This window comes from Triticum aestivum, chromosome 5A, assembly GCF_018294505.1.
Source record: "Triticum aestivum cultivar Chinese Spring chromosome 5A, IWGSC CS RefSeq v2.1, whole genome shotgun sequence".
In the NCBI taxonomy this organism is placed as follows: Eukaryota; Viridiplantae; Streptophyta; class Magnoliopsida; order Poales; family Poaceae; genus Triticum; species Triticum aestivum.
This window is the reverse complement of record NC_057806.1, coordinates 611,423,667-611,495,755: the sequence shown is the minus strand read 5'-3', so window position 1 is coordinate 611,495,755 and position 72,089 is coordinate 611,423,667. Positions and strand designations below refer to the sequence as shown.

General features: G+C 48.0%; 2 non-coding genes across 2 annotated transcripts; both read right to left on the bottom strand.

Moving 5' to 3' along the window:
* Positions 1-41,198: 41,198 nt before the first annotated feature.
* LOC123109137 (small nucleolar RNA SNORD36) lies at positions 41,199-41,273 on the bottom strand. Its single transcript, XR_006452432.1, has one exon. It is a non-coding gene; the product is annotated as a small nucleolar RNA SNORD36 (small nucleolar RNA).
* A 192-nt stretch (positions 41,274-41,465) lies between these two features.
* Positions 41,466-41,543, bottom strand: LOC123109146 (small nucleolar RNA SNORD36). The gene has a single exon (XR_006452439.1). It is a non-coding gene; the product is annotated as a small nucleolar RNA SNORD36 (small nucleolar RNA).
* Positions 41,544-72,089: the final 30,546 nt, after the last annotated feature.

Sequence of the window (72,089 nt, the reverse complement as noted above, 5' to 3'; positions counted from 1 at the left end):
CTCCTTTATTTCTTGACGTAGGGTCCAAGTCTCCTGGATCATGTTCGGTGAGAAAGTCACGTTCCCAAAGGTTTCATTCCGTTTGGACTCCGTTTGATATTCCTTTTCTTCGAAACCCTAAAATAGGCCAAAAAACAGCAATTCTGGGCTAGGCCTCCGGTTAATAGGTTAGTCCCAAAAAATAATATAAAAGTGGATAATAAATCCCAATAATATCGAAAACAGTAGATAATATAGCATGGAGCAATCAAAAATTATAGATACGTTGGAGACGTATCAGTGATCACTTAGATGATTAGAGGGATGTCTGTCTAAGTGGGAGTTCTTAAGTAATATGATTAATTGAACTTTAATTTATCATGAACTTAGTACCTGATAGTATTTTGCATGTCTTTGTTGTTGTAGATAGATGGCCCGTGCTGTTGTTCCATTGAATTTCAGTGCGTTCCTTGAGAAAGCAAAGTTGAAAGATAATGGTAGCAATTACATGGATTGGGTCCGTAACTTGAGGATTATCCTCATTGCGGCATAGAAGAATTACGTCCTGGAAGCACCGCTAGGTGCCAAACCCGCTGCAGGAGCAACGCAAGATGTTATGAACGCCTGCCAGAGCAAAGCTGATGACTACTCAATAGGACAGTGTGCCATGCTTTATGGCTTAGAACCGGGACTTCAACGACATTTTGAACGTCGTGGAGCATATGAGATGTTCTGTGAGTTGAAGTTAATATTTCAAGCGAATGCCCGGATTGAGAGATATGAAGTCTCCAATAAGTTCTACAGCTGCAAGATGGAGGAGAATAGTTCTATCAGTGAACATATACTCAGAATGTCTGGGTACCACAACCACTTGACTCAACTGGGAGTTAATCTTCCTGATGATAGTGTCATTGATAGAGTTCTTGAATCACTGCCACCAAGCTACAAGAGCTTTGTGATGAACTATAATATGCAAGGGATGGACAAGACAATTCTCGAGCTCTTCATGATGCTAAAAGCTGCAGAGGTAGAAATCAAGAAGGAGCATCAAGTGTTGATGGTCAACAAGACCACCAGTTTCAAGAAAAAGGGTAAAGGGAAGAAGGGGAACTTCAAGAAAAACAGCAAGCCAGTTGCTGCTCAAGTGAAGAAACCCAAGTCTAGACCTAAGCCTGAGACTGAGTGCTTCTACTGCAAAGGGACTGGTCACTGGAAGCGGAACTGCCCCAAGTATTTGGCGGATAATAAGGATGGCAAGGTGAACAAAGGTATATGTGATATACATGTTATTGATGTGTACTGAGGGAGTCCTGGATTAGGTGGTCTCCGGACAGCCAGACTATATCCTTTGGCCGGACTGTTGGACTATGAAGATACAAGATTGAAGACTTCATCCCGTGTTCGGATGGGACTCTCCTTGGCGTGGAAGGCAAGCTTGGTGATACGGATGTGTAGATCTCCTCCCTTGTAACCGACTCTGTGTAACCCTAGCCCCCTCCGGTGTCTATATAACCTGGAGGGTTTAGTTCGTAGGAGAACATACAATCATACCATAGGCTAGCTTCTAGGGTTTAGCCTCTACGATCTCGTGGTAGATCAACTCTTGTAATACTCATATCATCAAGATCAATCAATCAGGACGTAGGGTATTACCTCCATCAAGAGGGACCAAACCTGGGTAAAATCGTGTCCCCTGTCTCCAGTTACCATCCGCCTTAGATGCACAGTTCGGGACCCCCTACCCGAGATCCGCCGGTTTTGACACCAACATTGGTGCTTTCATTGAGAGTTCCATTATGCCGTCACCATAAGGCTCGATGGCCCCTTCGATCATCGGTAACGATGCGGTCCAGGGTTTGGTTTTCCTCCCCGGACAGATCTTCCTATTCGGTGGCTTCGCACTGCGGGCAAATTCGCTTGGCCATCTGGAGCAGATCAAGAGCTACGCCCCTGGCCATCAGGCCAGGTTCAAAAATTTAAACTACACTGCCGACATCCACGGAGACTTGATCTTCGACGGATTCGAGCCCATGTCAGGTGCGTCGCACAATCACGACGAGCATGATGTAACTCTGCCGTCGGACAATGTTCAGGAGATCGCATTTGCAACTACTCCGGCCTTCAATCCGGAGAAAATTGCGCCATCCGAGGACGGAGGGATAGACCCCGCCATGGAGGCTGCACTCTCAGTGGCGATAGAGCCGGATACTGACTTCATCCCTTACGAGAGCCGTGTTGCCGAACCACTGGATTCGTCTCCGGCCACGGACTCCGAGCCGCCTGCATCCGCGCCTATTGAATCCGATTGGGCTCCAATCATGGAGTTCACCTCCGCGGATATCTTTCAGCACTCGCCTTTCGGCGATGTGCTAAATTCATTAAGGTCTCTCTCCTTGTCTGGAGAACCTTGGCCGAACTATGTCCGACTATAATGGGATGCGGACGACAAAGAAATTCGCTGCCCACCCACCACCCACTTTGTAGCCACTGTCGACAATTTAACCTACATGCTCGACTTCGACTCTGAAGACATCGACAGTATGGACGACGATGCAGGAGATGAACAGGAACCACCGCCCACAGGGCGCTAGAACGCCACCTCATCATATGATATATACATGGTGGACACCCCTCCAAGAAGCAACCCAAGCGCCGACGTCAACGGCGCCGCTCTAAGTCCCGTCATTGCAAAAGTAGTGATACCGGCACAAGAAACAATAACACTCCGGATAGTGCCGAAGACAACCACAATCCCCTCCAGCACGATGTAGAGCGGGAGGGTGAACAAGCTAGCCCTCCAGAGCAGGCAACATATTGAGAATCGGAGGAGGATAATTACATTCCTCTCTCCGAAGACGAGGTGAGCCTCGGCCACGAAGAATTTATCGTGCCTGAGGATCCCGTCGAGCAGGAGCGCTTCAAGCGCCGGCTTATGGCCACAACAAATAGCCTGAAGAAAAAGTAACAACAGCTTCAAGCTGATCAAGACTTGCTAGCAGACAGATGGACCGAAGTCCTTGCGGCCGAGGAATACGAACTCGAGCGCCCCTCCAAGAGTTACCCAAAGCGCAGGTTGCTACCTCACCTCGAGGAGGAAGCATTGAAACCCCCATCACCAGTGTACGATGCGGTTGACCGGCCACCGCGTGGCCGAGCCAGAGAGGCATTTCAGCCTGAAGTTCAGCCTGCACCCCGCCGCCACTCAATAAAAAATACCAAGGCCCGGGGCAACACACGGGACTGGCGAATCGTATTGGACAGTAGGGCAAAACATGCAAGGTCAATATACGGGTCACGGGGGCGCGTGCCAACGCAGGACGATGACCGTCGCGCCGGATACACTAAAAGTAAATCCGGCCGGGCCGAATACAGCAGACAAGACTCATATGAACTGCATCGTGATATAGCCTGGCACAGAGGCACCGCACACCCCCTATGCTTCACTGATGAAGTTATGGATCATGAATTCCCGGAGGGTTTTAAACCCGTAAATATCGAATTGTATGATGGTACAACAGATCACGCTGTATGGATTGAGGATTTCCTCCTTCACATCCACATGGCTCGCGGTGATGATCTGCATGCCAACAAGTACCTCCCACTAAAACTCAAAGGACCAGCTCGACATTGGCTGAATAGCTTGCCAGCAGACTCCGTCGGCAGTTGGGAGGATTTGGAAGGCGCATTCCTTGACAACTTCCAGGGCACTTATGTGCGACCACCGGATGCTGATGACTTGAGCCATATAACTCAGCAGCCAGGGGAATCAGCCAGGCAATTCTGGACACAGTTCCTAACTAAGAAAAACCAAATTGTCGACTGTCCAGATGCAGAGGCCTTAGCGGCATTCAAGCATAACATCCGTGACGAGTGGCTTGCCCAGCACCTCGGCCAGGAGAAGCCGAAGTCTATGGCAGCCCTCACGACACTCATGACCCACTTTTGCATGGGCGAGGATAGCTGGCTGGCTCGCAGCAACAACACATCAAGGAATCCGGGAACTTCGGATACCAAAGATGCCAACGGCAGACCACGTCGTAACAGACAAAAGCGTCGCAACAACGGCGATAACACCGATGATACGGCAGTCAATCCCGGATTCAGAGGCTCTATATTCGGTCAGCGGAAAAAGCCATTCAAAAGAAGTACTCCGGGCCTGTCCAGTTTGGATCGCATACTTGATCGCTCGTGTCAAATCCACGGCACCCCCGATAAGCCAGCCAATCACACCAACAGAGAATGCTGGGTGTTCAAGCAGGCCGGCAAGTTAAATGCCGAAAACAAGGACAAGGGGCTGCATAGTGATGACTAGGAGGAGCCCCGGCCGCCGAACACGGGAGAACAGAAGAGGTTCCCCCCACAAGTGAAGACGGTGAACATGATATACGCAACCCACATTCCCAAGAGGGAACAGAAGCATGCACTAAGGGACGTCTATGCGATGGAGCCCGTCGCCCCAAAGTTCAACCCATGGTCCGCTTGTCCGATCACCTTCGATCACAGGGACCACCCCACTAGTATCCGTCATGGCGGATCCACCGCACTGGTCCTAGACCCCATCATCGACGGATTTCACCTCACTCGAGTCCTTATGGACGGCGGCAGCAGCCTGAACCTGGTCTATCAGGATACAATGCACAAAATGGGTTAGATCCCTCGAGGATCAAACCCACCAAAACCACCTTTAAGGGCGTCATCCCAGGTGTAGAGGCCCATTGCACGGGCTCAATCACACTGGAAGTGGTCTTCGGATCTCCGGACAACTTCCGAAGCGAGGAGTTAATCTTCGATATCGTCCCGTTCCGCAGTGGCTATCACACACTGCTCGGGTGAACCGCATTTGCAAAATTCATTGCGGTACCGCACTACGCATACCTCAAGCTCAATATGCCAGGACCTAGGGGGGTCTTAACAGTCAATGGAAACACAGAACGCTCGCTCCGCATGGAAGAGCACACTGCGGCCCTCGCAGCAGAAGCACAAAGCAGCCTTTTAAGACAAACCACCAATTCGGCGATACAGCCCCCGGACACCATCAAGCGAGTCCGGAGTAAACTGCAACAGGATCGCCTGGCATGTTCAGAGCTCGCCTAGCAATTCGGCCCCCGTCCCAGTCCTAGTTAAGCAACGAAATCCTTGCCGCGCGTACATAATTATGCACTAAAAATACCATGGGCATAGGCGGGGGCACGATCAGGGCACGTCCCGCAATGCGGCTTAACCGCCCTAGGGGTTGCATACCTTTATCATTTTTTTTCTCTTTCAGGACCTAACTCTCTGGATGCCCTTTCTTGCAGTACGATTGCTGGACACATTACGGGAAGGAACAACCAAGGAGGCAAGAAGCTAAGATGTACAAGGGAACCCCTAGGTGGTCTCTAATAATAATCGATATACCCGCTTTCTACTATCCATACGCAGCTTGCCCATGGATAGGACATGTCAAATAGTCCAATTTTCTACTTATTGCACTACTTGTATCAGTACGCTTCGACGTATTATTTAAATAACAATGCATATCATTAGACTATTACTGCATTATTCATTCCTTTTTTCTTATATGTTCATTTATGACAACTTGCACCCGTACATTCTGGTACGGTCAGTACGCCAGGGGCTTTCGTTTACCTCATAATACAGCGTGAGAAGTCCGAACACTTTTGACAGTGCGACACCCCGAACTTATAGCATTATATGCATCAGCTCCGAATCATGTCTTGGGTCAATAGTTGGGTTTGCCTGGCTCCCATGTTTTGGTACCTTACGTTCCGCTATATCGGCTAAGGTAGCACTGGGAGAACTACTGCAATTGTGTCCCGGTTCTTCCTGATGAGCACCTCAGTAGAGAAAGCCGAAAACTGACTGTCATGATAAGGCGAGAGCTGGTCGCTGTTCAAGAGGTCTCAAGTCCTTAAAGACTTTTTCCGCTTCGGGCAAGGAGTCGTCCTTGTCCGACTTAGGCGTATATAGCGCCCCCAATTCGGCCTTCCGAATACTAGGGGCTTCGCCAAAATTTAAAATTGTAGACTTCTATGGCTAAGTGAGAGTGATAAAGCCTTATAGTTCGATTGCCTGGTTTGTTGTGCTAAACACCTCCCTCGAAGGACCCCAAATTGGGATAAAGAGTGCTCAGGTTTATCCCAAACACCCCAATACTAGTTACATGGGGGCAGAAGTCGACGACTGGCCAACTCTCAAATTTTATAAACGGCCGCACAGAAGGTAATATTTTAAATTAAAAAAGCGTTGCATAGCGCAAATGAACTCGTTTCATATTACAGGATCACATGAGCATGTTCATTCAAAAATTACATCTTTGGCACATTCCTCCGCCACAAGGCGGGAACCCTTCAGGACACTGTCATAATACATTTCGAGGCAGCGATGCTCCTTGCCCTCTGGCGGCCCCTCCTTCACTAGCTTTACGGCGCCCAGCTTCGTCGAGTGCACCTTCACCCGGGCAAAAGCCCTGCGCGCACCCCCGATGCAGACGGACCGCCTCACCAGACCGAAGTAGCTGCTAGGCAGGGGATCGCCAGGGCACATCCGGACTATAAGACCCTTCATGGCCTGTTCGGCCGCCTTGTGAAGCTCGACCAGTTGCTTCAGCTGGTCGCTCAAGAGCATTGGGTGTTTGGTCCCAGTATACTGAGACCAGAACAACTTTTCTGTCGAGCTCCCCTCCTCAGCTCAGTAAAACTCTGCGGCATCCAGTACACTGCGGGGAAGATCTGCGAACGCTCCTGGAGAGCTCCAAACTTGGGTAAGTAAAAGGAAAGTTTCCTTCACATGCTTGCTTTGCATAATGAATGCCTTACCCGCTGCTATCTTCTTCACCGCATCAATCTCCTGGAGGGCCTTGTGGGCTTCAGCCTTGGCGCTCCGTGCGCTTTCGAGCACCTTCGCAAGCTCGGACTCTCGCGTCTTAGAGTCAAGCTCCAAGGACTCGTGTTTTTTGGCGAGAGCCTCGAGCTATTGCTGCACCTCACCTACCCGGGCTTCTTGCTTTTTTCGCTCAATGCGCTCCTTGGCCGCTTTGTCTTCAGCCTTGGACAGCGCCTTCTTCAGGGTCGCTACCTCAGTTGTGCCCCCTGACAAGTTCATAATGATCCTATTACTTACAACGAATTTATTTTTAATATATAGACAAGGTATTGCTTACCTTTGCTCTCCTCGAGCTGCCTCTTGGTAAGGCCGAGCTCGTCTTCAGACCGCTCAAGGTCCTGCTTCAGTGCAGCGACCTCTGCAGTACATGTGGCAGCGGCCAGCAGTGAAGCCTGCATATGCACATAGACATATTCTGATTAGACTCCTGAGTCATTATTTGATCCTCTATTCGGCCATTCTTCGCGAACGCCAAACAAAGCACCAGGGGTTACTGTCTATGCGATAACATTTTCCTATATTTTGATTGCTTACCTCAAAGCCTGTTAGGAGGCTGGCGCAAGCTTCGGTCAGTCCGTTTTTGGCGGACTGAACTTTCTCGATCACCGCACTCATGATAGTGTGGTGCTCTTCGTCGATGGAAGCGCCACGAAGCGCTTCCAGCAAGTTGTCCAGTGTCTCGGGATGGACAGAGGCCACCGGCACGGGCGGCTTGCCCCTTTTAACGGGGGATCACCTGCCGGAGTCCGGAACCACTGAAGGTTCCGGCGCAGTGTTCGGCTGAGGGCCAAACTTGGAGCCCGTGGGAGTCTTGCTCCCTTTGCGCCCAGGGTCCAGAAGGTCGCCTCGAGGCGCCCCCAGGACCACCTCCCCTTGGCTCGGTGCCTTTTTAGACAACACCTCGACGTTGTCCGTAGGGCAAGGGGTGGAGGCGGTCGGAAGTGAATCGCTATTCATATCCGACGAGTCCAAAGAACCGTCCGACGAAGATACGTCAAGACGGGCTCGAGACGGACTACATAATCATAGTCGGCGTAAGAAGAAGTAGTGCTATAAAAAGTACCATGAATTACTATGGTATCCAGATACTTACAACTTCGCCAGGGGCTTCTCCTTGGGTAACCACTCGTCGCTGCTGTAGGCGGCCATCGTGGAGCAGTCCGGAAGGACGGTCCTTCCCTTCTTGGACCCTTCGGCCTCCCCGGTTGGGTCGGCCTTCCTTTTCTTGTCTCCCCCAGCTAAGGGGGAGAACTTTTCTCCTCCTCCTCGTTTTCGTGGGAGGAGGGTGCGTCGGAGTTATCGGGCGATGAGTCTGATATAACCTTGCGCCGGAGACCCTTTCGGGTCCCCGTGGCCTTCTTCTTGGCCTTCTTCGCCGGCACCTCGTAAGGCGCCGAAACCAGCATCTCTGTTAGGAGAGCATCTGCAGGATCTTCAGGCAGTGGGGCTGGGCAATTGATCCACTCCGCTGCCTCCACCCAGTCCTGTTAATGGCATGGAAGCTTAGATCCCGCACACGATTAAAACTGGGGCAAATAAATATCCTGTGAGATACAAAAACTTACCGTATTGGCGTGGCGCTTTGCGCTGAGTTCGCGGTCCTCGGTAAGGGGAGGAGGTACCTCAGCGCCCTTGAACAACACCTTCCAGACGTCCTTGTGTGTCGTGTCGAAGAGCTCTCGCAGCGTCTGGTGCTCGGCCGGGTCAAACTCCCACAAAGTGAATACCCGTCGTTGACACGGGAGAATCCAGCGAAAGAGCATAACCTGGACCATGTTGACGAGCTTGATTTTCTTGCTTATCATGTTCTTGATGCAGGTCTGGAGTCCGGTCAGCTCTATCGGGGAACCCCAGGACAGGCCCTTATCTTTCCAGGAGGTGAGCCGCGTGGTGATTCCGGATCAAAATTCGGGGGCCGCCACCCAGTTGGTGTCGCGCGGCTCGGTGATGTAGAACCACCCCGATTGCGACCCCTTTATGGTCTCCACGTAGGAGCCTTCGAGCCAGGTGACGTTAGGTATTTTGCCCACCATGGCGCCTCCGCACTCCGCTTGCTGGCCGACCACCACCTTCGGTTTAACATTGAAGGTCTTCAGCCATAAGCTGAAGTGGGGCCTGATGCAGAGGAAGGCCTCGCACATGACGATAAACGCTGAGATGTTGAGGATGAAATTGGGGGCCAGATCATTAAAATCCAGCCCGTAGTAGAACATGAGCCCGCGGACAAACGGGTGAAGGGGAAATCCCAGTCCGCGAACAAAGTGGGTAAGGAAAACTACCCTCTCATGGGGTGCGGGCATAGGGACGATCTGCCCTGCATCTGGTAGCCGGTGCGTGATGTCCGCGGCCAGATATCCGGCTTCCCGTAGCTTTGTGATGTGCTCCTTCGTGACGGAGGAGACCATCCACTTGCCTCCCGCTCTGGACATGCTTGGAGTGGTTTGAGAAGAAAGACGCGAACTTGGGCGCTGGAGCTCGAGTGCGTGAGAATGGATAAGCAAGGAGGGAGAAGGCGTGGGTAAAAAGGGTGAATCTTTGTCCCTTTATAAGGGTGTAAGAGGCGATACACCTCCCCACTTACCTGGTAAAATCACTTATTCCCTGAACGTCGTAATTGATGGCATGGTTGGGTTACCCATACCCATATTGATGAGAATCCCGTGGTAAGGGGACACGATCTCTGCTTTGACAAGACGTGTCAAGAAAACCACCTTGATATGTGCAATGCTGGTTGAGAAAAACGGTTCGAATAATGACTGGGCCGTAGTATGATGTCATGCTGTCAAGTGTGTCAGCATATTAGATTTGTGGAAATATTATTCTCTCTACGGTGGTATGTGGAACTTGTTTTGCAGATCCGGACACTGTCATTGTGTCCAAAATCTTCCATGGAGTATTCGGAGGAAGAAGCCGCCTTGCAATGCCGGAGACAAATCTGTGCGCCGGACTCATCGTCATTGAAGCCTGGTTCAGGGGCTACTGAGGGAGTCCTGGATTAGGGGGTCTCCGGACAGCCAGACTATATCGTTTGGCCGGAATGTTGGACTATGAAGATACAAGATTGAAGACTTCGTCCCGTGTCCGGATGGGACTCTCCTTGGCGTGGAAGGCAAGCTTGGCGATACAGATGTGTAGATCTCCTCCCTTGTAACCGACTCTGTGTAACCCTAGCCCCCTCCAGTGTCTATATAAACCGGAGGGTTTAGTACGTAGGACAACATACAATCATACCATAGGCTAGCTTCTAGGGTTTAGCCTCTATGATCTCGTGGTAGATCAACTCTTGTAATGCTCATATCATCAAGATCAATCAAGCAGGACGTAGGGTATTACCTCCATCAAGTGGGCCCGAACTTGGGTAAATATCGTGTCCCCTGCCTCCTGTTACCATCCGCCTTAGACGCACAGTTCGGGACCCCCTACCCGAGATCCGCCGGTTTTGACACCGACATGTACCTTACTAATGCTCGCAGTAGCACCTTGGTATTTGATACTGGTTCTGTTGCTAATATTTGTAACTCGAAACAGTGGCTATGGATTAAGCAAAGATTGGCTAAGGACGAGGTGATGATGAGCGTGGGAAATGGTTCCAAAGTCGATGTGATCGCGGTCGGCACGCTACCTCTACATCTACATTCGGGATTAATTTTAGACCTGAATAATTGCTATTTGGTGCCAGCGTTGAGCATGCACATTATATCTGGATCTTGTTTTATGCGAGATGGTTATTCATTTAAATCTGAGAATAATGCTTGTTCTATTTATATGAGTAATATCTTTTATGATCATGCACCCTTAAAGAGTGGTCTATTTTTGATGGATCTCGATAGTAGTGATACACATATTCATAATATTAAAGCCAAAGATGCAGAGTTGATAATGATAGTGCAACTTATTTGTGGCACTGCCGTTAAGTCATATTGGTGTAAAGCGCATGAAGAAACTCCATTCTGATGGACTTTTGGAATCACTTGATCATGAATCACTTGGTACTTGCGAACCATGCCTCATGGGCAAGATGACTAAAACGCCGTTCTCCGGAACTATGGAGCGGGCAACAGATTTGTTGGAAATCATACATACTTATGTATGTGGTCTGATGAATGTTGAGACTCGCGGCGGGTATCGTTATTTTCGCACCTTCACAGATGATTTGAGTGGATATGGGTATATCTACTTAATGAAACATAAGTCTGAAACATTTGAAAAGTTCAAAGAATTTCAGAGTGAAGTGGAAAATCATCGTAACAAGAAAATAAAGTTTCTACGATCTAATCGTGGAGGAGAATATTTGAGTTACGAGTTTGGTCTTCATTTGAAACAATGTGGAATAGTTTCGCAACTCACGCCACCCGGAACACCACAACGTAATGGTGTGTCCGAACATCGTAATCGTACTTTACTAGATATGGTACGATCTATGATGTCTCTTACTGATTTACCGCTATCATTTTGGGGTTATGCTTTAGAGACGACTGCATTGACGTTAAATAGGGCACCATCTAAATCCGTTGAGACGACACCTTATGAACTGTGGTTTGGCAAGAAACCAAAGTTTTCATTTCTTGAAGTTTGGGCCTGTGATGCTTATGTGAAAAAGCTTCAACCTGATAAGCTCGAACCCAAATCAGAGAAATATGTCTTCATAGGATACCCAAAGGAGACTGTTGGGTACACCTTCTATCACAGATCCGAAGGCAAGACATTCGTTGCTAAGAATGGATCCTTTATAGAGAAGGTGTTTATCTCGAAAGAGGTGAGTGGGAGGAAAGTTGAACTTGATGAGGTAACTGTACCTTCTCCCTTATTGGAAAGTAGTTCATCACAAAAATCTGTTCCTGTGACTCCTACACCAATTAGTGAGGAAGCTAATGATGAAGATCATGTAACTTCACATCAAGTTACTACCAAACCTCGTAGGTCAACCAGAGTAAGATCCGCACCAGAGTGGTACGGTAATCCTGTTCTGGAAGTCGTGTTACTTGACCATGACGAACCTACGAACTATGAGGAAGCAATGATGAGCCCAGATTCCGCAAAATGGCTTGAGGCCTTGAAATCTGAGATGGGATCCATGTATGAAAACAAAGTGTGGACTTTGGTTGACTTGCCCGATGATTGGCAAGCCATCAAGAATAAATGGATCTTTAAGAAGAAGGCTAACACCAACGGTAATGTTACTATCTACAAAGCTCAACTTGTTGCAAAAGGTTTTCGACAAGTTCAAGGAGTTGACTACGATGAGACCGTCTCACCCGTAGCGATGCTTAAGTCCGTCTGAATCATGTTAGCAATTGCCGCATTTTATGATTATGAAATTTGGCAGATGGATGTAAAGACTGCATTCCTGAATGGATTTTGGGAAGAAGAGTTGTATATGATGCAACCTGAAGGTTTTATCGATCCAAAGGGTGCTAACAAAGTATGCAAGCTCTAGCGATCCATCTATGGAATGGTGCAAGCATCTCGGAGTTGGAATAAACGTTTTGATAGTGTGATCAAATCATATGGTTTTATACAGACTTTGGAGAAGCCTGTATTCACAAGAAAGTGAGTGGGAGCTCTGTAGAATTTCTAATATTATATGTGGATGACATATTGTTGATTGGAAATAATATAGAATTTCTGGATAGCATAAAAGGATACTTGAATAAGAGTTTTCCAATGACCTCGGTGAAGCTGCTTATATATTGGGCATCAAGACCTATAGAGATAGATCAAGACGCTTAATTGGACTTTCACAAAGCACATACCTTGATAAAGTTTGAAGAAGTTCAAAATGGATCAAGCAAAGAAAGGGTTCTTGCCTGTGTTACAAGGTGTGAAGTTGAGTCAGACTCAATGCCCGACCACTGCAGAAGATAGAGAGAAAATGAAAGATGTTCCCTATGTTCACCCATAGGCTCTATCATGTATGCAATGTTGTGTACCAGACCTGTTGCATGCCTTGCTATTAGTTTAGCAGGGAGGTACCAAAGTAATCCAGGAGTGTATCACTGGACAGCGGTCGAGAACATCCTGAAATACCTAAAAATGACTAAGGATATGTTTCTCATTTATGGAGGTGACAAAGACCTCGTCGTAAATGGTTACATCGATGCAAGCTTTGACACTGATCCGGATGCCTCTAAGTCACAAACCGGATACGTGTTTTTATTGAACGGTGGAGCTGTTAGTTGGTGCAGTTCTAAGCAAAGTGTCATGGCGGGATCTATGTGTGAAGCGGAGTACATAGCTGCTTCAGAAGCAGCAAATGAAGGAGTCTGGATGAAGGAATTCATATACAATCTAGGTGTCATACCTAGTGCATCGGGTCCAATGAAAATCTTTTATGACAATACTGGTGCAATTGCCTTGGCAAAGGAATCCAGATTTCATAAAAGAACCAAGCACATCAAGAGACGCTTCAATTCCATCTGCGATCAAGTCAAGGAGGGAGACATAGAGATTTGCAAGATACATACGGATCTGAATGTTGTAGACCCGTTGACTAAGCCTCTCTCACGAGCAAAATATGATCAACACCAAGACTCCATGGGTGTTAGAATCATTACTGTGTAATCTAGATTATTGACTCTAGTGCAAGTGGGACACTGAAGGAAATATGCCCTACAGGCAATAATAAAGTTGTTATTTATATTTACTTATATCATGATAAATGTTTATTATTCATGCTAGAATTGTATTAACCGGAAACTTAGTACATGTGTCAATACATAGACAAACAGAGTGTCACTAGTTTGCCTCTACTTGACTAGCTCGTTGAATCAATGATGGTTATGTTTCCTAACCATAGACATGAGTTGTCATTTGATTAATGGGATCACATCATTAGAGAATGATGTGATTGACTTGACCCATCTGTTAGCTTAGCACGATGATCATTTAGTTTGCTGCTATTGCTTTCTTCATGACTTATACATGTTCCTATGACTATGAGATTATGCAACTCCCGAGTACCGGAGGAACACTTTGTGTGCTACGAAACATCACAACGTAACTGGGTGATTATAAAGGTGCTCTACAGGTGTCTCCAATGGTGCTTGTTGAGTCGGCGTAGATCAAGAATAGGATTTGTCACTCCGATTGTCGGAGAGGTATCTCTGGGCCCTCTCAGTAATGCACATCACTATAAGCCTTGCAAGCAATGCAACTAATGAGTTAGTTGCGGGATGATGCATTACGGAACGAGTAAAGAGACTTGCCGGTAATGAGATTGAAACTAGGTATTGAGATACCGACGATCGAATCTCGGGCAAGTAACATACCGATGACAAAGGGAACAACGTATGTTGTTATGCGGTTTGACCGATAAAGATCTTCGTAGAATATGTAGGAACCAATATGAGCATCCAGGTTCCGCTATTGGTTATTGACCGGAGACGAGTCTCGGTCATGTCTACATAGTTCTCGAACCCGTAGGGTCCGCACGCTTAAAGTTCGGTGACGATCGGTAATATGAGTTTATGTGTTTTGATGTACCGAAGGTAGTTCAGAGCCCCGGATGTGATCACTGCCGGGGATCTGATCCACGAGCACCTATGGGACCGGCGGACCGAGTCCCTTTCGGTTCGGCGGGGGCGAGGGTCGCACGAAGAGCGGATCGAGGCGAAACACACGAGCAGTTTACCCAGGTTCGGGCCGCACGGATGCGTAAAACCCTACTCCTGCTTTATGGTTTGTATTGAGTTCTTGCTCGGGAGCGCGGAGTGCTACAATACACCCCAGCGGCTAACGAAACCGAGCGTGAGTGTTCTCTCCCCCCCTCTCTACGTTGCGCATGGGCCTCCTTTTATATGCTCAAGGGGTCACCGACAGGTGGCAACGTAGACAAGGGTAAAAATGGAAAGGTGTTGCTGTAGGTACAACTACCTGCTACAGTGTATCATACCTAACCCTGACGGCAGGGGACAAGGGCATTAAATGCCCGTCTGCGTCGCCTAAATAGTGCAAAAGGGACCGTCAGGGACGCCACCGCTCGCCACGATGGCAATCTTGTCAGCGCCGCTTGCCACCGCGCGCCGCTGGCTGCACAGCCTCCCGCCACGTACGCCTGGAAGGGTCCCAGAGCGACACGTTGGTGGATGTGCTGGAGCGCGGGCACAGAGTGGTGGCTTGCCGCGGCAAGCGCCTTGCCGCGGTCGTTGTCTTGTCGCATCCGGGAGCTTGTCGCTCACCGGGCCTTGCCGGGACGCGTGGCACGTCGCGGCAAGCTCCTTGAGATGCCTTGGTTGGCCTTCCCGGCAAGCTCCTCTTGCCGGGGTCTTGAAGTGCCTTGGTTGGCCTTCCCGGCAAGCTCCTCTTGTCGGGGTCTTGAGGTGCCTTGGTTGGCCTTCCCGGCAAGGTCCTCTTGCCGGGGTCTTGTCTCCTTGGCTTGGATACTTTGTCCTTGGATGGCTCCAAAGGAACCACGGAGGTCCTTGGCGGTCACCCGGCAAGCCTTGCAGCGGGATGCTGCGACTGCCCGTGCACAAGTTCGGGATACTAGGGTACCCCTACTCTAGTACACCGACAGGAGCCCCCGGGCCTGGGCCATACACGGTGCCGAGCGCTGTTGGGCTAGGCCCAAAACAGGACACGGGCCCGCGCGGCCTAGGTTTCGCCGTATCTCTCCCGTATCCACCGCGCCCTCCCCGAACGGCACGCGTTGAATGCGGCGTCGTGGGGGAGATCGTGGGTGGTTTCTTTATTCGGAAAGGCGGAACGTCCGCCCCCTTCCTCTTTATAAGCAGGGGAAACAGGGGTAGTTCACCCATTCGCCGGTTGCTACTCCAATCTCAGAAATCTCCACCGCCCCCTCGGCTTTCCAAAGCTGCAAGAGAGCAGCGCCCCGCCCCTCATCGCCACCAGCACCACCAACGTCATCGAGCTCCTCCACCACTTCCGCCATGGCTCCGAAAGCCGATAAAGGGAAGGTTGTGAAGTCGACCGAGGCACAGCGGCTTGCGGCGCTGCAAAAGGAGCGGGCAATCTTCCCCCCCAAGCTCGCCGCGAGAGAGCTGAGGGAGAACTACTACCTCTTCTGGTCGACGGAGACACGAGCGCATCCGCGCACGAAGGTACTTCCAGCCGCCGCTTGGAAAATGGCTCCAAATGGATACCCCTTCTTCGCCTTGTTCTTCTACTGCGGGCTCTGCCCGCCTTTCTCTGAGTTTTTCTGTGATATTATGAACACCTACGGGTTCCACCTCCTTGACTTCACCCCCAATGCTGTTCTGACCATGGCAGTTTTCGCACATCTCTGTGAAAACTTTGTCGGAGTCCACCCCAATGTAGCCCTTTTTCGCCACTTCTTTATGCCCCGAGTAGAGAGAGGAGAGCCTTTATCCGGCGGAATCGCCTGGATTTCAAGGGCCGGCAAGAAGGACACTTATCTGGAGGGAGAGTTCCACAGCAAGTGGGAGGAGTGGAGAGCAGACTGGTGCTGGATTGTCGAGGAGAACCCGCAGCCATTTACCGCCCGGCGCCAAGCCCCAGTAGCACGCGGCAGCGATTGGAGTGACATGGGCCCGGAAGACGATAGGCTGAAGATTGCTGTCACCCGGATCCTACGCCTCAGGCTTGCCGGGCTCACTGTAGGCGCTGTTGGCGCAAATTTTCTTCGTCGCCGCATCGCCCCCCTGCAGGAATGGGGGAGACCCGCCTGGGAATTCAAGAATGCGGCGGATATCATGAGGCTGCGTCCGGGCCTCAACTTCAACTTCACTGTTCTGGAGCTCAACGCGATGCTCTAGGAGCTGTTCAAGTACGACCCTCAACATCCCGAAGTGTTCAGGTTGCCGGGGCGTCGTTCCGCTGTGCAACAATTTCGCGCTCGACCGCATCCATGCAATGATGCCGCTGTGTGATTCGCATGGAATTGTCCCAACTTGGCAAGAGCCTGCAGACAACATCGTGCAGGAGTTCTTTGATGGCTTGGTAGAAGTGTCGGTCCGCTCCGACGAAAAGGATAGCCTCACCCGCGACACCATCGATGCGGAGATGACATGCATAGCCACTAGGCTGGAAGAGGCGGCGGCAGCCACAGCCGCGGGCGAATTTGGATTCACCGTGGAGGAGGCAGATGCAGCAGAGGCGGCAAGCCGTGCCGAGCGAGAGGAGCCCGTTGGCGAGAAAGAGCTTGTCGGGCATGGCGTCGAGTCGAGCGAGCCCACCGGGGATACGAGCGGTTTGCTGGAGATCAACTCCTCTTCCTCCTCATCTTCAGGCAGCTCGCCGCAAGCAGAGCCTCCATCTCCACCAAGAAGGCATCTCCGCAAGGCCGGGAACGTAGCGGGGCGGCAAGCGAGTGAACAGCCGCCGCGCCGCGGACACGCTCCACCATGGCAAGCACTGTTGCCGCGGGAGCATCTCACGCTGCTGCGGTAACTGGAGCGGGGTCCACCCGGACCACCGCTTCTGCTCCTGCCACTTCTTACGCCGCGGCGGCAGCCGGAGCGGGGTCGTCGCAAACCACCGCCACTGTTCCCGCCAAGCGGCCAAGGGAAACTACTCCTCCGCCTCCTCGCACCGGACGTGAGCCGGACTTCGACTTCTCCGCGTTCAGCTCCGACGAAGAAGAAGAAGAGTAAGATTCTCTTGTTGTACTTGTAGTTCTTCAATTCTTGCTGTTTGTCTTGTATCTCATTTGCTTTACTCTGAACTTATTCCTTTTTAGGACTCTGGCCCAGAGAGCAGCGAAGAGGGCCAAGGTCCCAGTGATTATCATCGAGGACGAACCCACCGCGACAGCAGGGGGCGCGTCCGAGACAACCTTGCCGGACCCAACAACTATTCTCCCGAGTAGCCCCCAGCGTAAGTATATGGTTCGCTTTCCGCTGTGAGGTGCGCATGGATACTCTGTCTTTGCTGATATCTGACTGTTGGTTTGTGTAGGAGCAGAGCAGCCCCACCAGGAGCCAAGGGAGAGCTCTCCGGCAAGGGAGAGCTCTCCGGCAAGGGAGAAGTCTCCGGCAAGGGAGAGTTCTCCGGCAAGGGACAGCACCAGCGGCCCCCCGATGGCGGTGACCACGACTGCAGAACCCGGTATAGGTAATCCTTTCGCTTCAAAACTTCCCCTGGGTTCTTCTTCTTTTGATCTTCTTTTTGTTGGATATTTGCTTGACTCTTCTCCCTTTTCCGGCCATCAGACCCATCTGCTGCGGAGCCGATGGAGACCGAGGTTGCCGCCGACGACACCGCTGCCACCGAGGGAGCAGCCGGTGCTGACGATCCCGCCGGTGCAAAGGCCGCTAAAGCTGCCGCTGCAGCAGCTAGCGAGGGGTCTGGCGATCGTACTGACGGCCCTGAGGCCGCAGGAGCGCCAGGCGCTACGTCGACCGCCGACCCGTCCGCCGCTGCCGCAGCGCCAGGCTCCGAAGAGCCCCAGGCAGGCGTCTACTTGAAGGCCGGCGATGGCGTCTTCATCAACCTCCCCTGGGCGTCGCGCTCCAGGGCGCCGGTTGAAGGGGAGAGCTTCGACGGAGAGGTGCTCGCCTCCGCTGGGCTGACGCTGGTTGACGTGCCGAGCAGCAGCAGCAGTGAGCCTGAGGAGGAGCGGCTGCTGCGGAAGCTGGTGTCGCTCTATCGCACGCGGCAAGCCAAGCTGGAATCCCACGAGGCGCTTGTCGCGAAGGCGGGAGCGGACATCGAGAAGCGCGCGGAGGAGCTCCGGGGTCTCAACCAGGAAACTCTCTGGTCCTGGCATAGGAGCGGGAGCAACTCACCGAAGAGCGGAAGGCCTTCTTCCTCGAAAAGGCCGAAGTTGAAGAGCAACAGCGGCTTGCCGCTGAGAAGCTGTCTACGCAGGAGGGCGAGCTGGCGCAGCGGAAGGTCAACCTTGACGCCCACGAGGAGGAGCTTGCCGCGCGCGAGCGAACATTCGGCGGAGCCCTCAAGCAAGCGGAGGATGCTGCCGCAGCCGTCGAGGCCGCCAAGAAGGAGCTGGAGACGAAGGTGGCGCAGCTGGAGGCGAAGGTGGCGCAGCTGGAGGCGAAGGTGGCGCAGCTGGAGGCCGATCTCAAGACGAGTGGTGAAGAGCTTGCCGCCACCAAGGACTCCAACGCAGATCTTGAGTTGAAGCTGACCACTTTGACCAAGACGCTGGACGGCGCCAGGGAGCAGGAGGTGGCCTTGAAGGAGGTGATCAAGGCCGACAAGGCGCTGCTGGCGAGTGCTCCCGCCGCCTAGAATGCTTTTAAGGAGAATGTGGAGCACTGGACGGAGAGTCTCGTGAGTGCTGCCGCAGATATCGACAGGGAGCTGGCGCAGCTGGGGGTGGAGGATCTCGGGTATCCCTCTGATGAGAACCTCCAACCCAGCGCCAAGCTCACCTTGTTCTTCAAAGGCGTGGCGACGGCCCTCCAGCGGCTCCGGGAGAAGATCCCAAAGCAGCTGGCCGACGAGTCACGCAAGATCCGCGGGGGAGCTCTTCAAAAGGTGTTGGTGAAGGTGGCCTTCCGCAACCCGGGCCTCAACCTCACCAACGTCCTCAAGGCCCTGCCGCCAGATGCTGATCTGGAGGCGCTCAAGACCCTTGTCGCACCCATTGTGGACAAGGTGAGCGGGATCAAGAGGATTGAGGGCGATCGTGTAGACTAGGCCGCCCGTTTTCTTCTTTTCTTGTCGCTGCTGGTCATGTTATGAGAACAATCTGTTAGAGCCGCGACAAGCTATCTTGTAATATAACTCTATTCCGGGTAATGATTGCAATGTTATTCCCTTTACTCGATTCCTCCCTTTGTATGTTTTTTTACCCTACGCTTTTAGGGAACTTGCCGGTGCAGGCACCTGAGCCGCGAGCGCTGAGTGCGGGACGTCAGCAGCCTGCTGGCAGTGCCGCTACCGACAAGAAACCTTGTCGCAACTAGTCGCAGCTCACTTAAGTTGTTGAGCGGACTCGAAACAAAGTAAGGGCGCAACTAGCTACGAGTCGGTTCCTCCGCGCACAGGTTTTCCATACAAAGTGCGGTCGTTCAAGGGAGATAACTTAAAATTTTAAAAAATCTGATTGCTCAAACTTTGGCAACTTAGCTTTTCTGTTGTTTGCTTCCCGGCAAGGCGAAACTTTCTTGAACGACGCCTGGTCCATACCATTATCTTCTCCCCCCCCCCGAGAAACTTGTGGGCGAGGAAACCTTCCTTTCCTTGAGAAAAAAGAAAGAGGAGAAAATAAAGATATGGAGCCTTACGGCTCGTTATTACTTACCTGGGAGTAGGTGCTGCACAAAGTGTCAGATCACATATGCAAAAACTAGAAAGCACGAAATTGACAAGATGTGCGGAGCACATGAGCTTTACTTATGCACGGGGTCTGCGCCCGGCTTTGTACAAAGGATTACATGCAACAGCGGCAAGACTTGTACAGAAGTTGGTTGCCGGAACAGGTTCCGGCAACCGCGCCTTACGAGTAAAACTTATGAAGATGCTCAATGTTCTAGGAATTCCTTACCGGAATGCAATCTTCGGTCTCAAGGCGAACATCGCCAGGCCTAGTGACTCGTTTCACCCGGTAAGGGCCTTCCCACTTCGGCGTCAACTTGTTGGAATTCTTGGTGGACTGAACACGCCGAAGAACAAGGTCGCCTTCCTCGAGACTTCTGGCGTTAACTTTGCGGCTATGGTAGCGACGCAAAGCTTGCTGATAGCAAGCAGCTCGTACAGCAGCCTGAAGACGGTCTTCCTCAAGGAGTAGCGCGTCATCTTGTCGCAGCTACTCTTGCTCAAGCTCATCATAAGCGAGTACTCGAGGTGACCCGTATACGAGTTCCGTGGGGAGAACTTCCTCTGCTCCATAGACTAGAGCGAAAGGTGTCTGGCCAGTGGCTCGATTTGGCGTCGTCCTGATCGACCAAAGAACCACCGGCAGCTCCTCGATCCAGTTTCTTCCGCACTTGTGCAGCTTGTCGAAAGTCCTGGTCTTGAGCCCACACAGCACTTCAGCATTTGCCCTCTCCGCTTGACCGTTGCTTCTCGGGTGAGCAACAGAAGCGAAGCAGACCTTGGCGCCAAGATCTTGGACGTACTGCATGAAGGTGCGGCTCGTGAATTGCATGCCATTGTCGGTGATTATCCTGTTAGGGATCCCGAAACGGTAAACAATCGACCTGAAGAACTTGACTGCTGACTGTGCTGTCACCTTCCTCACTGCTTCCACTTCCGGCCACTTTGTGAACTTGTCGATTGCAACGTACAAGTACTCAAAGCCCCCGATTGCTCGAGGAAAGGGGCCGAGGATGTCGAGCCCCCAGACCGAAAATGGCCAGGATAAAGGGATCGTCTGGAGAGCTTGAGCTGGTTGGTGTATCTGCTTGGAATGGAACTGGCACGCTTCACACTTGGTTACTTGTGCAGTTGCATCCTGGAGGGTTGTCGGCCAAAAGAAACCTTGCCGGAATGCTTTGCCGGCAAGTGCTCTTGCGCCAATGTGGTGACCACATATGCCTCCATGTATCTCTGCCAACAGCTTTTGTCCGTCTTCCCGGTGAATACACTTCAATTTCACACCGTTGAGTCTTCTTCTGTACAGTGTGTTGTCGACAAACTGGTACATACTTGACTGCCGGGCTACTCTTTCCACTTCTTCTTGCTCTTCGGGAAGTTCTCCTGTCTGAAGGAAACGGACAATCTGCTGTGCCCATGCTGGAGCTTGTGGCTCGACAACAAGGACTAAAGGCAAATATGCTGCTGTGGGAACATCCACTTCTATGGCGAGAACCTGCGGCTCTGCCGGAGCTTGACGTTCCCTGGCAAGCTTGCCGGAGCAAAACTTGTCGGGAGCTTCTGCTTCAACGGAACAAACCCTAGGGCTTGCCGGAGCAGAGTGCTCCTCAGCGCTCTTGGCGTTGATCTTGGGGACCTTCTTGGCGGCGGCTTCAGGAAGCTCTGCCAGAAAATAGTCACCAGAAATCAACTTCCTCTTCTTGCTCTGTCCAGTTGATGGCGTTACAGACGGTTGAGTCAGCTTGAGCACAAAGATCCCTGGTTCCACAGGTAACTTAAGTGCGGCGCACTTTGATAGGCCATCGGCAATGGCATTCTGAGCTCTTGGAACATGCTCCATCTATAGGCCGTCAAAGTGCTCTTCTAGCTTTCTCACTTCGTCGATGTAGGCTTCCATCAACGGACTCTAATAGCTCTTGTTCACTTGGCGGACGACAAGCTGCGAGTCACCCCTGACAATGAGCTTCTTGATCCCAAGGTCTGACGCGATCCTGAGACCGGCAAGCAAGCCTTCATACTCTGCAGTATTGTTTGTTGCTTGCTCCTTGGGAAAGTGCATCTGGACTACGTACTTGAGGTGCTCTCCGGTGGGTGCGACAAGCAGCACGCCAGCGCCGGCGCCTTGCAGCGAAAAGGCACCATCAAAGTACATCAGCCACTCTTTGCTTGCTTCCTCGACGGGGATGCTCGTTTCTGGAATTTCTTCATCTGGTGTTGGCGTCCATTCTGCTATGAATTCTACCAATGCTCTGCTTTGGATAGTTGAAGTACTCTCAAACTTGAGGCCAAAGCTTGACAGTTCCAGTGCCCACTCAACAATCCTGCCTGTCGCTTCTGGATTCTGTAGTATCCTCTTCAGCGGAAAACGAGTGACAACTGTGATCTCATGTGCTTGGAAGTAATGGCGCAGCTTTCTCGAGGCCATGAGAAGGCCGAAAAGCAATTTCTGCACACCAGAGTACCTTGACCTAGCCCCCTGCAGAAGGGAACTGACAAAGTAAACTGGGCGTTGTACCATTCTCTTCTGTATCTCCTCGCGCGTCTGCGCAGATCCATCCTTGTCGGGACCAGAGCTTGTCGGGGAAGCCCCCTGCTTGTCGCTGGATGCGCCTGCCGTGGTTGCTGGCTCGTCATCTGCCTCCCTCTCTGCTACTAACGCAGCACTAACCACTTGATTGGTTGCCGCTATATACAGCAGCAACTTCTCTTGTGGCTTAGGTGCGACAAGTGTTGGAGCGGAGGACAGGTATCTCTTCAAGTCTTGCAGCGCAGCCTCCGCTTCCGGAGTCCATTTCATTGGACCTGCCTTTTTCAATATTTTGAAAAACGGCAGGGCGCGCTCAGCAGACCTAGAGATAAACCTGCTGAGAGCAGCCACGCAACCGGCAAGTCTTTGTACATCCTTGACGCGCTTTGGTGCTTCAATCTGCTCAATGGCCTTGATCTTGTCGGGATTGGCTTCGATTCCCCGCTGAGACACGAAGAACCCGAGAAGCTTGCCGGAGGGGACTCCAAACACACACTTCTCGGGGTTGAGCTTGAGGCTGATCTTGCGCAGATTTGCAAAGGTCTCGTCTAAATCTTGAATCAGAGTTGCCTTGTCCTTGCTCTTGACCACTATGTCATCCATGTAGGCTTCCACATTTCTGTGTATTTGTGGCTCAAGAGCGACATGGACTACCCTTGCAAATGTTGAACCAGCATTTTTTAAACCGAAAGGCATCCGTATGAAACAGTACGTGCCACATGGAGTGATGAATGCGGTCTTCTCCTCATCCTCTTCTGCCATGAAGATCTGATGGTATCCTGAGTATGCGTCAAGAAATGAAAGCAAATCACATCCGGCCGTGGAGTCAACAATCTGGTCAATGCGCGGCAAAGGAAATGGGTCTTTGGGACAAGCTTTGTTAACATCGGTAAAGTCGATACAAAGTCTCCATTTCCCGTTCGCCTTGCGCACGACTACAGGATTGGCCAACCACGTAGGATGGAGCACTCCTCTGACAAGGCCTGCTGCTTCCAACTTCTTGATCTCTTCTGCGATGAATTCTTGGCGCTCCACTGCTTGCTTCCTGACCTTCTGCTTGACGGGCCACGCATGAGGACAAACGGCAAGATGGTGCTCAATTACTTTCCTGGGAACACCGGGGATGTCAGACGGTTGCCACGCAAACACGTCGACGTTCGCCCGCAGGAAAGCAATGAGCGCGCTTTCCTATTTAGAGTCGAGAGTGGCACTGATGGTGAAGGTACCACCAGTGCCGTCCTCCTTGGCGGACACCTTCTTGGTCTCTGGCGGAGCTGCCATTGTCTTCTTACACTTGCCGGTGGAGCTCGATGGTGCGTCCTCGACGGCAGCGCAGCACTCCGAAGAGGTGCGCTTGCCGGAGTGGGCATCAGAACTCTTGCCGGACTTGGTCTTCTTCTTCCCCCCGGGAGCTTCAACGGCAGGTGACTTGCGATCTGTTGCGGCTGCCGCTTCCCGGTAGATCTTGTCGGCGCAGATAAGAGCATCCTTCTTGTCGCCAGGGACAGAGATGACGCTTATCGGGCCTGGCATCTTCAGCATGTTGTATGCGTAGTGAGAGGCTGCCATGAACTTGGCGAGTGCTGGACGGCCGAGTATCCCATTGTAAGGCAATGGAAAATCGGCAACGTCAAAAGTGACCCTCTCAGTCCTGAAGTTCACTTCGCTGCCAAATGTTACTGGCAACGTGACCTTCCCCTTCGGCTTGCTCCTTCCCGGGTTGATTCCTTGGAATGTGCCGGTCTCTTCAAGCTCGCTGTCAGGGATCTGGAGTTTCTGGAGTACAGCGGAGGAGATCAGGTTCAAGCCGGCCCCGCCGTCAACTAGCATCTTAGTGACCTTGAGGTTGCGGATAGTTGGTGAAACCAACATCGGCAAGCACCCGACCGCAGTTGTGCGATCAGGGTGGTCCTCAATATCAAAGATGATAGGCGTGCTGGACCATTTCAGAAGCTTGCGTGACTCGACAGGTGGTTCTGCCGCATTGACTTCCCGCACCCACTGCTTGAGTTGGCGGTGCGAAGTATGCAGAGAAGCACCACCGTCAACGCACAAGACCTCTGTGGCTTTCTGGAACTCCTGCTCACTGGTCTCGACATCATCCATGTCTTCGTCGTCGTCGTCATCTTCATCCTTGTCGCGGCCGCGGGGAGGTCTGTCTCCTTGCCGCTGCTTGGCCTTGCCGCGGCGTCCTCCCCGGCCGGCGTGCTTCTTGCCGGATTCTCCAGCGCCTCCTTGGGCCCTCTCCTTGTCGCGTCGCTCGTATTCAGCCTTTTGCTGCTGGACAAGCTGCTCGACCTTCTTGCAGCTCTGGAGGTCATGGCCCTTGGTGCGGTGGATCTTGCAGTACTGCTTGTCGGTGCCGTCCTGCTTGTCGGCGACCGCCACAGTCTGGCAGTTGGTGCATGCGGCAATCTCCTTGCCGGAGCTACCAGCTTTGGCTTTCTTGGCGCCACCTTCGTTGCCGGACTGCTCAATGACTAGCACATCTTTGCCTTTCTTCTTCCTGTTGTTCCGCCGCCGGTTTTTCTTTGCCGGGGCAGCATCCTCGCTGTCAGATCCTCCTGCTCCTGTATTCTCTCCGGGGAGTTTCCTCCCTTCCTCAGCACGTGCACACTTGTCGGCCAGGGCATACAGCTCACTGACGTCTCTGATCTTGCACATCGCCATCTCCTCCCGCATCCTGCGGTTACGCACGTTCTGATGGAACGCGCTGATGACCGCGGCAGGGTGGACATCTGGGATGTTGTGCTGTACACGGCTGAATCTCTGAATGTACTTGCGCAGGGGCTCTCCTTCCTTCTGGGCGAGCAGATGAAGGTCACTCTCTTGGCCATGAGGTTTGTGGCCGCCTGTAAAGGCGCCGACAAACTGATGGCATAGGTCTGCCCAGGAGGATATGGAGTTGTCCGGCAAGTGCATGAGCCAGGACCTGACGTTGGGCTTGAGCACCAGCGGGAAGTAGTTGGCAAGGATCTTGTCGTCCCGCCCCCCGGCAGCCTGCACCGCGATGGTGTAGATGCTGAGGAACTCCGACGGATGCGACTTGCCGTCGTACTTCTCTGGTACGTCTGGCTTGAAATTCTTCGTGCTGGGCCACTGGACTTGCCGCAGCTCACGAGTAAACGCAGGGCAACCTACCGCGTACGGCAAGTCGCCTGGTTCCCCTGGCGCATGCATGTCGACAGAGGGCCCAGCGCGCTGGTCCGATTGACGTCGCGCTTCTCTTCGGCGCTCGATGCGAGTACGAGCGTCTTCTTGCTGTCGTTCGTGAAGAACTTGGCGCTGATCGCGACGAGCTCGTGGATCTGATGACGCGGTGGAGTCGCTGTCGAGGTGGATCCGGCGAGTCGGCGATCTTGGCCTTCGGGGCGGAGAGTGCACAGTGGTTGCACCCCCACCGGTCTTGTCGCCACCAGGCTCGTGCCTGGCTGACTTGCCGCGGCTGCGACGTGCTCGGCTGCCGTTGAGTGTCGCCGTTGGCGAAGCCGATGAGACTCTGAATGGTGGCCCTCCAGTCGTCGATCTTGTCTGCCGTTGGAGGGTAGTCCAGGAGCAGTTGAGCTTGCGCCAAAGCTTCTGCTGCAGTGGCGGGTGGCGGTGGCGAACGGTGCAAGGAGCGGGACATGCTCGGACTTCTAACTATGTTAGAAGGAGAAGTGTCCCGTCCAGGCGACCGTGCCTCGCTTGTGCCAACATGTTGGCGTGCATGCTGGTCTTGAGCACTCCGAGATCCACCAGCTCGATCTTGGTCCAGCAAACGCATGGTACCGTGAGTACCATGACGCTGCCGGTCCCGCGCCTCCTAAGATGGGCGCGGTGCATGTACGGACGCCGAGGTCTTGGAGTGCGCCCGGTCGTTGTGGGAGCCGGCTACACCGCCGATGGGCAGCGCAGCCTTGTCCTTGGACCTGGCAGCACCGTGAGCTCCCTCGTCGACGCCCGTTCTTCCGCCGGCGTCCGCCCCATCAGCCATTTTGCTCCGGCGGTGGTGGGTTCGGCGCGGACGGAGCAGCTGCCTCCGAAGCCTTCTTCTTCGGCGGCATGTCGATGAAGATGATGAAGATCTAGCTCGTGTGAACGCCGGATCTGGTTCACACAACCTCGACGCCCCTACCTGGCGCGCCAAAGATGTCGGGGATCTGATCCACGAGCACCTATGGGACCGGCGGACCGAGTCCCTTTCGGTTCGGCGGGGGCGAGGGTCGCACGAAGAGCGGATCGAGGCGAAACACACGAGCAGTTTACCAAGGTTCGGGCCGCACGGATGTGTAAAACCCTACCCCTGCTTTGTGGTTTGTATTGAGTTCTTGCTCGGGAGCGCGGAGTGCTATAGTACACCCCAGCGGCTAACGAGACCGAGCGTGAGTGTTCTCTCCCCCCCCCTCTCTACGTTGTGCATGGGCCTCCTTTTATATGCTCAAGGGGTCACCGACAGGTGGCAACGTAGACAAGGGTAAAAATGGAAAGGTGTTGTGGTAGGTACAGCTACCTGCTATAGTGTATCATACCTAACCCTGACGGCAGGGGACAAGGGCATTAAATGCCCATCTGCGTCGCCTAAATAGTGCAAAAGGGACCGTCGGGACACCACCGCTTGCCATGATGGCAATCTTGTCAGCGCCGCTTGCCGCCGCGCGCCGCTGGCTGCACAGCCTCCCGCCACGTACGCCTGGAAGGGTCCCAGAGCGACACGTTGGTGGATGTGCTGGAGCGCGGGCACAAAGTGGTGGCTTGCCGCGGCAAGCGCCTTGCCGCGATCGTTGTCTTGTCGCTCACCGGGCCTTGCCGGGACGCGTGGCGCGTCACGGCAAGCTCCTTGAGATGCCTATTTGGCCTTCCCGGCAAGCTCCTCTTGTCGGGGTCTTGAGGTGCCTTGGTTGGCCTTCCCGGCAAGCTCCTCTTGCCGGGGTCTTGAGGTGCCTTGGTTGGCCTTCCCGGCAAGCTCCTCTTGCCGGGGTCTTGTCTCCTTGGCCTGGATACTTTGTCCTTGGATGGCTCCAAAGGAACCACGGAGGTCCTTGGCGGTCACCCGGCAAGCCTTGCCGCGGGATGCTGCGACTGCCCGTGCACAAGTTCAGGATACTAGGGTACCCCTACTCTAGTACACCGACAATCACGGACATGACAAGGAGTCTCGAAATGGTCGAGAGATAAAGATTGATATATTGGAAGCATATATTTGGACATCGGAATAGTTCCGGGTGAAATCGGGATTTTACCGAAGTGCCGGGGGGATTACCGGAACCCCCCGGGGGTTAATGGGCCTTTTTGGGCCCTAGTGGAGAGAGAGAGGGGCCGGCCAGGGCAGGGCCGAGTGCCCCTCCCCTTGAGTCCGAATAGGACATGGAAGGGGTGGCTTGCCTTTCCCCTGTCCCACTCCTTCCTTCCCCCTCCTAGTGGGACTAGGAAATGGGAGTCCTACTCCCACTAGGAGGGGGACTCTCCTCCTGGCGCGCCCTACTAGGGCCGGCCTCCCACCTTGCTCCTTTATATACGGGGGCAGGGAGGCACCCCAAGACACACAAGTTGATTAGCTGATCTTTTAGCTGTGTGCGGTGCCCCCCTCCACCATAATCTACCTCGGTCATATCGTAGCGGTGCTTAGGAGAAGCCCTGCATCGGTAGCATCATCATCACCATCATCACGCCATCATGCTGACGAAACTCTCCCTCGAAGCTCTGCTGGATCGGAGCTCGTGGGACGTCACTGAGCTGAACATGTGCTGAACTCCGAGGTGTCGTACGTTCGGTACTTGGATCGGTCGGATCGCGAAGACGTACGACTACATCAACCGCGTTCTGATAATGCTTCTGCTTACAGTCTACGAGGGTACGTGGACGACACTCTCCCCTCTCGTTGCTATGCATCACCATGATCTTGCGTGTGCATAGGAATTTTTTTGAAATTATTGCATTCCCCAATAGTTACTTCATCAATGACTATACAAGTGTTTGCAAGTAGAAAAAAATGAGCTAAGGATTCTTGCACACATTTTAGTGACCGATAATCATATTGCCAATTGTCATTTCACACTAATTTATCGGTCTATATTGATAGAAATTGAAGTTGGCTAATGTTGGCTTCATCAGATTGATATGAGTATTAGCAAAGGCAATTTGAAATCAGGTCAAACTTACAAAACAAAAAATGCAACTGATTGAGGTTGGTGTCACTAAACCACTACAAACCTTTTTCGGCAATAAGTTAATCTGTCCATAATGTTAGAGCTGTCTTGGTACAAAATTGTCCATTTCTAACTCAGTCTCATAATCAACTGTCTCTTGACCATAATCAACAATTTGGTTTATGATCATCACATAGCTTTACTTAATTTGCTAATTAAAGGTAGGCTCTGACTGGCACACAAAACTCTGAAATGAGCAAAATAATCTCCTATCCAGTGATTTGCCATGGTTTATGATAGATTGCTATGAAGAATGTCGAGACCCACCACGACTTTACCTTCTCGATAGGTAAGGATGCTTGTTTTCTTTTTTCAAGCGCTTTTGGGTATTAAACATGATTTATATTTTCAGATTTGATAATGCTGGTGTTGGGACTTGTTTGAAGAGATATTCTGATCCATCATACTTCAAGGAATCATTGGATGTGATGGCAGTATGAAGACAAGACTCCACATCTCCAAAAAGAAAGGAGATCTCACAAAATCAAGGTTCTTTTTCTCTAACTATTTACCCTAATTTTAATTACTTTTTCTCCAGGCAATGAAAGTTTGCAGTCCATGGAATCTAACAAGCATTCGCGGTTGATTTCAGGGGAGATCATGATGTCTACTACGCAACCTTCTTCTTGTAGACGTTGTTGGGCCTCCAAGTGCAGAGGTTTGTAGGACAGTAGAAAATTTCCCTCAAGTGGATGACCTCAGGTTTATCAATCCATAGGAGGCGTAGGATGAAGATGGTCTCTCTCAAGCAACCCTGGAACCAAATAACAAAGAGTCTCTTGTGTCCCCAACACACCCAATACAATGGTAAATTGTATAGCTGCACTAGTTCGGCGAAGAGATGGTGATACGAGTGGTATATGGATGGTAGATAAAGGTTTTTGTAATCTGAAAATATAAAAACAGCAAGGTAACTAATGATAAAAGTGAGCACAAACGGTATTGCAATGCGTTGAAACAAGGCCTAGGGTTCATACTTTCACTAGTGCAAGTCCTCTCAACAATAATAACATAATTGGGTCATATAACTATCCCTCAACATGCAACAAAGAGTCACTCCAAAGTCACTAATAGCGGAGAACAAACGAAGAGATTATGGTATGGTACGAAACCACCTCAAAGTTATTCTTTCCAATCAATCCGTTGGGCTATTCCTATAAGTGTCACAAACAGCCCTAGAGTTCGTACTAGAATAACACCTTAAGATACAAATCAACCAAAACCCTAATGTCACCTAGATACTCCAATGTCAGCTCAATTATCCGTGGGTATGATTATACAATATGCATCACACAATCTCAGATTCATCTATTCAAACCAACACAAAGTACTTCAAAGAGTGCCCAAAAGTTTCTACCGGAGAGTCAAGACGAAAACGTGTGCCAACCCCTATGCATAGATTCCCAAGGTCACGGAACCCACAAGTTGATCACCAAAACATACATCAAGTGGATCATAGAATACCCCATTGTCACCACAGGTATCCCACACAAGACATACATCAAGTGTTCTCAAATCCTTAAAGACTCAATCCGATAAGATAACTTCAAAGGGAAAACTCAATCCATTACAAGAGAGTAGAGGGGGACAAACATCATAAGATCTAATTATAATAGCAAAGCTCGCGATACATCAAGATCGTACCACCTCAAGAACACGAGAGAGAGAGAGATCAAACACATAGCTACTGGTACATACCCTCAGCCCCGAGGGTGGACTACTCCCTCCTCATCATGGAGAGCACCGGGATCATGAAGATAGCCACCGGAGAGGAATTGCCCCCTCTGGCAGGGTGCTGGAACGGGTCTAGATTGGTTTTCGGTGGCTACGGAGGCTTCTGGCGGCGGAACTCCCGATCTATTGTGCTCCCCGAAGTTTTTAGGGTATATGGGTATATATGGGAGGAAGAAGTACGCCGGTGGACCTCCGGGCTGTCCATGAGGCAGGGGGCGCGCCCAGGGGGGTGGGCGCGCCCCCATCCTCGTGGGCAGCCCGGGAATCTCCTGGTCCAACTCCGATACTCCGTGGGCTTCTTCTGGTCCAAAAATAAGTTCCGTGAAGTTTCAGGTCAATTGGACTCCATTTGATTTTCCTTTTCTGCGATACTCTAAAACAAGGAAAAAATAGAAACTGGCACTGGGCTCTAGGTTAATAGGTTAGTCCCAAAAATCATATAAAATAACATATAAATGCATATAAAACATCCAAGGTTGATAATATAATAGCATGGAACAATCAAAAATTATAGATACGTTGGAGACGTATCAGCATCCCCAAGCTTAATTCCTGCTCGTCCTTGAGTAGGTAAATGATAAAAACAGAATTTTTGATGCAGAATGCTACCTAACATATTAATCCATGTAATCTTATTTATTGTAGCAAGAATATTCAGATCCATAAGATTCAAGACAAAAGTTTAATATTGACATAAAAGTAATAATACTTCAAGCATACTAACTAAGCAATCATGTCTTCTCAAAATAACATGGCCAAAGAAAGCTATCCCTACAAAATCATATAGTATGGGTATGCTCCATCTTCACCACACAACGTGTTTAAATCATGCACAACCCCGATGACAAGCCAAGCAATTGTTTCACACTTTTGATGTTCTCAAACTTTTTCAATCTTCACGCAATACATGAGCGTGAGCCATGGATATAACACTATATGTGGAATAGAAGGGTGGTTGTGGAGAAGACAAAATGGGAGAATATAGTCTCACACCAACTAGGCGTATCAATGGGCAATGGAGATGCCCATCAATAGATATCAATGTGAGTGAGTAGGGATTGCCATGCAACGGATGCACTAGAGCTATAAATGTATGAAAGCTCAACAAAAGGAACTAAGTGGGTGTGCATCCAACTTGCTTGCTCACGTAGACCTAGGGCACTTGAGGAGGCCCATTGTTGGAATATACAAGCCAACTTCTATAATGAAAATTTCCCACTAGTATGTGAAAGTGACAACATAAGAGACTCTCTATCATAAAGATCATGGTGCTACTTTGAAGCACAAGTGTGGAAAAAGGATAGTAGCATTGCCCCCTTTTATTTTCTCTTTTTTAGGCCTTCCTTTTTTTATTTGGCCTTTCTCTTTTTTATTTTTTATTTGGGACAATGCTCTATTTGTCACATCCCTAGTCTGGTATGACCTAGACTAGCTAGTCATTTGTGCATCATGTTTATATTCCATTTAAATTTGAAATGAGGATTGGTGGAACCCTCAGAATCATCTCTGAAAATGACCCAAATAAAAATTTCTCCAAAAGGGTCCAAGAAAATGCTCATGTTGCTCTCTGAAAATATTGGACAGAGATAAAAATCAAACCAAATATTTTAGGAGCTCATGGATATTTAATTTTGGCCATTTGGATTAATCCGATAATTATTTGCCTTGGATATATATTGTTATATATATAAAATATTGTACAAAAATTATGCCATTTATAAAGGAGCTCTGGAATAATATAGTTAGCTCCTGCAAAAATTGGCATAAGGAAATAAATTGATTTAGTATTTTATTAAATCAAAAAAATGTCAAAAAATTTAGGAAATAGAGAAAGAGGAGAAACTTACCTGGGCCTCCTCCCTGTGCGGCCTGGCCGGCCCAGCAGCCAGCAGGCGGCCCAGCCCGCCTCCTCCTCTGTCGTCTTCTCCACCTCGCCAAGCAGCTGCGTGCCCGGCGTGCGTGCGCGCCACCGCGCCACGCCACCTCCCTCTCTGCCTGCCTGCCCTCTCCCCTCCTCGTCTGGATGCCCCGGAGACGCCATGCAGCCACCCCGACCTCTCTCGCACTCTCCCTCGCCCTCCTCCTCTCCCCCCGCTCTCTCCCTCGCACACCCGAGCGCCATCGCCGCCGCCGCTCGCCGTTGCCGTGGCCACCGGCCTCCCCTCGCCTCCCCGACACGCTTCCCAGCTCCGCCGCGACCCCCTCTCCCTCCTCACCGAGCAAGCAACCCGGGCGAGCTCCGCTTCATCGCAATCGCCGTCGTCTTCAAGCTTCGGCCGACGAGATCGCCGTCGTCGCTCCGGCTGCCCCAAGCCTTCCCCGAGCTCGCCGACGACGCCGTTGGATCCGCGGTGAGCTCCGCCACCGTTCCCCTCTCTTCTCCCCCTCGTCTCCGCGGCGTAGCTCCGTTCCCCACCATGGCCGAAGCCATCGCCGCCGCAGCTCCTCGCCGTCGTGGCCACAGCCGCTGCAGGCCGCAACCGAGCTCGCCGTTGCACTCAGTGCACTCTGGCCAGTCGCGCGGACCCGCTCGCAGCCTCCCTAGTGCCCTGCAGCGCCTAACCCGCATCGACCGAACTCCGGCAGCCGCAGCCGAGCTCGCCGCCGTCGACTCCGGCCACCCCAGGCCCAGCCACGGCCACCGCCCGACGCGCCATCGTGCTAGCTCTCCAACGCGCCTAGCCGCGCGCCATTTGGAGCACCACAGAGGAAACCCGGGGCACATGTACGCCGCTGACCTCGCCGGCGACTAACCGCCGGCGGGTTTGACTTGTTCGACCTGGGGTTTGACCCCCCAGGGTCACTGACGCGTGGGCCCCGTCGGCCAGGTGATTAGCTTAGTGCTAATCACCGTTAACTAACCCCCCCTGACACTGACAGTGGGCCCCAGCGCCACTAACCTTTTTAATTAAGTTAACCTAACCCTGTTTAACCCCCTGACACTGACGTGTGGACCCCACACGTCAGGTTTGACCCTAGCCAGCCGCAGTTGACCTGCTGACGTCATGCTTACTCAAGGCTGACGCAATAATATGATTTCTGGATTTAAATTAAACCAGGAAATCCCATAAATTGATTTAAACTTCAAAAATTCATATCAATTCAACCGTAGCTCAGATTAAAATAATTTATATATGAAAAATTATCAGAAAAATGCAACCTTTCCATCTGTACTAGTTTCATGCATAACAAACCAACTAATACATGCTGAATATGGGAGAACACATTATGGCATATATAAGAGCCTACTTTGGAGATGCATTTGAGCTTATGGTTCAAATGGACTTCAAACCAAATGATTACTAGTTGCATTAGCTCAAACAACATCACATCTTCATGCCATGTTCATGCATCATATTGTTGCATATGTTTGTGTATTGATTGCCAGCATCGTTCCTTCTCGATAGGTCCTACTCCGGAGGACGTTCCAGAGTACCTGTCTGTGAAGCAGTGCCTCCTCTATTGATTTATCAGGCAAGCAAACCCCCTTGTTCATTTCGATAAAACCCTACTCTCTCGCTCCTGCTCTTAGTTATTGCATTAGGATAACAACGATTCATCTGCTACTTTGTGCTGCGGTAGTTGAACCCATTCCTCTGCATGACCTGTCATTGCCACAGTAAATAGTTGAAACCCACTAGCATGTGTAGGAGTTGATTGCAGCCACTGATGTGTTCCTACCATGCTATGCCTGCTATTGCTTAGAGTTGTGTCAGGTCTGATTCATTGGGAATGAATTGGAGTGTTACGATATGTTCTGGTGCTGAGAGTGAAGTGTGTGAACACGGTTTGGTAAAGGTAGCGGTGAGAGGCCATGTAGGAGTACATGGTGGGTTGTCTCACTGGAACCGTCCTTAAGCACTGAGTTCTATGTATGTTGTCCAATGACTCGATACTACCACACATTGGAATGCTTAAGTGCCCCTCTCGGCTTATTAACCAACTTGATCTCTGTCCAGGAGTCGCAACTAGTTTCTGGTGTTTGTAGGTAGTGCTATTTTTCTACCAAGTGGCACCCGGCAGGGTGGGCTTGGGACAGACTAGGCACACGTGGCCCGGTGTACCGAGTGGCACCTGGATGGTGGGCTCGGGAACCCTGCTCACATCGTTTGGGGACGTGAGCGACACCCCGGCCAGATCTCCTTGCGGATGGAACCTGAATAGGCGATAAACCTGGATTAGAGTCTTGTGTGGTTAGTCAGGTCGTGGCCGACACCCTCGCCAGGCTTCCGCTTGACGGTTGCTGAGATACATGACGTGTACATGGCGGTAAGTGGTGAGAGCGTGTGTGAAGAAGTACACCCCTGCAGGGTTAACATGATCTATTCGAATAGCCGGGTCCGCGGTTATGGACTTCTTGGATGCTTACATGGTACATAGACAACTTGAAGTGGATACTCTAAAAAGCTCAAGACAAGTGTGAGTGCTATGGATGGCCTTCTCGTAGGGAGACGAGGATGAATCCATAGTAGTGTATTGTGTGGTGTTTAGTGGACTCGTGTGCGCCATATCACCTCAAGAGTTTCTGGTAGTCGTAGAACAGGATAGCCACAGAGTCAAAGCTGGCTTGCTGCAACCAAACCCCACATTACTCTCTTGATACAAATGCATGTATGATAGGATCTGATGTAAGTCTTGCTGAGTACCTTTGTACTCATGTTGCTTTATTTATGTTTTGCAGCGGAGACTTCGGTCTTAGTAGTGTTCTCGTGGACTTCGACTAGTAGCTAGTACCTCAGCTACGATCTTGATCGGATGTTGTAGATAGTCAGGCTTTCAGCCTTTTCCATTTATAGATGTCTGTACTCAGACATGTAATGCTTCCGTTTGTTGCTTGATTGCTCTGACTGTTGGGTCATGTGACCCCTGTTTGTAATAATGCTATGATGGCTCTTCTGAGCCTTTATCTATATGAGTTGTTGAGTTATGCTGTGATGCCATGTTGTACAACACATACTTGCATGTTATGCGTATGTGTAATGTGTATTGCTATGTGTGGGATCTGACTATCTAGTTGTTTATCCTTAGTAGTCTCTCTTACCGGGAAATGTCTCCTAGTGCTTCCACTGAGCCCTGGTAGCTTGCTACTGCTCCGGAACACTTAGGCTGGCCGGCATGTGTCCTTCTTCGATCCTGTGTCTGTCCCTTCGGGGAAATGTCACGCGATGAATACCGGAGTCCTGTTAGCCCGCTACAGCCCGGTTCACCGGAGTCCTGTTAGCCTAGTGCTACAGCCTGGATTCACTCGCTGATGACCGACACGTTCGATGCTGGGTCATGGATGCCTGTCCCTGTAAGTTAGTGCCACTTTGGGTTTACGACTAGCCATGTCAGCCCGGGCTCTTTATCATATGGATGCTAGCGACACCATCGTATACGTGTGCCAAAAGGCGCAAATGGTCCCGGGCAAAGGTAAGGCGACACCGTGGGGATACCGTGCGTGAGGCCGCAAAGTGATATGAGGTGTTACATGCTAGATCGATGTGGCATTGAGTCGGGGTCCCGACACTATTAATGATGATCATTACACTTCTATTTATTTACAACTCAATGATCACAACTTGATACTAGAACAAAGTATGACTCTATATGAATGCCTCCGGCGGTGTACCGGGATAGCAATGATGCATGAGTGACATGTATGAAAGAATTATGAACGGTGGCTTTTCCACAAATACAATGTCAACTACATGATCATGCAAAGCAATATGACAATGATGGAGCGTGTCATAGTAAATGGAACGATGGAAAGTTGCATGGCTATATATCTCGGAATGGACATGGAAATGCCATGATAGGTAGGTATGGTGGCTGTTTTGAGGAAGGTAAATGGTGGGTTTATGGTACCGGCAAAAGTTCTGCAGTATTAGAGAGGCTAGCAATGGTGGAATGGTGAGAGTGCATATAATCCATGGACTCAACATTAGTTATAAAGAACTCACATACTTATTGCAAAAATTTATTAGTTATCGAAGCAAAGTACTACACGCATGCTCCTAGGGGGATAGATTGGTAGGAAAAGACCATCGCTCGTCCCCGACCGCCACTCATAAGGAGGACAATCAATCAATACATCATGCTCCGACTTCTTAACATAACGGTTCACCATACGTGCATGCTACGGGAATCACAAACTTCAACACAAGCTTCTTAAATTCACAACTACTCAACTAGCATGACTCTAATATCACCATATCCATATCTCAAAACAATTATGAAGCATCAAACTTCTCTTAGTATTCAATGCATTTCATATGAAATTTTTTATTATATCCCACTTGGATGCCCATCATATTAGGACTAAATTCATAAACAAAGCAAATTACCATGCTGTTTAGAGACTCTCAAAATGATATAAGTGAAGCATGAGAGTTCATCTATTTCTTAAAAATAAAACCACCGTTGTGCTCTAAAAGATATAAGTAAAGCACTAGAGCAAACGACAAACTACTCCAAAAGATATAAGTGAAGATCAATGAGTAGTCGAATAATTATGCAACTATATGAAGACTCTCTAACATTGAAGAATTTCAGATATTGGTATTTTATTCAAACAGCAAGCAAATCCTAACAAAATAAATTGACGCTGTAAGCAAAACACATATCATGTGGTAAATAAAAATATAGCTCCAAGTAAAGTTACCGATGAACGAAGACGAAAGAGGAGATGCCTTCCGGGGCATCCCCAAGCTTAGGCTTTTGGTTGTCCTTGAATATTACCTTGGGGTGCCTTGGGCATCCCCAAGCTTAGGCTCTTGCCACTCCTTATTCCATAGTCCATCGAATCTTTACCCAAAACTTGAAAACTTCACAACATAAAACTTAACAGAAAACTCGTAAGCTACGTTAGTATAAGAAAATAAATCACCACTTAGGTACTGTTGTGAACTCATTCTAAATTCATATTGGTGTTAAACCTACTGTACTCCAACTTCTCTATGGTTTATAAACTCTTTTACTAGCCATAGATTCATTAAAATAAGCCAACAACACACGAAAACAGAATCTGTCAAAAACAGAACATACTGTAGTAATATGTAACTAACGCAAACTTCTGGAACCCCAAAAATTCTAAAATAAATTTCTGGACGTGAGGAATTTATATATTAATCATCTGCAAAAATAATTTACTAAATATCACTCTCCAATGAAAAATGGCAGCAATTCTCATGAGCGCTAAAGTTTCTGTTTTTTACAGCAAGATCAACAAGACTTTCCCCAAGTCTTCCCAATGGTTCTACTTGGCACGAACACTAATTAAAACATAAAAACTCAATCATAAAAGAGTCTAGATAAATTATTTATTAATAAACAGGAGCAAAAAGTAAGGAACAAAAATAAAGTTGGGTTGCCTCCGAACAAGCGCTATCGTTTAACGCCCCTAGCTAGGCATGATGATTTCAATGATGCTCACATAAAGGATAAGAATTGAAACATAAAGAGAGCATCAAGAATAATATAACTAGCACATTTAAGTGTAACCCACTTCCTATGCATAGGGATTTTGTGAGCAAACAACTCATCAGAACAAGAATCAACTTGCATAGGAAGGTAAAACAAGCATAACTTCAAAATTTTAAGCACATAGAGAGGAAACTTGATATTATTGTAATTCCTACAAGCATATATTCCTCCCTCATAATAATTTCAGTAGCATCATGAATTAATTCAACAATATAACCATCACATAAATCATTCTTTTCATGATCTACAAGCATAAATTTTTTAATACTCTCTTCATAAGCAAAATTCTTCTCAATCGGAATAGTGGGAGTATCATAAGAGACTCGAATACTATAAATTGTTTCCACATTAAAAGAGTAATGTTCAGAAAAAGGGTAATCATTATCATGACAAGTTTTATAAATATAATCATCACTACTTTTTATAGATGTATCATCACAATAATTATCATAAGTAGCAACTTTGTTCTCATCATAATCGATTGAAACCTCTTCCAAGATAGTGGAATCATCACTAAATAAAGTCATGACCTCTCCAAATACACTTTCATGATTATCATAATAAGATTCAACATCCTCCAAAATAGTGGGATCATTACTTCCTAAAGTTGACACTCTTCCAAACCCACTTTCATCAATATAATCATCATAAGTAGGAGGCATGCTATCATCATAATAAATTTGCATATCAAAACTTGGGAGACTACAAATTTCATCTTCATTAAACATAGCTTCCCCAAGCTTGGGACTAACATTAATTGGAGCAAATATATTCTCAAAAACATCATCTTCATCAAACATAGCATCCCCAAGCCTGGGCCTTTTCATATCATAAGCATAATAAATTTCATCATTAATAGTATGGATAGCACCAATAGTATAGCAATTATCATATTCTTCTAAGCAAGTGCCAAAAAGATTTTCAAGATCATAAGAAGTATCATTATCTTCCCAATCATAATCATCACAACAAGCAATAGGCATAACGATATCATCATCAAGTGCATCATCTTCCACAATTATATTTTCATGAGGCACAATAGTAATAGGAGCAACATTATTTGGGAGAGATCTGTTTTTACCTCTCTTCCTTTTTCTTTTCTTCTTCTTCACCACATCATGTGTGGGTTTAATCCTCTTTTTGGAGCTCCTTATTAATGAGATTGGTTGAATAGAAGGCTCCTCCTCGTTACATGATTCATCATAAGAAATAATAGGAGAATATTGGGAAGTCTCTTCCCTTTCATTAGTATTATCTTTATCCTCTATTTGTTTTCTTTTCTTTATATAATTGGCAATATAAGGATTTTCAATGCAATTCACCGCGCAATACATATAAATTTCTTCTAGATCAAAATTAAGAACTCTATAAAGGGAAAATTCTGGAATAACCTTAGTTATACGTTTCATTTCTTCATAGCCCAAGAGCAAACTAAGTTCATTATGATGTGCAAGAGAAATCAAGTCATCACAATTTTTGGACACGATACGATCATGAAACAATTTGCATTGGGTACTGAAATGATCATGTTCATTGCAAAGTTCATAAGTACGGCTAAGAAAATTTAAATTTTCAGCACAAACATCTAGCCTTTCTTGCAACCATTAAGTTTCTAAGTACTCATGCCTCTTGCAATATCTATCTTCCCTATTTGGTGTGTACTTGCAAACCCAATGCACTCCACAAAAATTGACATGTTTATAGATACTAGAAGAAATATGTCAACTTGCGACCCTCACTATTGGTCACTGAAAGGTCATTGATTCTCATTTGTGACCTTTTTTGACCAAAAACAGATGGTCAAAAGCTGGCGGTCGTAAACTGAAATTAACGACCTTCTCTGTGAGAAGGTCGTGGAATTCCACGACCAAAACAAAAGGTCGTTGATTCCATGACCTTCTATTTTGGTCGCTAGCTCTCTGCCCAGGCCACGTCGGATCCGACGTGGCAAAATTGCGGCCAATTGAAAAGGTCAAAAATTAGAATCGGCCCGGTCCAATTGGGTGTTTATATGGGCCGAGCCCATTAATTCACCCAATTTAGTGTGTTTTTTCTGTCAACTTTTGTTAGCTTCATGGGCCAAGCCCAACATCGCAGCCTTTTTATATTCAGAATTCAGCCTTTTTATATTCTAGGTCGTAACCTTTTAATATTCAATTTCTTATTATTTTCGCTCTTCTCTAGCGTGTTTTTTCCATTAAATAAATAGCTCCAGTCCAACTTTGTTTGGGCCATGGCCAATTCAGGCCCAATACTATTTTCCATATGAAGTAGCATGTATAGAATTTTCATAATCTTCATGTCATTTAAAGCAGCATGTACACAGAGAATACAACATTTAATTACACAGGAATACATCATCTACACAATTTGCCTTAACTTACTACTACATCACATTGTTCCAACTCGTATTAGCACATCTCATGTGCTCCAGATGCAACAACTTGCCTTCCTATAAGAACACTCCAGTTCTATCTACTCACCCCCATTCACATGCAACATAAGAAGCTAGTGTAGAACGCCCTCTTAACCACATCCGCAGCAGCATAAACTGGTGGAGCGAAAAGCTTTAGCAAGGAGGCATAGGCTCCACCCTTGCGTCCGGTGGCACCTGCGGGGAGGGAGAGAGACTGAGAAGCAAGCAAATAGAACACTGAAGTTCAGGGAAACCAAGCTCATGCAAGCAAATAAAACAACTAGTAAAAAGAAAATTAGTTGCTCACAGCAAAAGGTGGATAAATCAGTTGTCATCTCATAGCAAAAGGTGGATATATCAGTTTCCATCTCACAGCAAAAGGCAAATTAGCTATGCAAGGGACAGGACAGAAAATGTATTTAAAGACCACAATACAATGGCTCAATGCTTGAAGCTTTTTTGCTTACGATAGGAGATTATACAAAAAAGAATACAAGATGCCTCTGAACAGGAGCAGAGCAGGTATAGAGCACCTATGTTAATGTCGCCCATACAATTTATTTAACTCTTAGGTTCATATTAAATTCAAATAATCTGGGACGGTTCAACAAACTACAACACAGCACAGCAAAAGTACAACATATGCTAGTAATCATATGAATCGTCATCTGCTATAGTACAACATATGCTGGTAAACAGAGTACAACATATGATAGAGCACCTATGTTGACACTCTGTTTACTTTCAAATCATCATAAGAAACTACAGCACAGCAAGAGTAGCAGATGACTGGTTTGTGATGGGCTGAGTATCAGGTTTAAAAAGCTCGATTTTCAAACATCAAATGTATCAGAATAATCATATGAATCATCATTTGCTCAGCCCATATACCAAGTGCAACTACTTCATCATTCTAGGTAAATTAAGATGTTAAATGACTAAAACTAGTAGTATGCTACAATCATATGGTACTGGTTAACAAATGTGACCAGAGGACTACACTTGAACACATCACTTGCAATGCCTACTGGAAGGAGCAAGTGTATAGAAGAAAACAAACATTAGATAGGCTGGCCATCAGTCTTAAAAACCTTGATTTTGTATTCCTCAAAGAGAATCTCGGGAATATGTTGTTGTAGCATCATCTGACTAGCCAATCCATCATTAACACACATGCACACACAAAGCAGAGAACGATTTGAAATCAAATGCAAGAATTGCTGCAGCACATACAACTAGCATGTTACAGTTTGTGGGTGATGGTGAAAATGCATGTGAAGTGCATAAATCACAAAGGGGTGTGTATAATACACACCATCTTTGTCAGCAAGCAAACCAGACAGGAATAGAGCATGTCAACTACTATAAAGCACAATCACTAGCATGGTGGTGAGCCATTCTTCTTGCAGGTGCTAGACGCCCCGCCTTATAGCGTGAGTGGAGGTAGCACGCAATCTGCACCAACAAAGCACCAAAAACAACGTCAATCCCCTGCTTCACAGTCTCACAGACAGCCAAACCCTCTTAATCCTAAAAACAAAAAAGGCGTCAGCACCACCGAGGAGGAGGATGCACCGAGATGAAGGTGAACTTCTGGGGTGGCATGCCGATGCCGATCTCCCTGAAGTACTGTCCATTCATGTAGTTCTTGAGCGACACGATGCCGCCGCCGAGGAGGAGGTGCTGCTGTGCCTCATCGCCACCAGAGAGGCGCTTGGCGACGTGTATGTTCGGGTTGACAGGGCGCTTCTTGACCCTCTTTCAATTCAATAGATTCTGCACAATTGAAATCAACAGCATGAGACAACATATTCAGCCATAATCTTAAAATCCAAATTTCACATGAACTAATGGGAAGGACAACCACATGGCAACAACAATTTGAAAAGGGAATCAAGTAATGCTGAAATATAATACCAACTTAGAAAGCATCAGAAATAAGCAACATGATAAGTGGTAGTTCTAAAGTATAGAAAGATGTCAAAGTGACGAATACATTATCTACTTATTGGCAACACTCTGCCAGTGCCATGACGTGTGCACAGGAAAACAGTTTTTTCACCAAATAACCCAGCAATAAAGAAACTAGGGATGTACAATAAGTCAATCTAACTAAAAAATAAACCCAATTGATAGCCCCACAAGCCCGTAACTGCAGATGACTAGACAACGTGATCCCTTGCATTTAGCAAGAACATGACGCACAGCATTGACAACTGAACTGCTTCTGTTGGATCTGAATTTGCTGAATTATCGAACGGCCTAAGAATATTTTAGTTTAGTAAACTGTTATGTAGTTTCTTGGCTGTAGATAGATGGAGTAATGGACAATGTTAGTGACAGGATCATGGATTCCCTAGTAACAAGCATGCTGATGTGGTCTAGTTAAGTCACCATCTCAACTAGACATATATCGAGCATGCTGATGGGGTTCTCATATCTCAATCTGGACATATATCGAGCATATCTCATTCGGCGGATAGGAACACAGGACGCAGAGAAAAAGGTGAGTAACCAAAGCAGATTATGGACAATTTCGAAAATCGCAAGCAGCGACTAGTAAGAAAAAAAGTTTATGCAACTAACATGTGTCATTGGCTGATTATCTATCTGCATAATCGGCTTCAGTAAGCCCAAAGTAATCAATTCCGACTGAAGCAACATGATGATCTATCTTTATAGGATCTATAACTACTTCAGATCTTTGCATATAGAACTTCCAAGCCTTACGAAACAGACAACTTTGGCAATGCATCCAAGCTGTTTGGTAGCAAACCACTTATGCCCAAACCGTCGGTTCCACTCAAAAGACTAGAGTAAAATGAACCATCATCGGTGGTGGATTCAGGCTGAAACTAAACCATATATAAAAACCCTATCAACAATTACATGGAAAAGAAAGCAAAGCAAAGCATCTCAAAGATATCAATGTTTGTCTGTTATAAGGCCCTAAATCTAAATGGTACCAGCGACGACACGTCAGGCTTCACATTACATTATTGCCCAAGCCTGGTAGTATCTGAGGGGGCCTTGGTTCCTCTTTCCTGCCGTCGGTAGAGCACTGCACAAGGAAAAGGCTGCTGATAAGCGACAGTGCAACACATACCTCCGTGTTGGGTGAAAAACACAGCACTAGTAGAGCAAGGGAACATCAGCAGCTACCTGGTAGCCAGTGTTGCTGGTCGCCATCTGTACCGGATTCAGCAATTGCACCAAGGATAGTTGAGGTAATAGCACTACTGTTGCCAGGACCAGAAGAGGACATCCATGGCGCGCTAATGCGGAGAAGGAGCAACTATGGAGGCCGTCGGCGTCGTCCTGGCCGATGGCAGACTGTGGACGCACCTGGAGCTCGCGCATGAGGGCGCCGCATGCCGTCTCCATCTGCAGGAGTTGGTCGTTGGGGGGACGGCCGCCGCACATCCCATCCACGGCGACGGTGCCGCGACCTGCGAGGGGACCGAATTGGGGGGAATTAATTAGGGCCATCCACGGCTTTGGGTTGTACGACAAACATGCTCACTCACCAGTGTGCGGTGACTCGGCGGGGTGGAGGAGCAGTCGACGGGGGCGGGCGGTGTGATTGGTGTGGGGATGGGGATGGGTGCGATGGAGGAGGAGGAGGCTTGATTTGGGCATGGCGTTGTGGCTGGGTGGGGTGGGGAATCACCGCGGCCCGATCTCCGCCCGCTCCGACGAGATCGAGGGGAGGATCGGTGGAGCTGGCGGGGAGGAAGGGGACGGGATCGAGAGGAGCTAGGGTTTGCGTGGGTGAGGAAGGGAGGGGATTGGGGAACGAGGGAAAGAAAGGAGGCGGGGGGTGGATGGAAATTGACCTGGAGGACATAGCTAGGGTTTCAGGGTTGGTGTGGATGGGTCGAGGACAGCCGTTGGATCCCCGAGCATCCGACGGTGTTAGATGCACGATCCGCGTGATATGTCCACAAACCAATCAGAATGCAGTACGATGTTATGACCATCTAAATTGGTCGTAGTTGACTTAAAATAATGTGTTAAAATCATTTAAGCTACTTTATGATCTGAGAAATTCTATAAAAAATGGAAAACCTTCTCATTGTGTCACCAAAATGTGAACAAGTTTTCAGAAAAAGTAACAACATGGAATAAGATAAATATCTTTAAAAAGGTGTCGTCGAAAATGAGTTTTTTTGCAAAAAAAGCATTTTCCCTTTTTCGAGTGCCCAAAATGAGTTTTTTGTGCAGGACCTACAATATATTTATTGCAAAATTGGATGAAATCAATTTTTATAAACTATTAGGCCATATTTAATGCACAAATGACCAAATAGTTGGGTGTCAAAAGATTTTATCCACCTCTGGTAAAAAAGACAAATTTCCGTTGATCCAGCTGGAAGCGGATCAAAAATTTGAACTACAACTGCCTCATAGTTTGCTCTTTATTTTTTCCCAAAAATCATTTCTAGGTACATAAGTATCTATTTAATTAGAGAAACACCAAAATTTTTCCAAGATTCAACCACTAGCTAGGAACGGTCATGCCCGCCGTTTTGACCGCATTTTGAAATAGACATGAAAAAATAAAAAAAATAAAAAAATAGGAAACCTTCGCATTGTGTCATTATATGTGATCATGTTACTAGGAAAAATGATAAAATTGTAATACGGTAATTATTTTTAAAAAGTGTTCCCAGAAACGAGCTATCATGTGTGGAGATCAATGGCTTTCAAGCCAAATGATCAATCTTATGGCCACATTCATGGCATAGTTTGTTCAAATAATCTCATATTGTGCACAAGGGTGCATCTTGGGATGACAAACAATGTTGCCTAAGGGAGTTTTCATTTTCTTTTCACGGAAAATTCATTTTCCATTTTTCGAGTGCCCGAAATGAGGTTTTTTTGTGAAGTAACTACCAAATAAATGTTGTAAAAATGGACCAAATCATTTTTATAAAATACTAGGACATGTTTAATGCACAATTGACACAATGGTTGGGTGTCAAAAGCCTTGATCCACCTCTGGTGAAAAAAACCAATTTCCGCCGATTCAGGAGGAAGCGGGTCAAATTTGAACTGTAGCTCCCTCGTAGTTTGCTCTTTATATTTCCAAGAATCATTTCTTGGTACATAAGTATCTATTTAATCAGAGAAACATCAAAAGGTTTCCATGATTCAACAACTAGCTAGGAACGGTCAAGCCCGCCGTTCTGACCGCATTTTGAAACGGGTATAAAAAGTTCAAGAAAATCAAAAAATTGGAAAACCTTCGCATTGTGTCATCATATGTGACCAAGTTTCTAGGAAAAATAATAAAATTGTAATAAGGCAATTATTTTTTTAAAATAGTGTTCTTAGAAACGAGCTATCATGCGTGAAGATTCATGGCTTTCAAGCCAAATGATCAATCTTATGGCCACATTCATGGCATAGTTTGTTCAAATGATCTCATATTGTGCACAAGGGTACATCTTGGAATTCCAAACAATGTTGCCTAAGGGAGTTTTCATTTTCTTCGCACAGAAAATTCATTTTCCATTTTTCGAGTGCCTGAAATGAGGTTTTTTTATGAAGGAACTACCAAATAATTGTTGCAAAAATGGACCAAATCAATTTTATAAAATACTATGCCATGTTTAATGCACAATTGACCCAATGGTTGGGTGTCAAAAGCCTTGATCCACCTCTGGTGAAGAAGACAAAATTACGCCGATTCAAGAGGAAGCGGGTCAAATTTGAACTGTAGATGCCGCATAGTTTGCTATTTATTTTTTCCAAAAATCATTTCTAGGTACATAAGTATATATTTAATCAGAGAAATATCAAAAAAATTCCAAGATTCAACCACTAGCTAGGAACGCCAAGCCCGCCATTTTGAACGTATTTTGAAACACGCATAAAAAATTCAAAAAAGTCAAAAAATTAGAAAACCTTCGCATTGTGTCATTATATGTGACCAAGTTTCCAGGAAAAATAATAAACTTGTAATACGGCAATTATTTTAAAAAAAGTGTTCTCAGAAACGAGCTATCATGCGTGAAGATTCTGTTGGAAATATGCCCTAGAGGCAATAATAAAAGTATTATTATATTTCATTGTTCATGATAATTGTCTTTTATTCGTGCTATAACTGTATTATCCGGAAATCGTAATACACGTGTGAATACATAGACCTCAATATGTCCCTAGTGAGCCTCTAGTTGACTAGCTCGTTGTGATCAACAGATAGTCATGATTTCCTGGCTATGGACATTGGATGTCGTTGATAACGGGATCACATCATTAGGAGAATGATGTGATGGACAAGACCCAATCCTAAGCATAGCACAAAGGTCGTTTAGTTCGTTTGCTAGAGCTTTGCCAATGTCAAGTATCTCTTCCTTAGACCATGAGATCGTGTAACTCCCGGATACCGTAGGAGTGCCTTGGGTGTATCAAACGTCACAACGTAACTGGGTGACTATAAAGGTGCATTACAGGTATCTCCGAAAGTAGCTGTTGGGTTGACACGGATCGAGACTGGGATTTGTCACTCCGTATGACGGAGAGGTATCTCTGGGCCCACTCGGTAATGCATCATCATAATGAGCTCAAGGTGACCAAAGTGTTGGCCACAAGATCATGCATTACGGTACGAGTAAAGTGACTTGCCGGTAACGAGACTGAACAAGGTATTGGGATACCGACGATCGAGTCTCGGGCAAGTAACGTACCGATTGACAAAGGGAATTGTATACAGGGTTTGATCGAATCCTCGACATCGTGGTTCATCCGATGACAACATCGAGAAGCATGTGGGAGCCAACATGGGTATCCAGATCCCGCTGTTGGTTATTGACCGGAGAACGTCTCGGTCATGTCTACATGTCTCCCGAACCCGTAGGGTCTACACACTTAAGGTTCGATGACGCTAGGGTTATAAAGGAAGTTTGTATGTGGTTACCGAATGTTGTTCGGAGTCCCGGATGAGATCCCGGACGTCACGAGGAGTTCCGGAATGGTCCGGAGGTAAAGATTTATATATGGGAAGTCCAATTTTGGTCACCGGAAAATGTTCAGGATTTTTCGGTATTGTACCAGGAAGGTTCTAGAAGGTTCCGGAGTGGGGCCCACCTGCATGGGGGGACCCACATGAACGTGAGCAGTGGGGGAAAGGCCCCACACCCCTGGTCAAGGCGCACCAAGATCCCCCCTTAGCGGGAATAAGATCATATCCCGAAGGGATAAGATCAAGATCCCTAAAAAGGGGGGATAACAATCGGTGGGGAAGGAAATGATAGGATTTCTTTCCTCCCACCTAGGCCAACGCCCCAATGGACTTGGAGGGCAAGAAACCAGCCCCTCCACCCCTATATATAGTGGGGAGGCGCATGGGAGCTGAACACAAGCCAAGGCGCAGCCCCTCCCCTCCCCAACACCTCTCCTCCTCCGTATATGCTTGGCGAAGCCCTGTCGGAGTACTGCTGCACCAACTACACCACGCCGTCGTGCTGCCGTTGGAGCAATCTTCCTCAACCTCTCCTTCCCCCTTGCTGGATCAAGAAGGAGGAGACGTCTCCCGTCCTGTACGTGTGTTGAACGCGGAGGTGCTGTCCGTTCAGCACTTGGACATCGGTGATCCGAATCACGTTCGAGTACGACTCCATCATCACCATCCCCTTGGCTAGCTTCCGCTCGTGATCTACAAGTGGTATGTAGATGCAAACTCTCTCCCTTGACTCGTTGCTTAGATGAACTCATAGATGGATCTTGGTGAAACCGTAGGAAAATTTTTAATTTTCTGCAACGTTCCCCAACAGTGGCATCATGAGCTAGGTCTATGCGTAGTTCTCTTTGCACGAGTAGAACACAATTTTGTTGTGGGCGTGGATTTTGTCATCTTACTTGCCTCTACTAGTCTTTTCTTGCTTCGGCGGTATTGTGGGATGAAGCGGCCCGGACCAACCTTACACGTACGCTTACGTGAGACCGGTTCCACCGACTGACATGCACTAGTTGCATAAGGTGGCTGGCAGGTGTCTGTCTCTCCCACTTTAGTTGGAGCGGATTCAATGAAAGGGCCCTTATGAAGGGTAAATAGAAGTTGACAAAATCACGTTGTGGTTATTCGTAGGTAAGAAAACGTTCTTGCTAGAACCCAATTGCAGCCACGTAAAAGATGCAACAACAATTAGAGGACGTCTAACTTGTTTTTGCAGCGATTGATCATGTGATGTGATATGGCCAGAAGTTGTGATGAATGATGAATTGTGATGTATGAGATCATGTTCTTTGTAATAGGATTCACGACTTGCATGTCGATGAGTATGACAACCGGCAGGAGCCATAGGAGTTGTCTTTATTTTTTGTATGACCTGCGTGTCATTGAAGAACGCCATGTAACTCACTTTACTTTATTGCTAAACGCGTTCGCCATAGAAGTAGAAGTAGTCGTTGGCGTGACAACTTCATGAAGACACGATGATGGAGATCATGATGATGGAGATCATGGTGTCAAGCCGGTGACAAGATGATCATGGAGCCCCGAAGATGAAGATCAATGGAACTATATGATATTGGCCATATCATGTCACAACTATATAATTGCATGTGATGTTTATTATGTTTATGTATCTTGTTTACTTAGGACGACGGTAGTAAATAAGATGATCCCTTACAAAAATTTCAAGAAGTGTTCTCCCCTAACTGTGCACCGTTGCTACAGTTCGTCGCTTCTAAGCACCACGTGATGATCGGGTGTGATGGATTCTTAGGTTCACATACAACGGGTGTAAGACAGTTTTACACAGCGAAAACACTTAGGGTTAACTTGACGAGCCTAGCATGTGCAGACATGGCCTCGGAACACGGAGACCGAAAGGCCGAACACGAGTCGTATGGAAGATACGATCAACATGAGAATGTTCACCGACGATGACTAGTCCGTCTCACGTGATGATCGGACACGGCCTAGTCGACTCGGATCGTGTAACACTTAGATGACTAAAGGGATGTCTAATCTGAGTGGGAGTTCATAATTTGATTAGAACTTAATTATCATGAACTTAGTCTAAAACCTTTGCAAATATGTCTTGTAGATCAAATGGCCAACGCTCATGTCAACATGAACTTCAACGCGTTCCTAGAGAAAACCAAGCTGAAAGATGATGGCAGCAACTATACGGACTGGGTCCGGAACCTGAGGATCATCCTCATAGCTGCCAGGAAACAATATGTCCTAGAAGGACCGCTAGGTGACGCTCCCGTCCCAGAGAACCAAGACATTATGAATGCTTGGCAAACTCGCGCTGATGATTACTCCCTCGTTCAGTGCGGCATGCTTTACACCTTAGAACCGGGGCTCCAAAAGCGTTTTGAGCATCACGGAGCATATGAGATGTTCGAAGAGCTGAAACTAGTTTTCCAAGCTCATGCCCGGGTCGAGAGATATGATGTCTCCGACAAGTTCTACAGTTGTAAGATGGAGGAAAACAGTTCTGTCAGTGAGCACATCCTGAAGATGTCTGGGTTGCACAACCGTATGACCCAGCTGAACATTAACCTCCCAGATGAGGCGGTCATTGACAGAATCCTCCAGTCGCTCCCACCAAGCTACAAGAGCTTTGTGATGAACTACAACATGCAGGGGATGGAAAAGACCATTCCTGAAGTGTTCTCGATGCTGAAGTCAGCAGAGGCTGAAATCAAGAAAGAACATCAAGTGTTGATGGTCAATAAGACCACTAAGTTCAAGAAGGGCAAGGGTAAGAAGAACTTCAAGAAGGACGGCAAGGAGGTTTCCGCGCCTGGTAAGCCAGTTACCGGGAAGAAGTCAAAGAATGGACCTAAGCCTGAGACTGAGTGCTTTTATTGCAAGGGGAAGGGTCACTGGAAGCGGAACTGCCCCAAATACTTAGCAGATAAGAAGGCCGGCAAAACCAAAGGAATATTTGATATACATGTAATTGATGTGTACCTTACCAGTACTCGTAGTAACTCTTGGGTATTTGATACCGGTGCCGTTGCTCATATTTGTAACTCACAGCAGGAGCTGCGGAATAAACGGAGACTGGCGAAGGACGAGGTGACGATGCGCGTTGGGAATGGTTCCAGAGTCGATGTGATCGCCGTCAGCACGCTGCCTCTACATTTACCTACGGGATTAGTTTTGAACCTTAATAATTGTTATTTAGTGCCAAGTTCGAGCGTGAACATTGTATCTGGATCTCGTTTAATACGAGATGGCTACTCATTTAAGTCTGAGAATAATGGTTGTTCGATTTATATGAGAGATATGTTTTATAGTCATGCTCCGATGGTCAATGGTTTATTCTTAATGAATCTCGAGCGTAATATTACACATGTTCATAGTGTAGATGCCAAAAGATGTAAACTTGATAACGATAGTCCCACATACTTGTGGCACTGCCGCCTTGGTCACATTGGTGTCAAGCGCATGAAGAAGCTCCATGCCGATGGACTTTTAGAGTCTCTTGATTATGAATCGTTTGACACGTGCGAACCATGCCTCATGGGCAAGATGACCAAGACTCCGTTCTCCGGAACAATGGAGCGAGCAACCAACTTATTGGAAATCATACATACCGATGTGTGCGGTCCAATGAGCGTTGAGGCTCGTGGAGGATATCGTTATGTTCTCACTCTCACTGATGACTTAAGTAGATATGGGTATGTCTACTTAATGAAACACAAGTCTGAGACCTTTGAAAAGTTCAAGGAATTTCAGAATGAGGTGGAGAATCAACGTGACCGAAAGATAAAGTGCCTACGATCAGATCGTGGAGGAGAATATTTAAGTCACGAATTTGGCACACACTTAAGGAAATGTGGAATCGTTTCACAACTCACGCCGCCTGGAACACCTCAGCGAAACGGTGTGTCCGAACGTCGTAATCGCACTCTATTGGATATGGTGCGGTCTATGATGTCTCTTACTGATTTACCGCTATCATTTTGGGGATACGCTCTAGAGACAGCTACATTCACTTTAAATAGGGCACCGTCTAAATCCGTTGAGACGACACCGTATGAATTATGGTTTGGGAAGAAACCTAAGCTGTCGTTTCTAAAAGTTTGGGGATGCGATGCTTATGTCAAGAAACTTCAACCTGAAAAGCTCGAACCCAAGTCGGAAAAATGCGTCTTCATAGGATACCCTAATGAAACTGTCTGGTATACCTTCTACTTAAGATCCGAGGGCAAAAATCTTTGTTGCCAAGAACAGATGCTTTCTGGAAAAAGAGTTTCTCTCGAAAGAAGTAAGTGGGAGGAAAGTAGAACTCGATGAAGTACTACCTCTCGAACGGGAAAGTGGTGCAGCTCAGGAAAATGTTCCTGTGATGCCCACACCAACTGAAGAGGAAACCAATGATGATGATCGAGGTACTTCGGATCAAGTTGCTACTGAACTTCGTAGGTCCACAAGGACACATTCCGCACCAAAGTGGTACGGCAACCCCGTCCTGGAAATCATGTTGTTAGACAACGGTGAACCTTCGAACTATGAAGAAGCGATGGCGGGCCCAGATTCCAACAAATGGCTTGAAGCCATGAAATCCGAGATAGAATCCATGTATGAAAACAAAGTATGGACTTTGACAGACTTGCCCGATGATCGGCGAGCGATAGAAAACAAATGGATCTTTAAGAAGAAGACAGACGCGGATGGTAATGTCACCATCTATAAAGCTCGACTTGTCGCTAAGGGTTATCGACAGGTTCAAGGGATTGACCACGACGAGACATTCTCTCCCGTAGCGAAGCTAAAGTCCATCCGAATCATGTTAGCAATTGCCGCATACTATGATTATGAGATATGGCAGATGGACGTCAAAACAGCATTCCTTAACGGGCATCTTAAGGAAGAACTGTATATGATGCAGCCGGAAGGTTTTGTCGATCCTAAGAATGCTAACAAAGTATGCAAGCTCCAGCGATCCATTTATGGGCTGGTGCAAGCATCTCGGAGTTGGAATATTCGCTTTGATGAGATGATCAAAGCGTTTGGGTTTATGCAGACTTATGGAGAAGCCTGCGTTTACAAGAAAGTGAGTGGGAGCTCTGTAGCATTTCTCATATTATATGTAGATGACATACTCTTGATGGGAAATAATATAGAATTTCTGGACAGCATTAAGGCCTACTTGAATAAGTGTTTTTCAATGAAGGACCTTGGAGAAGCTGCTTACATATTGGGCATCAAGATCTATAGAGATAGATCGAGACGCCTCATAGGTCTTTCACAAAGCACATACCTTGATAAGATTTTGAAGAGGTTCAAAATGGATCAGTCCAAGAAGGGGTTCTTGCCTATGTTACAAGGTGTGAGATTGAGCTTGGCTCAGTCACCGACCACGGCAAAAGATAAAGAAGAGATGAGTGTCATCCCCTATGCTTCAGCCATAGGATCTATTATGTATGCCATGCTGTGTACCAGACCTGATGTAAACCTTGCCGTGAGTTTGGTAGCTAGATACCAAAGTAATCCCGGCAAGGAACACTGGACAACAGTCAAGAATATCCTGAAGTACCTGAAAAGGACAAAGGACATGTTTCTCGTTTATGGAGGAGACGAAGAGCTTGTCGTAAAGGGTTACGTCGACACTAGCTTCGACTCAGATCCGGATGACTCTAAGTCACAAACCGAATACGTGTATATGTTGAATGGTGGAGCAGTAAGCTAGTGCAGCTGCAAGCAGAGCGTCGTGGAGGGATCTACGTGTGAAGCGGAGTACATGGCAGCCTCGGAGGCAGCGCATGAAGCGATTTGGGTGAAGGAGTTCATCACCAACCTAGGAGTCATACCCAATGCGTCGGGGCCAATCAAACTCTTCTGTGACAACACTGGAGCTATTGCCCTTGCCAAGGAGCCCAGGTTTCACAAGAAGACCAGGCACATCAAGCGTCGTTTCAACTCCATCCGTGAAAATGTTCAAGATGGAGACATAGAAATTTTCAAAGTACATACGGATCTGAATGTCGCAGATCCATTGACTAAACCTCTCTCGCGAGCTAAACATGATCAACACCAGAACTCTATGGGTGTTCGATTCATCACAATGTAACTAGATTGGTGACTCTAGTGCAAGTGGGAGACTGTTGGAAATATGCCCTAGAGGCAATAATAAAAGTATTATTATATTTCATTGTTCATGATAATTGTCTTTTATTCGTGCTATAACTGTATTATCCGGAAATCGTAATACACGTGTGAATACATAGACCTCAATATGTCCCTAGTGAGCCTCTAGTTGACTAGCTCGTTGTGATCAACAGATAGTCATGATTTCCTGGCTATGGACATTGGATGTCGTTGATAATGGGATCACATCATTAGGAGAATGATGTGATGGACAAGACCCAATCCTAAGCATAGCACAAAGGTCGTTTAGTTCGTTTGCTAGAGCTTTGCCAATGTCAAGTATCTCTTCCTTAGACCATGAGATCGTGTAACTCCCCGATACCGTAGGAGTGCCTTGGGTGTATCAAACGTCACAACGTAACTGGGTGACTATAAAGGTGCATTACAGGTATCTCCGAAAGTAGCTGTTGGGTTGACACGGATCGAGACTGGGATTTGTCACTCCGTATGACGGAGAGGTATCTCTGGGCCCACTCGGTAATGCATCATCATAATGAGCTCAAGGTGACGAAAGTGTTGGCCACGAGATCATGCATTACGGTACGAGTAAAGTGACTTGCCGATAACGAGACTGAACAAGGTATTGGGATACCGACGATCGAGTCTCGGGCAAGTAACGTACCGATTGACAAAGGGAATTGTATACAGGGTTTGATCGAATCTTCGACATCGTGGTTCATCCGATGACAACATCGAGAAGCATGTGGGAGCCAACATGGGTATCCAGATCCCGCTGTTGGTTATTGACCGGAGAACGTCTCGGTCATGTCTACATGTCTCCCGAACCCGTAGGGTCGACACACTTAAGGTTCGATGACGCTAGGGTTATAAAGGAAGTTTGTATGTGGTTACCGAATGTTGTTCGGAGTCCCGGATGAGATCCCGGACACCACGAGGAGTTCCGGAATGGTCCGGAGGTAAACATTTATATATGGGAAGTCCTATTTTGGTCACCGGAAAATGTTCGGGATTTTTCGGTATTGTACCGGGAAGGTTCTAGAAGGTTCCGGAGTGGGGCCCACCTGCATGGGGGGACCCACATGAACGTGAGTAGTGGGGGAAAGGCCCCACACCCCTGGTCAAGGCGCACCAAGATCCCCCCTTAGAAGGAATAAGATCATATCCCGAAGGGATAAGATCAAGATCCCTAAAAAGGGGGGATAACAATCGGTGGGGAAGGAAATGATGGGATTTCTTTCCTCCCACCTAGGCCAACGCCCCAATGGACTTGGAGGGCAAGAAACCAGCCCCTCCACCCCTATATATAGTGGGGAGGCGCATGGGAGCTGAACACAAGCCAAGGCGCAGCCCCTCCCCTCCCCAACACCTCTCCTCCTCCGTATATGCTTGGCGAAGCCCTGTCGGAGTACTGCTGCACCAACTACACCACGCCGTCGTGCTGCCGTTGGAGCAATCTTCCTCAACCTCTCCTTCCCCCTTGCTGGATCAAGAAGGAGGAGATGTCTCCCGTCCCGTACGTGTGTTGAACGCGGAGGTGTTGTCCGTTCAGCACTTGGACATCGGTGATCCGAATCACGTTCGAGTACGACTCCATCATCACCATCCCCTTGGCTAGCTTCCGCTCGTGATCTACAAGTGGTATGTAGATGCAAACTCTCTCCCTTGACTCGTTGCTTAGATGTACTCATAGATGGATCTTGGTGAAACTGTAGGAAAAATTTTAATTTTCTGCAACGTTCCCCAACAGATTCATGGCTTTCAAGCCAAATGATCAATCTTATGGCCACATTCATGGCATAGTTTGTTCAAATGATCTCATATTGTGCAAAAGGGTACATCTTGGAATTCCAAACAATGTTGTCTAAGGGAGTTTTCATTTTCTTTGCACGGAAAATTCATTTTCCATTGTTCGAGTGCCTGAAATGAGTTTTTTTATGAAGGAACTACCAAATAATTGTTGCAAAAATGGACCAAATCAATTTTATAAAATACTATGCCATGTTTAATGCACAATTGACGCAATGGTTGGGTGTCAAAAGCCTTGATCCACCTCTGGTGAAAAAGACAAATTTCCGCCGATTCAGTAGGAAGCGGGTCAAATTTGAACTGTAGCTGCCTCATAGTTTGCTATTTATTTATTTTTCCAAAAATCATTTCTAGGTACATAAGTATCTATTTAATCAGAGAAACATCAAAAAATTTCCAAGATTCAACCACTAGCTAGGAATGATCAAGCCCGCCTGAGGGAGTCCTGGATTAGGGGGTATTCGGACAGTCGGATTATATCCTTTGGCCGGACTGTTGGACTATGAAGATACAAGATTGAAGACTTCGTCCCATGTCCGGATGGGACTCTCCTTGGCGTGGAAGGCAAGCTTGGCAATACGGATATGTAGATCTCTTTCCTTGTAACCGACTATGTGTAACCCTAGCCCTCTCCGGTGTCTATATAAACCGGAGGGTTTTAGTCCGTAGGACAACATTCAATCATACCATAGGCTAGCCTCTAGGGTTTAGCCTCTCTGATCTCGTGGTAGATCAACTCTTGTACTACTCATATTATCAAGAACAAGCAAGCAGGACGTAGGGTATTACCTCCATCAAGAGGGCCCGAACCTGGGTAAACATCGTGTCCCATGCCTCCTGTTACCATCCACCTTAGATGCACAGTTCGGGACCCCCTACCCGAGATCCGCCGGTTTTGACGCCGACATTGGTGCTTTCATTGAGAGTTCCTCTGTGTCATCATCATTAGGCTTGATGGCTCCTTCAATCATCGATAGCGATGCAGTCCAGGATGAGACTTTTCCCCCGGACAGATCTTTGTATTCGGTGGCTTCGCAGTGTGGGCCAACTCGCTTGGCCATCTGGAGCAGATCGAGAGTTACGCTCCTGGCCACCAGCTCAGGTTTGGAAGCTTAAACTACACGGCCGACATCCACGGAGACTTGATCTTCGATGGATTCGAGCCCCTGCCGAGTGTCCCGCACGGTCACAATGAGCATGATTTAGCTCTACCATCGGACAGTGTTCAGGAGACCGCACCGGCAACCGCTCCGACCCTCAATTCGGAGCCAATTGCGCCAACCATGGACGGGTGGATAGACCCCGCCACGGAGACCGCATTCTCAGTGGCGATCGAGCCGAGTATCAACCTTACCCTTCATGAGAGCCGTGATGCCAAACTACCGGATTCTTCCCCGGCTACGGACTCCGAACCGCCTGCGCCCGTGCCCATTGAATCTGACTAGGCGCCGATCATGGAGTTCACCTCCGCGGATATCTTTCAGTACTCGCCCTTCGGCGACATACTAAACTCATTAAGGTCTCTCTCCTTGTCAGGAGAGTCCTGGCCGAACTTGTTGGGTAACGTAGCAGAAATTCAAAATTTTCCTACGTGTCACCAAGATCTATCTATGGAGAAACCAGCAACGAGGGGAAGGATAGTGCATCTACATACCCTTGTAGATCGCTATGCGGAAGCGTTCAAGAGAACGGGGTTGAAGGAGTCGTACTCGTCGTGATCCAAATCACCGGAGATCCTAGTGCCGAACGGACGGCACCTCCGCGTTCAACACACGTACAGCCCGACGACGTCTCCCATGCCTTGATCCAGCAAGGAGAGAGGGAGAGATTGAGGAAGACTCCATCCAGCAGCAGCAAAACGGCGTGGTGGTGATGGAGGAGCGTGGCTATCCTGCAGGGCTTCGCCAAGCACCGCGGGAGAGGAGGAAGGAGAGATGCAGGGCTGCGTCATATAGAGGAGAGGAACTCGCGTGTTATGAGCAGCCCAAACCTCAACTATATATATAGGGGAAGGGGAGGGGCTGCGCCCCCTTTAGGGTTTCCACCCCTAGGGGTGGCGGTCAGCCTAGATCCCATCTAAGGGGGGCGGCCAAGGGGGAGGGCGAGAGGGAGGCGCACCAGGATGGGCCTTAGGGCCCATCTGCCCTAGGGTTTGCCCCCTTCTCCTCTCCCTTGCGCCTTGGGCCCTTGTGGGGGGTGCACCAGCCCACCTGGGGCTGGTCCCCTTCCACACTTGGCCCATGAAGCCCTCCGAGGCTGGTGGCCCCACTTGGTGGACCCCCGGGACCCTCCCGGTGGTCCCGGTACGTTACCGATAAACCCCGAAACTTTTCCGGTGACCAAAACAGGACTTCCCATATATAAATCTTTACCTACGGACCATTCCGTAACTCCTCGAGACGTCCGGGATCTCATCCGGGACTCCGAACAACATTTGGTAACCACATACAAACTTCCTTTATAACCCTAGCGTCATCGAACCTTAAGTGTGTAGACCCTACGGGTTCGGGAACCATGCAGACATGACCGAGACGTTCTCCGGTCAATAACCAACAGCGGGATCTGGATACCCATGTTGGTTCCCACATGTTCCACGATGATCTCATCGGATGAACCACGATGTCGAGGATTCGATCAATCCCGTATACAATTCCCTTTGTCTAGCGGTATTGTACTTGCCCGAGATTCGATCGTCGGTATCCCGATACCTTGTTTAATCTCGTTACCGGCAAGTCTCTTTACTCGTTCCGTAACACATCATCCCGTGATCAACTCCTTGATCACATTGTGCACATTATGATGATGTCCTACCGAGTGGGCCCAGAGATACCTCTCCGTCACACGGAGTGACAAATCCCAGTCTCGATTCGTGCCAACCCAACAGACACTTTCGGAGATACCTGTAGTGTACCTTTATAGTCACCCAGTTACGTTGTGACGTTTGGCACACCCAAAGTATTCCTACGGTATCCGGGAGTTGCACAATCTCATGGTCTAAGGAAATGATACTTGACATTAGAAAAGCTTTAGCATACGAACTACACGATCTTGTGCTATGCTTAGGATTGGGTCTTGTCCATCACATCATTCTCCTAATGATGTGATCCCGTTATCAACGACATCCAATGTCCATGGTCAGGAAACCGTAACCATCTATTGATCAACGAGCTAGTCAACTAGAGGCTTACTAGGGACATGGTGTTGTCTATGTTTCCACACATGTATCTGAGTTTCCTATCAATACAATTCTAACATGGATAATAAACGATTATCATGAACAAGGAAATATAATAATAACCAATTTATTATTGCCTCTAGGGCATATTTCCAACAGTCTCCCACTTGCACTAGAGTCAATAATCCAGTTCACATCGATATGTGATTAATACTCAAGGTCACATCCCCATGTGACTAACACCCAAAGAGTTCTGGGTTTGATCATGTTATGCTTGTGAGAGAGGTTATAGTCAACGGGTCTGCAACATTCAGATCCGTATGTACTTCACAAATTTCTATGTCATCTTGTAGATGCAACTTCTACGCTACATTTGGAGCCACTTCAAATAACTGTTCTACTTGGAGCTATTCTAAATTGTTGCTCCATTATACGTATCCGATATCTCTACTCAGAGCTATCCGGATAGGTGTTAAGCTTGCATCGACGTAACCCTTTATGACGAACTCTTTTACCACCTCCATAATCGAGAAAATTCCTTAGTCCACTAGTTAATAAGGATAACTTTGACCGTTGTCCTGTGATCCATTCTTGGATCACTCTTGTACCCCTTGACTGACTCAAGGCAAGGCACACTTCAGGTGCGGTACACAGCATAGCATACTGTAGAGCCTACGTCTAAAGCATAGGGGACGACCTTCGTCCTTTCTCTCTATTCTGCCGTGGTCGAGCTCTAAGTCTTAACTTCATACCTTACAACTCAGGCAAGAACTCCTTCTTTGACTGATCCATCTTGAACACCTTCAAGATCATGTCAAGGTATGTGCTCATTTGAAAGTACCATTAAGCGTTTTGATCTATCCTTATAGATCTTGATGCTCAATGTTCAAGTAGCTTAATCCAGGCTTTCCATTGAAAAACACTTTTCAAATAACTCTGCATGCTTTCCAGAAATTCTACATCATTTCTGATCCATAATATGTCAACAACATATACTCATCAGAAATTCTATAGTGCTCCCACTCACTTCTTTGGAAATACAAGTTTCTCATAAACTTTGTATAAACCCAAAATCTTTGATCATCTCATCAAAGCATACATTCCAACTCCGAGATGCTTACTCCAGTCCTTAGAAGGATTGCTAGAGCTTTGCATACTTATTAGCATCTTTCAGGATTGACAAAACCTTCTGGTTGTATCACATACAACCTTTCATCGAGGAAACAATGTTTTGACATCCTATCTGCAAGATTTCATAAATAATGTAGTAATCGCTAATATAATTCCAACAGACTCTTAGCATCGCTACGAGTGAGAAAGTCTCACCGTAGTCAACTCCTTGAACTTGTCGAGAAACTTCTTAACGACAAGTCGAGCTTTCTTAATGGTGACATTTACCATCATTGTCCGTCTTCCTTTTAAAATCCATCTGTACTCAACAGCCTTACGACCATCGAGCTGTTTTGCCAAAGTATACACTTTGTTTTCATACATGGATCCTCTCTCGGATTTTATGGCCTCGAGTCATTTATCGGAATCCGGGCCCACCATCGCTTCTCCATAACTCGTAGATTCATTGTTGTCTAGCAACATGACTTTCAAGACAGGATTACGTACCACTCTGAAGTAGTACGCATCCTTGTCATCCTACGAGGTTTGGGAGTGACTTGATCCGAAGTCTCATGATCAATATCATAAGCTCCCACTTCAATTGGTGTAGGTGCCACAGGAACAACTCTTTGTGCCCTGCTATACACTAGTTGAAGTGACGGTTCAATAACCTCATCAAGTCTCCACCATCCTCCCACTCAATTCTTTCGTGAGAAACTTTTCCTCGAGAAAGGACCCGATTCTAGAAACAATCCCTTATTGCTTTCGGATCTGAGATAGGAGGTATACCCAACTGTTTTGGGTGTCCTATGAAAATGCATTTATCCGCTTTGGGTTCGAGCTTATCGGCCTGAAACTTTTTTCACATAAGCGTCGCAGCCCCAAACTTTTAAGAAATGACAGCTTAGGTTTCTCTAAACCATAGTTCATACGGTGTCATCTCATCGGAATTACGTGGTGCCCTTTTAAAGTGAATGTGGTTGTCTCTAATGCCTAACCCATAAACTATCGTGGTAATTCGATAAGAGACATCATGGTATGCATCATATCCAATAGGGTGCAGTTATGATGTTAGGACACACCATCACACTATGGTGTTCCAGGCTGTATTAGTTGTGAAACAATTTCCACAATGTCTTAATTCTGTGCCAAACTCGTAATTCAGATATTCATCTCTATGATCATATCATAGATCTTTTATCCTCTTGTCACGACGATCTTTCAACTTCACACTGAAATTACTTGAACCTTTCAATAATTCAGACTCGTGATTCATCAAGTAAATATACTCAACATCTACTCAAATCATCTGTGAAGTAAGAACATAACGATATCCACTACATGCCTCAGCACTCATTGGACTGCACACATCAAAATGTATTACTTCCAACAAGTTGCTTGCTAGTTCCATTTTACTGAAAACGAGGCTTTCAGTCATCTTGCCCATGTGGTATGATTTGCATGTCTCAAGTGATTCAAAATCAAGTGAGTCCAAACGATCCATCTATATAGAGTTTCTTCATGCATATCTACCAACAAACATGGTTTGCATGTCTCAATCCTTTCAAAAATGAGTGAGTCCAAAGATCCATCAACATGGAGCTTCTTCATGCGTTTTATACCGATATGACTTACGTGGTAGTGCCACAAGTAGGTGGTACTATCATTACTATCTTTTGGCATGAACATGTGTATCACTACAATCGAGATTCAACAAACAATTCATTTCAGGTGTAAGACCATTTAAGGTATTATTCAAATAAACAGAGTAACCATTATTCTCCTTAAATGAATAACCGTATTGCGATAGACATAATCCAATCATGTCTATGCTCAATGCAAGCACCAATCTCGATGGTAGAGGGAGCGTACGATATTTGATCAACCTTGGAAATACTTCCAACACATATCGTCATCTCACCTTTCAGCTAGTCTCCATTTATTCTGTAGCTTTTATTTCGAGTTACTAACAATTAGCAACCGAACCGGTATCTAATACCCTGGTGCTACTAGGAGTACTAGTAAAGAACACATTAACATAATGTATATCCAATATACTTCTATCGACCTTGCCAGCCTTCTTATCTACCAAGTATCTAGGGTAATTCTGCTCCAGTGGCTGTTCCCTTTATTACAGAAGCACTTAGTCTCGAGTTTGGGTTCAACCTTGGGTTTCTTCACTAGAGCAGCAGCTGAATTGCCGTTTCATGAAGTATCCCTTCGTGCCCTTGCCCTACTTGAAACTAGTGGTTTCACCAACCATCAACAATTGATGCTCCTTCTTGATTTCTACTTTTGTGGTGTCAAACATCGCGAATATCTCAAGGATCATCATATATGTCCCTGATGTATTATAGTTCATCACGAAGCTCTAGCAGCTTGGTGGCAATGACTTTGGAGAAACATCACTAACTCATCTGGAAGATCAACTCCCACTTGATTCAAATGATTGTTGTACTCAGACAGTCTGAGCACAAGCTCAACAATTGAGCTTTTCTCCCTTAGTTTGCAGGCTAAGAAAAATCGTCGGAGGTCTTATACCTCTTGACATGGGCACGAGCCTGAAATCCCAATTTCAGCCCTCAAAACATCTCATATGTTTCGCGACGTTTCAAAAACGTCTTCGGTGCCTCAATTCTAAACCGTTTAACTGAACTATCACGTAGTTATCAAAATGTGTATGTCAGATGTTCGCAACATCCACAGACAACGTTCGAGGTTCAGCACACTGAGCGGTGCATTAAGGACATAAGCCTTCTATGAAGCAATGAGGACAATCCTCAGTTTACGGACCTAGTCCGCATAATTGCTACTATCAACTTTCAACTAAATTTTCTCTAGGAACATAACTAAACAGTAGAACTGAAGCGCGAGCTACGACATAATTTGCGAAGACCTTTTGACTATGTTCAGGATAATTAAGTTCATCTTATGAACTCCCACTCAGATAGACATCCCTCTAGTCATCTAAGTGATTACATGATCCGAGTCAACTAGGCCGTGTCCGATCATCACGTGAGACGGACTAGTCAATGTCGGTGAACATCTTCATGTTGATCGTATCTTCTATACGACTCATGCTCGACCTTTCAATCTTCTATGTTCCGAGGCCATGTCTGTACACATGCTAGGCTCGTCAAGTCAACCTAAGTGTTTCGCGTGTGTAAATCTGTCTTACACCCGTTGTATGTGAACGTTAGAATCTATCACACCCGATCATCACGTGGTGCTTCGAAACAACGAACTGTCGCAACGGTGCACAGTTAGGGGGAACACTTTCTTGAAATTTTAATGAGGGATCATCTTATTTACTACCGTCATTCTAAGCAAATAAGATGTATAAACATGATAAACATCACATGCAATCAAATAGTGACATGATATGGCCAATATCATATTGCTCCTTTTGATCTCCATCTTCGGGGCTCCATGATCATCATCGTCACCGGCATGACACCATGATCTCCATCATCATGATCTCCATCATCGTGTCTTCATGAAGTTGTCTCGCCAACTATTACTTCTACTTCTACAGCTAACGGTTAGCAATAAAGTAAAGTAATTACATGACGTTTAAGTTGACACGCAGGTCATAAATAAATAAAGACAACTCCTATGGCTCCTGCCGGTTGTCATACTCATCGACATGCAAGTCGTGATTCCTATTACAAGAACATGATCATCTCATACATCACATATATCATTCATCACATCCTTTGGCCATATCACATCACATAGCATACCCTGCAAAAACAAGTTAGACGTCCTCTAATTGTTGTTTGCATGTTTTACGTGGCTGCTATGGGTTTCTAGCAAGAACGTTTCTTACCTACGCAAAGACCACAACGTGATATGCCAATTGCTATTTACCCTTCATAAGGACCCTTTTCATCGAATCCGATCCGACTAAAGTGGGAGAGACAGACACCCGCCAGCCACCTTATGCAACTAGTGCATGTCAGTCGGTGGAACCGGTCTCACGTAAGCGTACGTGTAAGGTTGGTCCGGGCCGCTTCATCCCACAATGCCGCCGAATCAAGATTGGACTAGTAACGGTAAGCATATTGAACAAAATCAACGCCCACAACTACTTTGTGTTCTACTCGTGCATAGAATCTACGCAATAGACCTAGCTCATGATGCCACTATTGGGTAACGTAGCAGAAATTCAAAATTTTCCTACGTGTCACCAAGATCTATCTATGGAGAAACCAGCAACGAGGGGAAGGATAGTGCATCTACATACCCTTGTAGATCGCTATGCGGAAGCGTTCAAGAGAACAGGGTTGAAGGAGTCGTACTCGTCGTGATCCAAATCACCGGAGATCCTAGTGCCGAACGGACGGCACCTCCGCGTTCAACACACGTACAGCCCGACGACGTCTCCCATGCCTTGATCTAGCAAGGAGAGAGGGAGAGGTTGAGGAAGACTCCATCCAACAGCAGCACAACGGCGTGGTGGTGATGGAGGAGCGTGGCTATCCCACAGGGCTTCGCCAAGCACCGCGGGAGAGGAGGAAGGAGAGATGCAGGGCTGCATCATATAGAGGAGAGGAACTCGCGTGTTATGAGCAGCCCAAACCTCAACTATATATAGGGGAAGGGGAGGGGCTGTGCCCCCTTTAGGGTTTCCACCCCTAGGGGTGGCGGCCAGCCTAGATCCCATCTAAGGGGGGCGGCCAAGGGGGAGGGGAGAGGGAGGCGCACCAGGATGGGCCTTAGGGCCCATCTGCCCTAGGGTTTGCCCCCTTCTCCTCTCCCTTGCGCCTTGGGCCCTTGTGGGGGGGTGCACCAGCCCACCTGGGGCTGGTCCCCTTCCACACTTGGCCCATGAAGCCCTCCGGGGCTGGTGGCCCCACTTGGTGGACCCCCGGGACCCTCCCGGTGGTCCCGGTACGTTACCGATAAACCCCGAAACTTTTCCGGTGACCAAAACAGGACTTCCCATATATAAATCTTTACCTCCGGACCATTCCGGAACTCCTCGTGACGTCCGGGATCTCATCCGGGACTCCGAACAACATTCGGTAACCACATACAAACTTCCTTTATAACCCTAGCGTCATCGAACCTTAAGTGTGTAGACCCTACGGGTTCGGGAACCATGCAGACATGACCGAGACGTTCTCCGGTCAATAACCAACAGCGGGATCTGGATACCCATGTTGGTTCCCACATGTTCCACGATGATCTCATCGGATGAACCACGATGTCGAGGATTCGATCAATCCCGTATACAATTCCCTTTGTCTAGCGGTATTGTACTTGCCCGAGATTCGATCGTCGGTATCCCGATACCTTGTTCAATCTCGTTACCGGCAAGTCTCTTTACTCGTTCCGTAACACATCATCCCATGATCAACTCCTTGATCACATTGTGCACATTATGATGATGTCCTACCGAGTGGGCCCAGAGATACCTCTCCGTCACACGGAGTGACAAATCCCAGTCTCGATTCGTGCCAACCCAACAGACACTTTCGGAGATACCTGTAGTGTACCTTTATAGTCACCCAGTTACGTTGTGACGTTTGGCACACCCAAAGTATTCCTACGGTATCCGGGAGTTGCACAATCTCATGGTCTAAGGAAATGATACTTGACATTAGAAAAGCTTTAGCATACGAACTACACGATCTTGTGCTATGCTTAGGATTGGGTCTTGTCCATCACATCATTCTCCTAATGATGTGATCCCGTTATCAACGACATCCAATGTCCATGGTCAGGAAACCGTAACCATCTATTGATCAACGAGCTAGTCAACTAGAGGCTTACTAGGGACATGGTGTTGTCTATGTATCCACACATGTATCTGAGTTTCCTATCAATACAATTCTAGCATGGATAATAAACGATTATCATGAACAAGGATATATAATAATAACCAATTTATTATTGCCTCTAGGGCATATTTCCAACAGAACTATGTCTGGCAGGATTGGGATGCGGATGATGAAGAAATTCGCCGCCCACCCACCACCCACTTAGTAGCCACTGTCGACGATTTGACCGACATGCTCGACTTCGACTCCGAAGACATTGACGGTTTGGACGACGATGCAGGAGACGAACAGGAACCACTGCCCATAGGGCACTGGATGCCCACTTCACATATGATGTATAGATGGTGGACACACCCAAAGAAAATGATGATGAGGAACGGAAGGACGCAGCGAAGGATTGTTCCCTCGAGAAGCAGTCAAAGTGGCGGCGTAAGCGCCGCTCCAAATCCCTCCTTGGCAGCCGCACACTAGACGGCATCACCAACTAGAGCACATGACAGGTCGTTAAGACCACGGACATGGTTAGACGAGTCCGGTGCAGCTATATATAATTGATACAGGTTTGATGGATATACCCCTATAACAATACAAGGGGCTCAACGCGTGTAAACAAGTGACAATTAGGCTCAACTTTACTCATCTTGAACTGTACATGGTTTATTTAGTATAACCTACCTTTTTGCACGACAACTTTTCAACTAAGTTCCTCTCTTTTACAGATGACCATCGTGCTACACCCGTCCAGGATACGGCACAACGGAGACATAGGCGCAGACGTGCAGCAGGGACACGTTCCAAGGATTCTTTTTAGATTAAGACCCTGCGTAAACCTTTTTTTACTATCTCTTGTTGATACACATCCCCCGGATTCTCAGTACAATTGAGAAGGATGCTGATGTATTGACATGTGGCCACGTCAGAATATTGCACGTACCTGGACATAGGGGCTTATTACAAAGGGCACTGTTTAGGCCCGGTTTACATCATAAAGACCGAATACCTTAGGGAGTGTTCGGTGTCGCGAGTTTGGCCTTATATGCATCAGCTCCGAATCATGTCTTTGGTCAAATGTTGGGTTTGCCCGGCTCCTGTGTTTTGCTGCCTTACGTTTCGCTCTATCGGCTAAAGCGGCACCAGGAAAACTATTGCGATTGTGCCCTGGTTCATCCAGACGAGCACCTCAGTAGAGAAAGCCGAAAACTGACTGTCATGATATAGCGTGAGACTGGTCAACCACTCGATGACCTAGCGGAATCTTCGGGCTTCCTCCACCTTAACAAAGGGTCGTTTCCCGGCCAGGCATGGATGCGCCCCGAATTCGAATGAGCGCGGAGCCACCAGGGGCTATATAGTAGCCCCACTGTCAAACTCCTCTGGCTAAGTGAAAGTGTTAAAGCATTATAGTCTGATTGCCTAGTTCGTTGCGCTATCACCTCCTTAATGGACCAAGATGTTGGATCAAGTGTGAACATGCGTCTTCTGCGAACACCCCTGCATTATATGCGTGGGGGCTGAAGCCGACGACTGCTATCTTTCAGGTTATATACATATATACATAAATGGCCGCACAGGAGGCATCATAGTACTTTCGGGCAAAAGTATAAATACAGCCTTGATAAACTCAATAAAACATTGTTTTTACAATGGGAATACATGTCACTTAAACATAATATTCTTCGAGCACTGAGCCTCTATCAAACGAGCGCCTTCAAGAACTTCTTCAAAGTAGTGCTCGGCAGCCACTCGGCCTATGGCCGAACCCTGTGCCGCAACAGTGATGGCATCCATCTCCGCCCAGTATGTTTTGACACGGGCAAGGGCCATCCACAAGCCTTCTATGCACGCCGACCTCTTTACACCATTGATGCATGGCACAACACCAAGGAATTGTTGCACTAAGCTAAAGTAGCTATTCGGCCTTGGCCCTCCTGGCCACAGATGATCCACAACGGACCTCATGGCAAGTCTGGATAATCTATGGAGCTCGGCCCCACCGGTCAATCGCTCATTCAGCAACAGCGGACAGACTGGAGCGTGAAACTGTGACCAGAACAGCTTCTCCACTTCAGGACCTTTCTGATCCTTGAAGTACTCGGTCGCATCAGCAGCACTTGCAGCCAAATCCATGTACTCGTCCGCAGAACTCCATAGCCGGTCCAGAGGCGCATACTTCGGATCCCCGAACTTAGTCCACAACAAGAAGGGCTTCCCAGATACAATATCCGCAGCTTGATGTAGCTCCTCCTTCGTCGCTCTAATTTTGGAGCGGGCTTCCTTGGCAGCCACCCGGGCCTTTTCCAGGTCCGCCGCTTTCGCCCGGTTTTCTTCTCCAAGAAGCTGGTAATGGTCAGCAGCATCTTTTAACTCTACAACCATCTTGGCTATTTTTTCTTTGCTCTCGCAATGCGCGGCCTGTTCGGCCCTTAACTCTTCGGCCGCCCTTAAAGCGGCCGCATTGCTACTCCTTGCTTGCTCCTTGGCTCAGGCAAGCTCCGCCCGAAGGGTCTCCACGGTGGCAGCTCCATCTGCAGTCACAACATATTAAAGATATTGGCATCATGCTGCTCTTATTATGTGACAATCACCAGAAAAATCACCTACCCTGTGCCTCGTCAAGCCGCTTGTTAACAAGCACGATGTTGGCATCTGCCGCATCTAGTTGCCGCCTTAGTTCGGCAAACACATCAGTCTGGCTAGCCACCGGAGCTTCAACCACCTGCACATAAAGGCGGTCTGGTTATTACCTGGGACTATGATCCTCTGTTTGCCGTCGTTTTCGACAACAACCAGAGTCTCATGGGCTACTATCTACACAGGGCACATCTAAAAATGTGCAGTACTGTCAAAAATGTACATCATTTCACGTACCTCAAAACCCGTCGGTAGACTCATAAAGGCTTCATGCAACCCGTTTTCGGCGGACGAAATCCTTTCAATCACCATACCCATCAACGTGCGGTGCTCTTCTGAGATAGCCGCTTGCTCTAGCAGATCCCTCAATACGTCCGACCGCACACCAGATGGTGCCGGTCTCTTTCGATTGCTCTCTTCAAGAGCCAGATAATGAGGACTTCGGGTGGCCATAGGATTGCCTTCAGGCCTTGCCGGATCAGGAGAAACCCTCCGCGACGACACCTCGGGGTCGGTCGCCTCATGAGGCGGTATGGAAGGGGGAGGCGTTTCGCTCTCCATCATCTCTGGAAGAAGATCCCCTGAAGACAAGCTCTGCTGAGAAGGGCTAAGATCCGAACTGCAAGATAAATGCTTCGGTTATTTTCCTCGGAGGTAAAGCGAGGTATTTTTATTATTAAGTGCCCTTTTACTTACAGCTCGGTGGAGGGCTGATCCCCTTGAGGGCATAGTGCGGCCAGGGTAGCCCCCGGGGTAGGACCCTCCGGCGAAGATTTCTTCCTCCGTTTGGAGACCATTGTCTCCGGGTCCTCGGAGGCGGTCCTCTTCCTTCTCTGGGGAGAGGAAGTTTCAGTCCCTCCTCCCCGGCTAACCTCCTTCGCGGAGGCGCTAGCCTCCTTGTTCCCCCCTTTATCTTCTCCTGAGGGCGCTTGATAAGGCGCGATCTCCAGCATCCTGGTTAGCATGGGATTTGGTGAGGTCTCAGGGAGGGGGGCCGGACACCTGATCAACTTTGCCTTCACTATCCAATCCTGGTCAAAAAGCGGCTTTTTTAGGGCGACGTTACGATAAATGAACAGACAGTGTGTTCAGATGCGGGGCTACTTACTTGGGTATCCGGGCAATTGCAGCTCAGACCTGCATCCTCAGTGATGTCCGGACACATTATTTGTGGTCCGAAGAACAATTTGTACATCTCTTCGTGCGTCATGCCGAGGAAATGTTGAATAGCTCGCGGTCCTTCCGGGTTGAATTCCCACATGCGAAGGGGCCGGCGTTTGCAAGGCTGGACTTGATGAACTAGCATAACTTGCACTACCATAACCAGACTGAAATCTCTCTCAAAGAGATCTCGGATACAGCTTTGCAGTATTGGCACGTCCTTGGCTGGACCCTAGCTCAGCCCCCTCCTGATCCATGACATTAGTTGCAGTGGGGGGCCAGAGCGAAAGGTGGGGGCAGCTACCCACTTGGCACTTCGGGGAGCTGTGATGTAGAACCACTCCCGCTGCCACAATCCAGACACCTCTGGGAAGCAACCATCAGGCCATGGAGCGTCAACGATTTTGCTTATTGAAGCGCCTCCGCACACTGCGTGCTGCCCCTCGATCATCTTCGGCTTCACATCGAAGGTCTTGAGCCAGAGGCCGAAGTGAGGGGTAATGCGGAGGAAGGCCTCACATACGACAATAAATGTCGAGATGTGAAGAAGGGAATCCGGGGCCAGATCGTGAAAATCTAGCGCCTAATAGAACATAAGACCCCTAACAAAGGGATCCAGAGCAAGGCCTAGTCCTCGGAGGAAGTGGGAGACGAACACGACGCTCTCGTTGGGTTCGGGAGTAGGGACGGCCTGCCCTTGGGCAGGCAGCCGATGCGAAATTTTGGCGGTCAGATATCTGGCTTCTCTCAACTTCTTGATGTCCTCCTCCGTGACGGAGGAAGGCATCCACCGACCTTGAAGGTTGGATCCGGACATAGTTGAAGGTCCAAAGCACCTGACCTACATTTTGGGTGTTAGAACTCGATGCGGGGGAAGGATTTGATTGAGCAGGAGAGGGATAAAAGAAAAGGCCTTGTCCCCTTTATAGAGAGGGTGAATATCAAGTGTACTCCTCGTAGCCATTTGGGACTTGCCTAAGATCTAGGAGTCCTACCAATCGGCACAGTTGGGTTACCCACGTCCGTATTGATGAGAATCCCGTAATAAAGGGCACACGATCTCTGCTTCGACAAGACGTGCCAAGGAAACCGCCTCGCGGAACACGCTGAGATTGGTTATGAAAAATGATTCGAATAAAGACCTGGCTGTGGTGTGATGTCATGCTATGGGGTACGTCAGCAGATTAGATTTGTGGAAATATTATTCTCTCTACAGTGGTATGTGGAACTTGTTTTGCAGAGCCGGACACGATCCTCGTGTTCAAAATCTTCTATGAAGTATTCGGAGGAGGAACCCGCCTTGCAATGCCGAAGACAATCTGCGCACCGGACTCATCGTCATTGAAACCTGGTTCACGGGCTACTAAGGGAGTCCTGGATTAGGGGGTATCCGGACAACCGGATTATATCCTTTGGCCGGACTGTTGGACTATGAAGATACAAGATTGAAGACTTTGTCCCGTGTCCGGATGGGACTCTTCTTTGCGTGGAAGGCAAGCTTGGCAATACGGATATGTAGATCTCCTTCCTTGTAACCGACTCTGTGTAACCCTAGCTGTTGGAAATATGCCCTAGAGGCAATAATAAAAGTATTATTATTATATTTCCTTGTTCATGATAATTGTCTTTTATTCATGCTATAAATGTATTATCCAGAAATCGTAATACACGTGTGAATACATAGACCATAATATGTCCCTAGTGAGCCTCTAGTTGACTAGCTCGTTGTGATCAACAGATAGTCATGGTTTCCTGGCTATGGACATTGGATGTCGTTGATAACGGGATCACATCATTAGGAGAATGATGTGATGGACAAGACCCAATCCTAAGACTAGCACAAAAGATCGTGTAGTTCATTTGCTAGAGCTTTGCCAATGTCAAGTATCTCTTCCTTTGACCATGAGATCGTGTAACTCCTGGATACCGTAGGAGTGCTTTGGGTGTATCAAACGTCACAACGTAACTGGGTGACTATAAAGGTGCACTACAGGTATCTCCGAAAGTATCTATTGTTTTATGCGGATCGAGACTGGGATTTGTCACTCCGTGTAAACGGAGAGGTATCTCTGGGCCCACTCGGTAGGACATCATCATATGCGCAATGTGACCAAGGAGTTGATCACGGGATGATGTGTTACGGAACGAGTAAAGTGACTTGCCGGTAACGAGATTGAACAAGGTATCGGTATACCGACGATCGAATCTCGGGCAAGTAAAATACCGCTAGACAAAGGGAATTGTATACGGGATCGATTGAGTCCTTGACATCGTGGTTCATCCGATGAGATCATCGTGGAACATGTGGTAGCCATCATGGGTATCCAGATCCCGCTGTTGGTTATTGACCGGAGAACGTCTCGGTCATGTCTACATGTCTCCTGAACCCGTAGGGTCTACACACTTAAGGTTCGATGACGCTAGGGTTTTAAAGGAAGCTTGTATGTGGTTACCGAATGTTGTTCGGAGTCCCGGATGAGATCCCGGACGTCACGAGGAGTTCCGGAATGGTCCGGAGGTAAAGATTTATATATAGGAAGTCCTGTTTCGGCCATCGGGACAAGTTTCGGGTCATCGGTATTGTACCGGGACCACCGGAAGGGTCCCGGGGGCCCACCGGGTGGGGCCACCTGCCCCGGGGGGCCACATGGGCTGTAGGGGGTGCGCCTTGGCCTACATGGGCCAAGGGCACCAGCCCCAGGAGGCCCATGCGCCTGGGGAAACCCTAAAGGAAGAGTCCCAGCAGGGGAAGGCACCTCCTAGGTGCCTTGGGGGGGGAGGACTCCTCCCCTGGCCGCCGCCCCCTTGGAGATTGGATCTCCTAGGGGCTGGCGCACCCCCCCCCTTGGGATCCCTATATATAGTGGGGTAGGAGGGCCTCCCAAACACACTTATGCCTTTGGTGCAGCCCCTCCCTCTCTCCCAAGTTCTTCTCCTCTCCCATGG